The 70092-nt window shown below is 51.7% G+C and overlaps 2 protein-coding genes across 3 annotated transcripts; one reads left to right on the top strand and one right to left on the bottom strand.

The window, feature by feature from the left end:
- Positions 1-7229: 7229 nt before the first annotated feature.
- On the top strand, positions 7230-38321 carry PLEKHD1 (pleckstrin homology and coiled-coil domain containing D1). Of its 2 annotated transcripts, none has more exons than XM_042943620.1 (13): positions 7230-7395; positions 18866-18959; positions 19295-19384; positions 19617-19693; positions 20711-20802; positions 21765-21817; positions 30025-30119; positions 31572-31665; positions 34257-34435; positions 34953-35085; positions 35453-35597; positions 35920-36069; positions 36294-38321. In XM_042943620.1, exons 1-13 carry the CDS (start codon positions 7247-7249, stop codon positions 36710-36712), a joined length of 1770 nt encoding a protein of 589 aa, XP_042799554.1. In that variant the 5' UTR covers positions 7230-7246; the 3' UTR covers positions 36713-38321. The 2 variants fall into 2 exon arrangements, with proteins under 2 accessions (XP_042799554.1, XP_042799555.1); XM_042943621.1 differs by having other exon boundaries at positions 36289-36528.
- A 27739-nt stretch (positions 38322-66060) lies between these two features.
- Positions 66061-68163, bottom strand: CCDC177 (coiled-coil domain containing 177). Its single transcript, XM_042940658.1, has one exon. The coding sequence runs from the start codon at positions 68161-68163 to the stop codon at positions 66061-66063; it is 2103 nt and encodes a 700-aa protein (XP_042796592.1).
- Between the last annotated feature and the right edge of the window lie 1929 nt (positions 68164-70092).

Genomic DNA, 70092 nt, shown 5'->3' on the forward strand with positions numbered 1-70092 from the left:
ACTCTTCACAGAAGGTGCCGCTGGCTGACAAACGGGAGGCAGCCGCAGGTGGTGCGCGGGACCTGTCGGTCCCCTAGTTGACATCTGTGCTTCCAGATTTAAAATCCTACAGATAACGGGGCCTGGCCAGGGTCTTTGTGATTGCAGCCTCCCCTCCAACCTTCCCAGGCGCAGTCCCGGCTGGCCTCTGACTTCCTATCACCAGGCGGAGGGTTCACGGGCGCGGTGGTCCAGAGGTTCCTCCGGCATCTCATGGTGGGGCTTGGCGACTTTTCCTCCCTCATCCCTGCTTGTCTCCCCCACTTCCTGGCTAGGGCTCAAAGACCCCACTCCCATTTCCACACATCTGTGTTAGTTACAGTTACATACAGAGGACCAGGTGAGTGCTCAGTCTTCCTTCTACCCTGTGGTTCTCCCTCCCCCAGAGCCCTGTCCCCTCTGCTCCCCGGTTGACTCAAGGGGACATATCACGGAACACGGAACCTCTGTCGTCACCCTCCACCTCTTCCAGCCCTCCAGCCCCTGGGTGAATCAGGTGTTCCCCTGTCCCGAGGAGGTAGGTAGGAGCAGGAGGGGCAGGCATGTGAGTAGACCCTCCCTTCTGTTCTCTTGCTTGGTATTTGGAGAAACCAGAAAAGAACATAAGCTCTTGGACCTGGAGAAAACATTCCGAGGGTAGCACGATGCTGAGAGTTGGCAGGACCCCTTTTTGATATATGAAGCCTCGAAGCCTCGGGGGTTTCTAAGTCACTTGCCCAAGGGCTTTCATCAAGTAAAATGGAGCTAATGCTGGGGCCCAAGCCTCTGACCCAATGAACTGCTAATTCTCTTCCAGATGAAAAGCCGGCACCCTGGCTCTTGCTCACACGTTCTGGGAGAGTGTGTGAGATTCTAACAATAAATGGCCTTGGGCCTATTGGCCAGACTGAACACATCCCCTCTCCCCCAATGAAATGAACTTCCTCTTGGAAGCCAACTTAATGTATACATTTTAATCCACACAGCACCCACGAGGGGGAGCACTGAATACCTTCAATGTTCCTGAGCAGCGCGCGATGCCTTTGGATGCCAGGGGACCTTGTTAGTGCTGTGAAGCAGCTGGCAGGCTGGCAGGGCAGCAAGGCCGTTGCGCCACCCCCAGAAACACTTCTACGTTGGCAACCCTGGGTGTGAGCAGTTGTTAGGCAGAGAGAGGGCCAAAGCCTAACAACCGCTGATGAGAACAGAACTATCTGGTCAATGTAAGAAACTCCCAGCTGAGGCATCTCAAGTGCGGGGTGCCTGGACACAGGGCGGTTGGTCTGCGCCCGCACAGACTCTCCTTTGGCTCCCCACCCCCTTAGACCTTTGGCCTACTGGCTTCAAACATGCGTGTGGCGCCCTGTACCCCACCTCCCCCTTCCTGGGTTCCCTTGGGGGCAGGGGGAGGGGTAGCCAAGCCCCAGGCAGGTAAAGGAGCCTAGGACTCATGCCTGGCCTTAGAAAATGCAGTCCAAGTGGAACACGATTCATGCGGCATCCCTAAAGATGAGTCATCTGAGCTGAATCTTAAAGCAGGAGTTGGGGGAAGAGGAGAAGAAAAGCATTCTGGACTGAGGGAACGGCAAGTGAAAAGGAGCTGTGAAAATTTGGTGGCTTCTCAGAATATCAGAATGGGCGTGAGGGCACTGGGGCCGAATGTGGGGGGAAGAGAAGCGGGAGCCCGGACAGCAGGTTGGGATGAAGGGATAGACATCCAGTGGGACTGAGAGAACACTGAGGCCCAGAGATGCCCCGTGATTGCCCTCAGTTCACACAACGGATGGCAGGGCCTGGATTTAAACCCGTCTTCACACTAAAAGCAGGCAACAAGCCTGCCATCTAAAGATTGCTTTCTCAGACGTTGTCAACCACACCACAGATTCTGTTTTGTTCTCACGAGGGAAAACTGAGGCCCTGAGGGGTTGGGGCTCCATTTGGTTTGCAAACAAACAAGAAATCACAGCACCTGAATGGGGCCAAGGGAAGACAAATCGCTTCAGTAAGCATTTGTTGAGCACCTTCTACATGCACTGGACTCTGTCCTCAAGGAGCTCACAGCCCGGAAGGGACACACACACACACACAGAGGACAACTCCAAACAAGGCAGGCAGACAGCGCTAGAACAGGAGGAGAGGCAAAGGTCCACAGGAGTCAGGCCAAGATGACCCGAGGGATGGTGGTGTCGTTTAGGCTGAATTAGTGCCATAACCTGTGGAATCCAGGACAGGAGCCCGAGGGATGGAATTAGGGTTGGAGGAGGGAGAGATTCCATGAGAGAGACTTGATGCTACAGCAGGGCCTGGCCTGGAGCCCAGATCTTTCTGCCTCTTCTGCCTCTTGGCCCCTTAGGGATACTTGTGCTGGGTCCAGCCATCAGGCTGACACCGGTGTCAGGGCAGCTCAGGGAACCTAAAATAGGAACATTCCTGGGTCCTTCCCCTGGCACCTGCCTGGCCTGCCTGCCTGAGAGTGGGGTCGGGGACAAAGAGGGCTGGGAACTGAGGGGGTGGCACCATGGGAAGATTCGCTCTTGTCCGGGTTGCTGGGAGCTTTGGGGGCCCAATCAGGATGTGATTCCAGGGAGGCCCCTGTCGCCGTTTCCCATGTGAGAATGCCTGCCCATTCCTGACTAGAGTGGGTTAAGGAAGACTGTGGCTGGCTCACTCTGGCTGAAGTGTAAGATCAGAGAGCTGGATCCCAGTCAATATTCACACATTTCCTTACCATGGGCTAGCCATGTGTGATGGGTACACCTGTCTCGTGGAACAATGGTGACTATCCTATGAGCCTGCAGACTCTGGATAAAAGCAACGCATTATGATAATGTACGTTCTTTCATACAGCAAAGGAAATAAAATGAAAAGGCAACCTAAGGAAAGGGGGAAAATGTTTGCAAACCATATATCTGATAAGTTAATATCCAAAATATATAAGGAACTCACATAACTCAATATAACTTGATCAGAAAATGGGCCAGGGACTGAAATAGACATAACGGTACTGAGGTAGGGCTGTTAGTCCAGGTGCCAGCTGAGGTGCTTACGTACAATATAAACACACCCTCTGGTGATTTTTAAGGGGCAAAATATATGGTATCATCCCTCAGGGAAGATACCTAAGCCAGGAGTGGTATTGTCTCGCGAGGACCAAACCACCACTGTGTCGTTACGAAATGAAGATTCACCGAAAGACACCAAAACCAAAGGCGACGAAAGCAAAAATAAACACGTGGGACTACCTCGAACCAAAACCCTGGCAAGCGAACCATCAACAAAACGAAAAGGCAACGTGTGGAATGGGAAAGGACTATCTGTAAATCGTTGGTCTGATGAGGGATTAAAATCCAAAGAACACATAAAACTTGATAGCAAAAAAGTATAATCCAATCCGCACTTCTGGATATACATCCAAAGGAAATAAGTATCTTGAAGACGTGGCATTATTCACAACAGCCAAGATACGGAAACAACACAAGTGACCGTGGAAGGAGGATGAATGGATGAAGACAATGCAGTGCATGTAGACACGATATTATTCAACCGTAAAAAGAAGGAAATCCTGCCATTTGCAACAACATGGGTGAACTCGGAGGACCCTATGATAAGTGAAATAAACCAGACACAGGAAGACAAATACTCTACCATCTCACTTATGTGTAGAGTCTTAAAAAGTCAAATTCATAGGGTGGCTCAGTCGGTTGGGTGTCCGACTCTTGGTTTCAGCTCAGGTCACGATCTCGCAGTTTTGTGGGTTCAAGCCCTGCATCGGGCTCTACGCTGACAGTGCGGACCTGCTTGTGATTCTCCCTCTCTCTCTGCCCCTCCCCCACTCTCCCTCTCTCAAAATAAATAAACTTAAAAAAAAAAAAAGTCAAATTCATAGAACCGAAGAGTAGAATGATGATTATCAGGGACTGGGGGTGGGGGAAATAGGGAGGTAGTGGTCAAATGGTACAAACTTTAACTTATAAAATTAGTAAGTTCTGGAGATCTGACGTACAGCATAATGACTATAGTTAATAACACTGCATGGGGAACATAATCTCACAGCCACAGCTGATACCCCCCCCCAATGGTAACCATTTTCCAATATATACATGTATTAAATCATGTTGTACACCTTTAAAAAACATGTTGGGGCACTTGGGTGGCTCAGTTGTTTAAGCGTCCGACTTCGGCTCAGATCATGATCTCACGGTTTGTGAGTTCGAGCCCTGCTGACGCGTCAGCTGGGCTCTGTGCTGACAGCTCAGAGTCTGGCTCCTGCTTCGGATTCTCTGCGTGTGTGTGTGTCTCTCTCTCAAAAATAAATATACATTAAAAATAATAATAAAAATCATGTTGGGGCGCCTGGGTGGCTCAGTGAGTTAAGCGTCCAATTTCAGCTCAGGTCATGATATCATGGTTCACGAGTTCAAGCCCGCGCCTCAACCACCATTAGCTAAGGTCTGTTCCAGTGTCCTGTGTGTAGAGGGCATGGGCAAAGACTGCCTTCTCTTCACCACTGAAGACACTTGTGCTCTCTTTCTTCCAGTAAAAACACCAAATCTTTCCCGGACACCATCTGGGCTCACGCTGCCCTTCTCCTGGGGAAGGGTTTCCTTTAAGGATGATTCCAGGTACCCTGCCTTTCTCCCTCCTATGGCTCATGAGCTCATCACTGGTCCTTCATGAGCAGCCAAAGCTGGTCCTGACCTGATTAAGCAGAAAAGGAATTAATATATTAAAAGGATATTGGCAGGGCTAGAGAACTAGGCCTGCCCGGAGGTAAAGCCACCAGGAATGCCGCCCAAAACCATGCTGAGGAAGCACGCTGATGAGAGAGCTAGCTGGGGCCACAGAGCCCTTGCCGCTGCTGTCTGTGTACCCCCTTCCTGCCACGGCCACTGCAGCCAGTGTGGATACTGCTAGCTGCACGGCAAATGCAGTCTCCCAGCCGCAGCTCGCCCCCAAAGTCACATGCCCTTGGTACCACCTTCCCTTGAGAAACCGATGCCTACGAAACCTTTTTTCTTCCTGCTTGTCACCTGCATTCTCGAAGTCCTGTCCTAGTACCCCTGACCCATGAATTCCACCCCACGGGCTCCTAACACAAGTTTTCTTGATTCCGTCTGGGAAAAAGCAGGACTCCCAAAGTCAGAAATTTTTCGTGCAATAGCACAAGTGTCCCAAAGAGCCCCAAAGCGTGCGAGATATCCACTCTGCACTCTCCACAGGCTCCCGTCATCTGCTTGGTCCTGTCCCACTCCACCTGGTGGACCCAGGCCCTGAGCCCTGTATTAAGCCTGGACCTGAGATGTTCTGCAGGGGCATGTGAGCCATGTGGGGCCCAAGGGAATCCGGATGGGCCCCTTCCGACAGCCAGCACCAGGGGGTGCTGCCTTGGCTTGGGAACTCCAGAGTTCATTAGGGGGAGGGTGTGGGCGCCCTTTGCGAGGCCCCTTCTTAAGTGGACTCATGGACTGCTAGACCTGGGAAGGCCTTGGGGAGCATCTACTGAGGATCAGAAAGTCAAATGGCTACAGGGAGGAGCCAGGCAGGTAACGAATGAGAAAAGCGAGTGAGCAAAGGACAATAGGGGGCGGTGGGTCTGTGGAGAAAAGCATTTTAGGTGGTAAAATTTAAAAAAAAAAAAATTTTTTTTAAGGTGTAGAAATGTTGGCAAGAGAAAGTAGTTGCCTGGGAGGGGGCGAGAGATGGCAGTTGCCTGGGCAAGGTGCAGGAGGGATCCTTCTGGAGTGAGGAAAATGTTCTGCATCTTACTTTGGGCGCTGGTTACTCTGCGTACACAGTTAACAAGGAAACTTCCTCAGATAAAGACGAAAGATAATTTTTTACTTGGGCAAATTAATAAAGTATATCCATAAACCAGCGTGGCTCTGAGGCCACCCATTCGCAAACTTCCGTTCCAAACCGACTTCTTTCTCTAACAAAGGAGGAATCGGAGCCCCCTGAGGGGGGAGAGTGGTCTTCTCCAGGGCGCGGAGGTGGCTCGTCGGCCTTGGGGAAGGGTGACCGCAGGGCTGTCCAGTGGGCCGACTGCGCAAACTCACTCCCCCGCCTCCCGAGCGCTGCCTTTCCGCCCGCGGTCCCCAGGGGCTGGGCTGCCGTCTGCCTCTGCGTGAAGGCGAGCCGGTGGCCCAGAGCGGAGACAGAGAGGAGCGGATGTGATTGGAGCGCCCGCGCCCGGGAACACCCGCCCGGCGCGCAGATTAATCACGGACACAAACTGCACTGACGCTCGGGACTGGCACTGAATTCCAAATGCCGACGCAGACGACCAAGTTCTGGGAAAAGGAATCTGATCCCGGCAAGGCGGAGGCGGCGGTGCCGAGCGGAACCCACCTGATGGGGCGGGGAAGGCAGGGAACCTGCTCTCCGGGCGGGCGCTTCGGGCACTTACTGAAGTCTTTCCTGGCCAGCGCCCTGCCCGAGGAGGCACTGGCATCCCTGCTTTACAGGTGCGGGAAGCAAGGCTCTCCGCAGCTTCTCGGGGCCGCAGGACTGAGTTGGGATTCGGAGCCCGCTTGTCTGACACCAAACCCTTGCTCTTTGCTCTCCTCTACCCAGACACCGAGTAGGTGTCTCCAAGAGAGACTCCAAGCCCATCACAAAGCACACGAGTTCCCAGTTTCTGTGTAGGCCCTGTCTGCACGCCAGAGACAACGGGGGTGGAGATGGGGGGGGGGGGGAGCCGGGCGCGAGGGGTGGGGGTGGGGAAAGGCTGCGGCCGCATCCCGGGCCGAACGACCCGCCGGGACCTTCCGGACGCGCGGAGCCCGGCCCTCCAGCCGGCGCCCGCCCTGATTGGCGCTCGCGGCCGGCCTCCAGCTAGCTCACCTGCCCCTCCCAGCCAATCGGGGCCACCAGAATTGGGGCTGTCGCGGGGAGCCGGGGGAGATGCTGCCTGCTGGAGGCTGAGCGGCCCTCCCCGCCGGGTTCCCGCCGGGCCCGCCCCAATCTCGAGGCCGAGCGGCAGGCTGCGCTCCCTGCGCCCCCTCCGCGCCGCGCTCCCCACCCCGCGCGCTTTCCGGCGGCGGGTCCCGGCCCCCGCAGCTCCGCGTCTCCGCTGGCCGGGACGCGCCCCGACGGAGCCCGGAGCCACCGGCCGACGCCGCCTCCCCGCAGCCTTCTGCCGCGCGCCCGCCCTCGCCCGGAGCCCCAGCGTCTGTGCCGGCCCGGGGGAGAGGGTGGGCCGGGCCCGGGGCAGTCCTGCCGAGGCAGGATGTTCACGTCCAAGTCCAACTCGGTGTCGCCCTCGCCGTCTCTGGAGCAGACTGACTCGGACGCGCTGGACATCAGCACCAAAGTGCAGCTCTACGGTGTGCTGTGGAAGCGGCCCTTCGGGAGGCCGTCGGCCAAGTGGTCCCGGCGGTGAGTGCGCCTTCCGCGCCGGGTGAGGACCGCCTGGGGAGGGAGCCCAGGGCCTAAGGACCCCGTACCGGCCTCTATATTACCATCCTGCTTCTGACTTCCTTTGTGACCTTGGCCTCGCCCCATTTCACTCAATCCTGGCTCTCCCTGGAAGATACTGATCTCGGTCGGGGTTGGGGTCATTCTGTCGGTTACTGGTCGAGCTGGCCTGGGGGCGGTGGGGAATTCTCCGTGGAATGGATATAAGCCCCAGTGGGCACGTAGGGTGTGGGCGGAAGAGATCATGGCCATGGTAGGAGACCATCTGTGTCAAGGTGGGCTAGATTCTCCTGGGGAGGGAGAAGCCCTGTCTCCAGCCAAAGATATCCTCTTGGGATCCCCACTGACAATTCCATCTCCACAACCTCCCCCCCCCCCCACCAGGCATCTAGGATCCGGCTTAGAGGTGGGGTTCCTGTGTCCTACCCCTCTCCCCTACTTCACCTGTGCACACTGCTAGCTCCACCTATGGTCCTGCGGAAAGGCTCAGGCCAGGGGAGAGAGGAAGGGCCAGGAAGGGTCTGTACGTACTGGTGGTGGCATAATTTTGGCAACCCCTCCGACTGTCCCTTGAGCTAATTTTTAAAAATCTGGGCCCAGGGAAAAGAGTGCCCAGTGCTTCAGACACAGGGGCCTGAAAGGAGGGACTGAGCTGCGGTAGAGAGGCACAGAGACTGAGGGGGGGAGGGGAGGGGATTGATCTGTTGGAAGGGGTGGTGGAGAGGGTCAGAGCAGCCCCAGCCCTGTCTTTCAGACCAGCTTCCCAGTCCCCAACTCAGAGGGGACTCACCAGATGTCAGTCAGTAGCCACTTTCCACTTATAAATGGGCCTAGAAGGTACTGGAGGAAGAAGGGGCTCCTTATTGGAGGAAGGTACTGAGGGAATGGCTCACAGCCCTAAACTTGCAGGAGGCTCCCAATGCTGGTTGCAGGAGCAATGGGCTACCTTCTGGACTGTCTCCACCCTCAAGCCAATCAATCTGAGTTCTGAGACTTGCTATTAGAATGGTTTGTAGAACTCGAATCCTGATCCAGCCTCTCCCTGAAGGCATGACCCCTCCAGGAAACTAGGAGTGTGTCTAGATTCTCTTTCCCATCCCACTACGAGTTTGTCCTGAAGCAGAGCCTTAGATGTTTCCAGAACTACTGATCACAGATCACAGAGATGTGGTTGGTTCTGATGTTCTATTTGGATTAATAATTTAATATTTCTACAAGACCATACATAGAACGAAAGGAGGTGTGTGTGTGTGGGGGGTGGTGTTCCACGTTTTCCATAGCTAGTTTCACATACCTTTGTTGGTTCTGCCAGGTTTCTTTCTGGGATTTAATGGGATATAGGTTACTTTCATTCCTCCAAAGTTAAACTTATGTCTCCTCTCCTAAAAGGAGGCCTGGGGGAGCTCGGAGGGCATCTTATGAGGGGCTTCCAGGGCTGTGCTGTCTAAGACGCACTTCCTGAGTGCCAGGAGCAGCCTTGTCTCTACCCGCACAGCCTAGTAGGGTGGGTGGGGTGGGAAGGCTGCTTGTAAATTCAAGTACCATTAGCATGAAGCTCCCCTCTCCAGCCTCCAGGCAGCCACTGCTCCTTCTCCATTGGGTCTGGTGGCTACACTGAGTCTGGGTCTTGTCCTCCAGGATTCTTCTTGCCAGCCAATTGCACCCGATCGCATCCCTAGTACATGCTAGGGGCCTGTGAACTCCAGGATATGTCTCCTAGCCCTCCTCACCCACAGTGGTGGGGACCTAGGCCCTGTACCCACAGTTGATTCCAGGGCTGGGAGGAGTCGGGGCAAAGGCTCCCAGCTCAAAGCAGGGTAGTGGAGCCAAAGGAGGCTTGGGAGGTTTTAGCCCCCCGCCCCCCACCTCCACTCCATACTCTCCATCAGCAGCCCCCAAAGCCACTCAAAAACCATCCAGTGTAAGTCAGAACAGTGCACATGCTCTGCAAAGCCAGCTTCAGGTCAAGTCCTCCAGCCCCCTTCTGAGGAGACTGTCACCTTTCCCCCTTCTGGAATTCTGGAGCTGCCACTGGACAGGCTCCCCCTCCCCTGGGGCTCAGGAAAAAACTAACAGTCATTTGGGGTGGGGGAGGCATGATGCTAAACTTAGTCTCCTCCCACTTTCCAGCAGGGCCCCCTGGGCCCTGCCTCCCCATTTGTGAAATGGAGTCTCTGGACTTCAGCTAATTAGCGGCCACAGGAAGGCTTGGGGAGGGGGCAGCCCAGCCCTACCACTGCAGAGCCTTGCCATTAGGGCGATCGATGCCCTAGCTGGGCAGCTAAGGGGAGGGGGCCTGGAAAGTCTCCCGAGCTGCATAAATAACGGATGGGCAAGATGGAACCGGCTGTGGCCAGCTGGGTTCTGTAAAACCTCTTCCGCTCAGGCTCAGGGCCCATCTCGGGACCTGTGCCTTCAAACCCTACTGCCTGAGCAGCCTTGCCCTTCCTGGGGTGGGAAGATGCCCTTGAGCTAAAGGATCAGCTTTCTCCCTCCCTCCCTACCCCAACACACCATGGGGATCAAAAGGGGAAAGGAATCAAAACACTAGTTAGAAGAGATAAGAAGCTGGGAGAGGTGTCTAGAGGGTAAGATTGATTGATGACTCTGTCCTCCCTAGTTTGTGAGTGGGGGAGATGCAGAGGCCTGGCCGCTCAGAGACAGGGAGGAAAGGCATGGAGGGCATCTCAGCCTCAGCCAGCATCAGCTCGAAGTGGGGCCAGTCCCTCAGGCAGGCCAGCCTTCCCAGGGTGCAATCTCTCCCTGGCCTCTGTCCCTCCCCCCAGTGCCCCCTGAACAAATGCCAGGGCCAGAGACCCTGATGAGGAAGGCCCAGCCAATTCCTGCAGCTTCTGCGCTCCTCCCTGTTCCTGCTTTCCCCCATGTAAGGTGGCCAGCGGGTCCCGAACCCGGCCCAGCAGCAGCTCACGTGCACGCTGTCCTACCAGACCAAATGCTCACGCTCCTGGAACATTGGTGGGTCTGCGTCTCAGGGAGCTAAGACTCACTTAGTGTCCACTAAGTGCTACATTTCCCACATCTCAGGTTATAACCAGCCCGGATGTAGAAAGATCATCTGTGCAGATGGTGGTCATCATGCCAAAAAGATCCAGGGAGACTTTCTTCCCACGGGGAATTGGGATCTGGGAGTTTCATCCGTGGTTCCAAGATACCGTTTTGTAGAGGTGACGTGGCAATACCGAGCTGTCCCCAAGGGCTGAGGGGAAAAGCCTTGTGTGTCACCTCCACGCACCAGCCTCAGCCTCTAGTGACGCTGGGATTTGCGCTCGCTTTCTGGCGCACATGGAATTCTGCACAGCCGTGGGAGGTGTCCCACGAACACAGCTGTAGCATTTCTGCTTGTTTTATCACAGCTGGAAGGTGCCCGCAGACTCCTCTTTTTATAATCAGTTTGTGTTCTCCACACTTCTTCCAGTGCAACAGCATGGTGGGAGGGGGCAAGCTGGCAGCTGCGGGATCTCCCCAGATCCTTCTGTCCACGACGCTTGCCCCTTTTGAGGGGGTGACATCGAGGTTCCACTGAGTCCTTAGGCTAAGGAGATGGGCACAATCTCACAGCTGTACAGTGAAACTATATTAATTCAGGCTTCACTGAATTAATGATTCGCTGGGACTAAGCCTCCCAAAGTTAAGCGAGTTCATACAAACAAGTCATACGTCCCCCACCCCCAACCCCAGGACCAGTCCCTAGTGGCTGTTGATGTCCTGTTTGAAAATGAGTCCCACCTGCATAGGGGTCAGGCCTCAAGCAGGACACTTCAGCTAACTTATGTCAAGAACTTGGAAATAACAAAGTAATTTCCTTTGAGAGCAGATGGGGCTGTGCCAGAAAGTAAACCGAGGCTTGGCGGCAGGAGCTCTGAGTTCCAGTCCTAGCTCTGCCAGTGACCAGCTTCGTGGGCCAGGCTGAGGGATGACAACATCTCCCCTCACTGGCCAGCAGTGTATCTTCTACAAAATGGGGGTGGATCACACTGAGGTTTCTCAACTGTGTTCCATGGATGACTCTAGAGATGCCTTGACTTTAGCACAAGGGGGTGGGGAGCACAGGGAGGGGCTCCAAGGCTCCGCCCATTTCACCCAGTGCCTCTGCACCACGACCTGTTTTATAGATTAACCCTGTCTTTACTGTATTGTCTGAAGAATTGCACTAGCATTTTTTAAAAGTCCCTTGGGCTTGATGCTCTGCATAAACCCTAACTTGTCATCACTCGTGCCCTTCACAGGTAGGATTCCTGTTGTCCTACCACCTCAGACCTAATGCCACACAAGTGGCCGAGGCCAGGATGAGCACTCCCTGAGCATACCAGGCCACCCAGAATGAACAAAAAGGGACACACATGGGGGGGGGGGGGAGGGCTGTGTCATTTCTACGATCCTTCTATCAATTCTGAAAAGGACTTCTGATAAGCTGTCCTTTCCCGGCTCCAGGATTCACCTGGCTCCAAACCCACACTCGTTCTCAATGCCTGAAAGGCTGAGGGATAAGGGAGACTGGGTGCTGGTCCTCTTCTGGAAGGTTGTATCTGGGGAAGAAGGGGCAGCCACGCTAGATAGCCACCTTCCTGAGAAATGTAACCCATGGGTGGCTCTCACGTTTACTGGACTCTCGCTGCCATCCGGAGAGTGAGTTAACTTTATCCCGAGGAACTCCAAACCAGCACCCGGGCTTCTGTGTTCCTCACGAGGCTCTAAACTCTTGTTTCCTTGTTTATGGAGGAACGTGCCGTCCACTGTAGGCAGTCCTTGTTGCACGAACTCAGCTCGTCCCTCTCTCTCCCCCACCCTACCCCGTGGCCACATGGCCACACCCGCCTCTCACACAAGGTATCTGTGAGTCTGGTAGACTATGCTGAAGAGAAGGTTTGGCAGTGAGAAAGGCGGAAGAGGCATGTAAATCACCGAAGTGTGAACGCTGTCTCATTGAGTGCTGGCACCCTGTTTTCTCAAGCTTTCCAGGCACCCCATCTTGCCATCGGCGGAGATGGGATTGTTCACCACTGTCTCTAGACACTGTAGGACCCAGACTCCCACATCTTCTCTGGGTCCTCTCTCCTCTGTGCTCTCCCATAAGCCCTCCTCCCCACAGCCCTCCAGGATTTCCCCTGACTCCAAATTGCTCTCTGTGCTCCAAGACCCTTTCCAGTCCCCACTCCCATGCTTGGCTTCTGCATCTCCAAAGAATAAGTTCAGCAAAGTAGATCCCTTTCTGTCTTAAACAGGACCTGCCCAACTCAGGAAGGACCCGTGGGCCTAAGCGGCATGTTCTCTCACTTTCAGCTGGATTGATCGCGAGGCCAGTGTTGACCATCCAGCTCTGGCTGAGCCTTTGTCACTTTCAGAGCACCGAGGAGGGGAGTAAAAGGTAGAGGCAAAGCTTCGGAAATCCCTCCAGGGTCCCCTTGTCTGTGTTGGGTGGCACCTGTCTCCACCTTGTCCACCTAAGCTGGCAGCTCCCCTCATCAGCAAGAAGCAGCCCCACCCTGCTCTGGTCCCCTTACTGCCCCTCCCCCCACACCACTGCCCACCCTGTTTGCACTTACCTGCCGGTAATCCCAGACATATTTTGATAACCTTGAACACACTGTTCTTTACATATGCTGTTCCTTCTGCCTGGAATGCCCCCCTCCCCCTTTGGCTTCCTCCCAGATTCCTAACACACTCCTATTCATTCTTCGAAACCCTACTCAAGCTGTCACCTCCTCTCCGAGAATGCCCTTGGCTGGACACCTAAACCATTTCATTCCTCCCTGGTCCGCACCCTTCCTGTACCCCATACAAACTTGTAAGTCACTGTGTCTCCCGGTGCTTTATGGTGTCCCAGGGTATCCTGGTGCTTTACAATGTCTCAGGGTATTCCAGTGCTTTCCAATGCTGTAGCTTCCTCTGGTGCTTACAGTGTCCCAGGGATCCTGGTGCTTTACAGTGTCACAGGGTACTCGGTGCTTTACAGTGGTGCAATGCATCCTGGTACTTTGTAATTATCCCAGCTCCCCCATTTACCAGCTGTGTGATCTGGGGCACATATTACTTAACGTCTCTAGGCTACAGTTACCTCACCTAGCTGATGCGAGGAGTGAATGAGTTAACACAGACAACGGTGCCTGGCACAAAGGAGGAGCTCCATTAGCTGTTCGTTTTAATTATTGATTTCTATCCTCTCTCGCCTGCATTTGACTTTAAGCAACTCGAGGGCAGGGAGTCATCCAGCCCCAGGGCCCCGCCTGGCCTTACCAGGTGATTCGTGAATGTTTGCCCCACTGAGCTGACCAGCGGCTTGCAGTCTCTCCACGGGGAAGGGCTCCAGGAGGACCAACAATTTCAGGTGATGAGTGACCGGGAGGGGCCATATGGAGTGGAGAGCAGGGCCGGGCGTCCAGAGCACCGCAGTTGAGAACACGAGCTGCGTCTGTGGACCGAACTGAGTTCCAAGTCTGCCTCTTACTAGCTGCTTAATCTCCCTGTGCCTCCATTTCCTCAGGCTACAGAAACACAAAAACCCCCATCTCTTAGAGTGGCTGTGAGAGATTTAAAAAGATAACGCAGGCTTGTATGGAAACCAATTTGACAGTAAATTTCATATATTAAAAAAAAAAAATACTTATCCACTATTAAAACTTCCTCCTGGAAAAAAAAAAAAAAAAAGATAACGCAGGAGCGCCTGGGTGGCTCGGTTGGTTGGACTTTCGGCTCAGGTTCGGTCCCCGAGTTCAAGCCCCGCTTCGGGCTCCTCGCTGATGGTGGGGAGGGAGCCTGCTTGGGATTCTCCCTCTCTCCTCTCTCTCTGCCCTTCCCCCACTCACGCTCTCTCTTAAATAAGTTAACTTAAAAAAAAATGACAATGAAACACTTAGCAAAGTGAGCGTCTTGGCACCTTGCAAACGCCCCTTAAGCTGGACGTGAAAATACTATTCTTTAGGGCCTGAGAGAGAAGGCAGCTGGTCCTGCAGACCCCTGCCCACGCTCACACTCTCTGGGCTGCACTTCAGCCTCGTGGGGCTGCCGAGGAGGGGCCTAGGGCTGGAGACAAAGCTGCGCCCAGGACTGAAGGTGGCCCTGGACGGAAGGCTTCAGACAGGAGGGAGCGGCAGATGCAGGAAAGTGCCCGGTGCCTGCAGGACAGGAGCAGGCCAGCCGGTAGGAGCCTTGTGAGTGCAAATGGGAAAGGAGGCCAGGGGAGGTGGCTGCAGACACCGAACGTAATAATAAATAATAGCAGTAATAAAAGTAAATGTTCATTGAATACTTACCACATGTCACACAATATTCTAAGTCTTTGTGAGACCAAACTGATTTAATGATCGCAACAACCCTAAGAGATATAGCTACTATTATTATCCTCAGTCACACCTGGACCTGAGGTGTCGCGATCAGGTGACCTGCCCCGATCACACAGCTGCTATGTGGCAGAGCACTGACTCTTGGCTAGCCCCGCCGTGGTACCACGGCCCCTGGCCCACCGGTTTGCTGCCCGGGTGCCGGCACGAACGAACGGGGAAGCGGCTCCACATGCAGAATAGGAGCAGGGACTGTGGTCTGTGGGTTCCAATCCCAGCCCCACCTCTGCCCTAGTTGGGTGACCTTGTACACATTACTTCACCTCAGTTTCCTCATCTGTAAAATGGGAACAAGAGTCCTGCCTTCCAGGATTGTTACATAGATCAAATACTCCGGTACATGTAGAACACTTCGCAGGGGAGCCAACATAGGAGAACAGCTGAATAAGTGGGGATTACCTGCAGCCCTTGCACAGCCGGCCAACTTGTAGGGCACAGAAGGAGATGGCTTCTGGCTTGCAGTCAGAATGAGATTATCTGGGAGCAAGGGGACTTTGATGAAAGGGACAGGAAGACGAGGTGCCCTTCTGTGCAGGGGCACTCGGGTCCTGGGCCCCCACCTGCTGAGAGGAAGCTGAGAATCCTGGAGCAGTGAGCTGTCACTGAGACAGGTTTATGAGGAAAGGTGGCTCTTTGGGACCTGGAAGGCTGCCTGCCAAATGTGCCCTTTGTTGGGCAATACTCATCCCTGCCAGCCGGGGAGTCACCCTCCTCCTCCAGGTTCATGCCAGCTCCTCTCCCTTGACCCTAACCCCCACCCAAACCAAGCTGAGAACAGCTGGAACAAGGCTGGGCTGGCATGCATGGTGTGTGGGCCCTTGGTGTTCCCGGTGACCTGATCCTGCCGCCTTCTGCCTGGCTCCTGCTGCAGCCACACCATAGCCTCGCAGTTCCTTCCAGGGCCCGACACATTTCCCACCCCAGGACCTTTGCACCTGTGGCTCTTCTGCCTGGAACATCTTTCTTCTCCTCAAATGTCACCTTCCTAATCAGGCATTCCCTGACCACCCTGTTTAATATTGAAACCTGAAACCTACCCCCCACCCCGCCACCCCTCACCCCATTACTTACTTAATCCTGCTTTATTTTCCTCTATAGCATTTATTAGCATCTGGTAAATGGCCTCTCTCTCTTATTTATTTACTGCCTGCTTCCCCACTACACATACTCAAGTATAAGCTCTATGGGGACAGGGATTTGTGTCTCTCTTGCCCACAATTCTATCCCTAGCACCAAGGACATTGCCTGCTACAGAGTAGGAACTCAGCGATAAATCTTCACAGCAGCCCCCAAGAGACATATACATGCATTCCTTATTTTATAGAGAAGCTTTGAAAGGGAGGCTCAGCAAGACTGGGAGCTTGCCTGAGACCATGGCTTGAAGGATGGGGATTGTTTGACTCCAGAGCCCCTGTTCTCTCCCTGCCTGTGAGTCATGTGATCACCTACCGATCACATCCTTCCCTTCCCCAACCAAGTCCCTGGCACAATGCTTCACCCTCAGTGGGGAGGGGTCTCCAGAAGCGTCAGGAAGGCAAGAAGGTATTTGTCTTTATTGGGTTCCCATAACAAAATACCATAGATGGGGATAAACAGTCTCTTAAACTGTTCAACTGTTCTGTTAAACTACAGAAATGTGTGTTCTCACTGTTCTGGAGGCTGGAGATCAAGGTGCCAGCACAGTCAGATTCTGGTAAGGACTCTTCCTGGCTTGCAGATGGCTGCCTTCCCCCTACGTCCGCATGTGGCAGAGCGAATGCAAGCCCCCTCTTCTTACAAGGCCGCAGTCCTATTGCATTATGGCCCTACTCTTTGGGCCTCACTTAACCTTAATTACCTCCTGGAGATCTCCTCTCCAGATACAGTCACATCGTGGGTTAGGGTTTCAACATATGAGTTTTAAGGAACACAGTTCAGTCCATCACAGTATTTCAGAAGCCATTGAAAGGAGGGGAGGAGGGCCCTAGGAGGCAACCCTGTGCTGGTCTGTCTCACGCTTCCCTAGGGCGATGCATATTCAGAGCATGGGAAGGCATCACTCAGCCCTGTCCTGGGCCCTCTGGGAATTGGCAGAATGATGAGCAGAACCTCATTTCGTCCTCAAAATAACAGACGAGATAGGTGTTCTCATCCCCATTCCATAGGTAAATAAACTGAGGCTCGGAGAGGTGAGCTTACCCGCCTAATGCCCCTCAGCCAAGAAATGGCAGGTCTGTCTGATGCCGAAGCCTATGCTCTTAACTACTTTGTGAAGTTCTTTGAAACAGGCAGGGGGCATCTCCCTTGGCCCATGGGTCACAGGGGGCGTGGCCCTGTCCCCCGGGAACCCAGCATCTCCTCAGGACAAGAAGAACACCTGGATATGTTGGTGCTGGGTGCCAAGTGCACCGCCCGGTCAGCAAGTTCAGGAAGAGCTCAGACGGCACTGTAGGCTGGACTGGTCACCAAGGAAGGGCTCAGCCAGATGAAAAGCGACAGGGAGGGCTTTCCAGGGACAACTGCAATGCAAAAAGTAGTGAGATGGGGGTGGTGAGTTTGGTATTGTCTCGGGACAGAGAAGCTGAAGGGCAGAAGTGGTGGGAAAGCTGAGAGGATGGGCGGGGGTCAGGTGCTGGCCGGCCCAGACTGTCCCCGCAGCTCTGCAGAGGGTGGTATCTATGTGTCCTTTCTCCCTGGGGGACAGAGAGACCTGGGGGAAGAGCTGGCATGAGCAGAAGTCCGCAGCTCCCTCCGGTATCCGGCTGGGCCGAGAGGGTCGGTGCAAATAAAGAACAAGGGTTGGCTTGAGGCTCGCGCCAAAGGACAAAGCTGAGCTTCTCTTTCCTGGGGGAGGTGAGGTGGCAGCTGTCCCGGGGACCCTCCCCCAGCAGCTGTGGCCTCAGGAAAGATCCCGGGGCTGATGGACTTCCGGAGATAAACCGGCTTTCTGTTACCTCCAGCAATTTTTCTGGCCCCTGACAAGAGGGGGCCTCCAACCAGTAGTGTGCCGGTAAATGGCTGACAACTGGCTCTCTCGGGGGTGGGGGGAGCCCTGTTTGTATCATTTGATGATTTTCCTGGTGTAACTGCTCCCATTGTGACTGATATTAAGCTACCGACGCGATGTTACTGAATGCGGAGCAGGGGAGAGAGTCACCCTGCCGGCTCCTGTCAGCCCTTCTGAGTGGCTCTGGTGGCCACCCCTTCCCCTGATCCTGCCTCGATAACAGCAGTGTTCCCGGGGGCCCTGGGAGCAAGGGGCCAGTCGCCGTGGTTGTCCCTGAGCCTCAGAGTTTTGAGACCCGGTTGGATCTTTTCCTGGAATTGTACTTGGTGTTTCATTCCGGTCAGCTCCGATCATCAGTCCTAGGAGAGCCTCCAGGCTGGGTCCAAGTGCTCTGCACGTTGGCATCAGGCGGTCGCCTCCACAACAGTCAGAAAGCACCCGGTCCCAGAAGTCCTAAGTTAGACGTGAGTCCCAGAAGGAGGCCATGAAGCACGCGGACAAAAGGGAGTGCTGGCGTCACATGGAGGCTGCAGGCCTGCCCTCGCCAGCCTGGTCCACACGTTGGGTTCAAGTGTCAGTTTCACGATTCCTTGTCAGAAGACCCATCCTGGAATTATGCACAATCTCTTAGTGAGGTGGGGGTGGGGGCGGCTTCTAGGCTCTGTTCTCCTAGGGCAGAGAGGCTGAAGGGCAGATGCGGTGGGAGAGCTTTCTTCTCTCCCTTCTCCCCCTTCTCCTGGGGTGGACCCTAAGGGACTGGAGGTGATGGCTCAGGGGATGAAGGTACCCGAGGGGAAGGACTACAGATGCCCTCCTGTGCCAAGGGTGGCGGTGCGGCAGGACGGAGGCAGTGTGGGCTTCCCAGTCCAGCTGCCCACCGGTGTGAGGGTCAGGCTGCCGATGGCGGCGGGTGGCTGGCCGGCAAGGGCCTCTGCGCAGATGTGGAACACGAGCTGGTGAGGATGAGCCTGATCTGGTGAGCCCACGGGCTCTCTACGTGAGTGCTGGGCCCCCCGAGGCCTTTCTGTCCCAAGACACCTCACCCTTTTCCTCCTTATTGCCCCTTCTTCCCCACCACCCACTGTAGGTTTTTCATCATCAAAGAGAGCTTTCTTCTTTACTACTCTGAAAGCGAGAAAAAGAACTTCGAAACCAATAAATACTTCAATATACACCCTAAGGTGAGGCAGCCTCTCCCCAGGGCCACAGTGGGTAGGACCCCATGGGGACAATGAGGGAGGGTGTCCTGCAAGGGTGGAAGACAGTCTCTTTTCTTGCTGTGGTCTAGCAGAGAGTCTGGAGAATGAATCCTTCTTGGGGCACAGGACTCTTGCCCCCTACGACTCTTCCTGGGCCCCGAGCCTGCCCCAGTCCTTCCTCTTCCTTCTAGGAGTCAGTTCTGGTCTGGCTCCCAGCCTGGGGCCCTTGGCAGGACCTGGCTTTGGCTGAGGGCTCCCAGAGGCCTTAAGTGATGTGGGGAGGGGGGGGAGGGCTGCCTGTTCTCGTTCTTTCTCAGGGAGTCATCCCCCTGGGAGGCTGCCTGGTGGAGGCCAAGGAAGAGCCCAGCATGCCCTATGCCATGAAAATCTCCCACCAGGACTTCCATGTGAGTAAAGCTCTCCTCTCAGCCTGGACTGAGCAGGGCAGACCTGCTTCCCTGGGAACCTCCAGGCTCCCTGGGGGCAACGGCTCCGGTGGCCTGGCCTGGGAGGGTGTCAGGGTCATAGAGATGTGGGACGGTGGATGGAGGAGGAGATGGAGGAGCAGACTGCAGGCAGCCTCTGGCATCCCAAGAGTGGGCTCCTCTCAGGTACACCCGTGGTTCCTCTTCTTGGCAGGGGAACATCTTGCTGGCTGCTGAGTCCGAGTTTGAGCAGACCCAGTGGCTGGAGATGCTACAGGAGTCCGGGAAGGTGTAAGTACTCATAGGCGGGGGGGGGCACGTCCAGGAAGTGAATGGTTATGGGCTGGGCCCACCCTGATCACCTAGTGGGAACTGAGGACCCCAGAAAAGGGCAGGGTGAGGGAGAAAACTGTCTGGGCCGTCTTGGAAACAGTCCATCCCTCCAGCCAACCTAAATACTCCTGCTTCTCCTTGGCCAACTGCAGCCCCTGGGCCTCCAGGCTTTTGATCATGGCTTCTCCCAGCTGGGCATTCTTCCAAGTCCTGGGGAGGGAGGGCAGATGGGACAGAGGAGAGAAGAAACACAAAAGGCCAAAGAAAAGCAGGAGTATTTAGGTTGGCTGGAGGGATGGGCTGTGGGAGTTGGTTAGAGTGGGCAAGAAAGAACAGGCCAGGTTGAGAGGTCTGCCAGGTGGGCTTGGAGCCCAGTGACCTTTGCTTGTCTGGAGTCACAGGTGGCAGACGTAGACCACTTGTCTCCGACTCTTGGGAGCAAATCCAGCACCGCTAGGAGGGTTTGGCTGCCTCCTGACACCCATCTCACCTCCCCAGGTCCACAGCGAATCCTAGCATAGATTGGAGCGGGTGCTTTGTAAATCAGAGTCCAGATCATAGAAACCTCCAGCCCAACACGGTCCATTTACATGTGAACCCCTGTCCCGGCACCTGCTGGGTCATGCTTTTAGCTCAACAAATAACACTGCGCATGCCCCATACGAGGCCTGGTGCCAGGTAGTGGCCTGTGGTGGTAGAGAAAGCAGCCTGGGAAGCAATCTCTTCCCTGCTCCGAAGCTGCTGGCCCAGTCCTCGGTGGCCCACTTTGCAGCCTGGGCTGGCCTCCGGGGACTGTAACTGATCGATGCTGGTGGCACGGCCAGAGCCACGGGAGCCAGAGTGAACGGGGCTGCGATTCTGGAGGAGACAGGATGGGCGAGTACACGCCATGCACGGTCTCCCTCTCCTCTCCCCTTCTGTTGTAACGATTTTGTGTTTCTTCTCTCCTCTGTCCCATCTGCCCTCCCTCCCCAGGACTTGGAAGAATGCCCAGCTGGGAGAAGCCATGATCAAAAGCCTGGAGGCCCAGGGGCTGCAGTTGGCCAAGGAGAAGCAGGAGTATTTAGGTTGGCTGGAGGGATGGACTGGAAGCTGAGGCTCCCTAGGTAGCACTTCAGGGCCGGGGTTATAGCCGGGGCTCAGTGGAGGATGGAGGAGGGGAGCTGGGGCAGGGCTTAGCAGGCTACCAGGAGCCGTAGGTAGAGGCTTGTATGGTGTAACCTGTGTCCTCTTGGCCAGCGTGGCAGGAGGACCTCTGGGCCAGCTTTGTCACTTGTCTATCAGCTGCGTGTCTCCAGACAGGGTAGCCTCTGTAGGCCTTAATTTCCTCATCCTGAAAAGGGTCACGAGAATAGTCCCTAGGTTTGGGAGGTGGGACCTGGGGATCAGGGGAAATGAGAACGTGCCGGTAAGCATTTGTTTCAGGCACACAGTAAGGGCCCCATGAATGGAGTTGATGTTATCCTGCCCTGGGTTCCCGGGTCCTGGATTTGCCCCAAACTTCCACCCCCTTGGCCCACTTTCAACCTGACCCTGTGCCCCTGACTGGCTGACAAGTATGCTCTGTTTGGGAAAGAAGAAGGTGAGACTGGGGCTTTGATCCTTTGCCTGGGATCTTTTCCCCTGCTACCTCCTTAGACACCCAGGGCCTCGGCTCTGGGTCCCCTCTGCCTGCTTCAGAACCCCCCTATAGCCCCAGAACCTGCACCCCCCGCCTGCCAGACACTAGTGCAGGGGAGCAGCACAATTAACAGCACTTCTAGGGGTGCAGACACCCCCCCCCCCCCCGAGCTTCTGAAGATGAAGCCGTCCCTGTGCGGGGACAGGGACCAGAGAGGAAGGTAGTGGCTGCGGCCGGCATGTCAGCTTCTATCCTCAGGAGCTGGCTCTGCCTGCTGGCTGGCCTGGACATGACAAACCGTTTCCCTGGGAGATCCTGGAAGTGAAGGAGGTTACTGGAAGGCCCTGGCCCCCTCCAGGCCGGAGCCGGACTGAGCTTTCCGTGAGAGCGTGCGCACTTGCTTTGCAGACAAACTGATGGAGGAGACCGAAGAGCTCTGCCTTCAGAGGGAGCAGAGAGAGGTAGGCACACGGAGGCCAAGGCCGCTCAGAACTGCTGCCCCTCCCCCGCGGCCCCTGCTCCGGGGGCCCCTTAACAGCCAAGGTGTACTGGCTTGTGTTCCTGGCATTAGGGACGCATGTAGGGGAGCAAGGCACCCAGAGAACTCTCCAGGAAGTCAGACGGGCAGAGCAGGGGCACCGTGAGGTGACCGTGCTTGGGACTTGCTGTGGCTTCTTGTCAGAGAGCATTTGTTCTTGCCAGTAGCCAGAGACAAAAGTAAAAAGGGTAGGTGACCACGTTCTCGAGAAAGCCATCCCAAAATTGTATAAGCTGTATCGGTAAGTAGTGAGCTGCCGATCACCGGTGATCTTCACAGGAAGCTGGGATGGCCTCCGTAGAGGGACTTCTGCACCACGAGGGTGATTGGGTTGGATGAACTCAGGGGTTCCTTCTTCCTCTAAATGACACAACGTAAGTTCCAAAAAAGCCAAGCATTAGCCAGAGGCAGCCTGCACTGGGGAGCCGCTGAAGTCTACTTCATCTGGAATCTCCGAGCGGCCTTGGGCCTTGCCTGTTTCTGAAGTGTCATCAGCACCCCTGAAAGGGCACAGTAAGGTAGGGGATAGCACGGCAGACTTGGAACCAGGCCGCCTATGTTTGTATTTGACCTTCAACGCTTCTAGCTGTGTGACCTTGGACAAGTTACCTAACCTCTCCGGACATCAATAGTCTTTCTTTTTTTTTAAGTTTATTTATTTATTTATTTTGAGAGAGACAGAACAAGAGCAGGGGCGGGGCAGAGAAAGAGGGAGAAAGAGAATCCCAAGCAGGCTCCACGCTGTCGGCACAGAACCCAACGCAGGGCTCGAACTCATGAACTGTGAGATCGTGACCTGAGCCAAAACCAAGAGTTGGCTGCTTAATCGACTGAGCCACCCAAGCACCCCTGAACATCAATATTCTTACATGAAAAGTGGAGACAATGGAACCCGTCTTATTAAGATGTGAAGATTAAGTGAGATGTTATATATAAAGCACTTGGCACATAGTATGTGCTCAGTGAGTATCTGTGTTTGTTAGCGTCACAATCATGTTATTACTCATTATGGGCCCATTCTACGTGTCAACTGCCTGAGGCCTGAAGCTGCAAAGTGCCTTTCCCATAGGAGAGCCTGATTCAGCCCACTTCTCTTCACCCAGTCGGTTTTTTCTTGTGCCCGTAGGGCTGGGCCCATCTGCCTGGGCTCAGTGCCTCCCTCTGTGACTTTTCTCTTGCGAACCACCTTTCCCAACCACCCTTCACTGGGCTCTGAGACAGGCCCTACTGTCAAGAAGCATCCTGTCCCTGCAGCACCCCGAATATCCCCAGGACCCAGGACCGTACCTGGCCCAGGATGAGTGCTTGACAAATGTTTGTGGAATGATTCACGGAGCGAACATTTTTGATTCTTGTCATTTCACATCACATCTTGATTTGAATCTAGTAGGACGATCCGGCCTCATTTTCCTTCTTCAGACTTTTACCAGATCTTCTTGCCCGTGTATTCTCCTAGCTGGACTTCAGACTCATTTCGTCATTTGACGACAACAGGAAAAACCAAACCCAAACAAACAAGAAACACACCCCCAAAGCCATGGAGGCTTTGCGTTAGGATTCCATGGATTTGAGGCTTGGCGTGGTGACAGCACTGAGCCTTCTCGCAGCCGTGCCGTCTGGGCATCCGTGCCTCCACGCTCTCATCTGGGTCCCGCATTAAAGTCTTGGCATTTTCTTCACACGGTTCTGCCATTTTGACAAGGGAGCCTTCTGGTGGCTTGTCAGCAACCTAAAGACAGGTAATTGAGGAAGCCAGGGGGTGGGATGGAGTGACAGACACAGCCACCGGCAGGGAGAGAGACAGACTTATCCATCAGAGAGGCTAAATCTGGGGCAGCAGTCAGCCGGAGGAAAATTTAGACACTCTATCTAGGTCTTTAGCCAGGAAATGAGGCCAGCGGAGACCCACCGCACGCAGGCCTCACTTAAAGCCGTAGCACGTTGAAGGAGCGAGGCCTGTCAGCTGTGAGCTCCCTGGTCTGGTGCTACAAGATCTGAGCGAGACTCACTCGGGCCCAGCCGATCCCCCGTGAAGGCTGCTGTGAGCGGGTGGAAAGGGAGAGGGCCGTGCCCAGGTCCGTATTCCCGCATCAGCTGCGCGCTGCAGATCGGGAACAGAAATCACTGCTTCCCTGACTTGCTCATCCATATGATGGGTCTTCCTGTCCCCTGCATCTTTCCCATCTCCACTGCGAGGCTCAGAGGTTGTCTGGGTGCGCGTTGGGCCGCTTAGAAAGGCCTCGGGTACAACAGCCCAGTGATAAGATGAAGATTCTCTGATCTTTAAGAGGCAGTCTGGCCTAAAGAAAGACTCAGGGTCTGGATCCCGGAGACTCATATTGGAGTCTCAGCTCCATCACTGACTGTGTGGCCTTGGGTAAGTTAACCTCTCTGAGCCTCAGTTGCTCTATCTGTGATGCTCTGATAAGAGTTGATGGCTGTGGCTGCCTAGTTCCTGGGTCGTTGTGAGTCTCGATGAAATCAAAGGCAGCAGAGTGCTTTGTGGACGGGCAGGGCTCATGCAGATGTGCACTGTGCGGTGATGCGGCCCCGACCTCCTCCATGTGGAAGGGAGGGCGTGGGACTCTGGAGGCATGAGCAGAGAGCACGGGGTGAGCCAGCCTGGGCTCATCTTCCCCGGGGCCAGAAGGCCATGCCCTTCCTTGAGCCCTTCCTCAAGTGTCCCTGGCTCCTTGTGACCTCATCTCTCATCCCTGGAGGAGGGCAGCCTGACTACCTTTCCTTCTCTCGCCGAACTCAGAGAGCTCAGCTTTGTATGTGGGTAGGCACCTAGGAAATCGAAATGCCCAGGGCCCATTAGGCAGGCATCTTGCCCCCCAGGCTGCTCCCGGTCAGAACATAGACCCTTGGTGTTGGGAAGAACCTGTCACTTCAAGGGGAGGCTCTTTGCTCACCTCCCTGATGGATGTTATCTTGCTTCTGTGATGGACAACTCACGACCTCTGGCGGGATTCTTCACCTTGTTGCTCTGTGGCTCGAAGACTCTTCCTTTCCTTGAGCAGGAATCTGCCTTCTAGTGACTTCTTCCCAACCCCGTACTCCTGCAACTTAAGTCAGGCCCAGGAGTCAGAAGAACAAGCACTAGATGGTGGAAGAGGCTTTAGCTGCAGCGGGTCCTGGCTGACCTCAACCTATGACGGGGTTGCCGCAAGCTCTCGTACCGTCTTGGCCGCAGGAACAGAAGGTTCTGGCCGCTTCAGGTTTTCAGGTCCAGCTATCATCAGTCTTCTAAGGCTCCACCTGGACATCAGTGTTAGCTAAGAGTCACACAGGGAAATCGAAAGGTAGAAAAGAAGTGAGCGACTGGAAAGAAGGTTCTCTTTCTTTGTCCTCATCCATGTGTAGCTTTTTTTATTATTGTTAATGGTAGAAATCATGCTCTTTGCAGAACACCTGGAAAACAAACTTTATTCTTAATCCCACAATTGACACAACTGCTGCCAACATTTTGGTGTTTTTCTTCAGTCTTTAGAGAAATATATATATATTTCTCTATATATATATGCTTATATATATATATATATATTTTTTTTTTTTTTTTATTTTTGTGTTTGCTTATTTTTGAGAGAGAGAGAGAGACAGAGACAGAGCACAAGCAGGGGAGGGGCAGAGGGAGAGAGAGACAGACAGACAGACAGAATCCGAAGCAGGCTCCAGGCTCTGAGCTGTCAGCACAGAGCCCGATGCGGGGCTTGAACTCACAAACTGCAAGATCATGACCTGAGCCGAAGTCGGCCGCTTAACCATTACTAAGCCACCCAGGCGCCCCTATATTTTAAACAAAATAGGATCACAGCAGATATTCCATTTTATGGCCTGCTTTTTCATTATACCTTCATTAACATTTGTACCTTCAGCAATTTTTCATGTCATTCAACATTCTTTGAAAACATCAGTTTTGATGACCATGTACTGATACATCCTACGTGATGTTTCATTTAACTCACCTTCTGTTTTTGGACATCTAGGCTGTTTTCTTTTCTTCTTATTATTATTATTTTATTTGTATAAGTTTATTTCTTTATTTTGAGAGAGAGAAAGCACAAGTGGGGGAGGTGCAGAGAGAGAGGGAGAGAGAGAATCCCAAGCAGACTCTGCATTGTCAGCATAGAGCCCGATGTGGGGCTCAAACCCACAAACCGTGATATCATGACCTCAGCTGAAGTCAGATACTTTACTGACTGAGCCAGCCAGGCAACCCTAGGCTGTCTTCACTATTATAAATTATGCCACAGTGAGCACCTCTGCACACATGAATCGTGGCCTACTATCTAATTGTTTAGGAGAGGTTCCTTCCTATGGGCAAAATCATGGAGTCTGGGCAAGAACTTTTAAGACTCCTGATGCATATTGACAAATTTCTTTCCAGAAATTTTGTACCAGTTTCCACTCTCAGCCGCTGTGCGTGGACATTTCCATCTCGCTCTACCCCACTGCCCGTGTTCGAGTCCCTCCATCACCGACTAGCTACAGCGTGGGGAAGAGGGATGAAGACATGTGTAACTTTGAGCAAGTTCCTTGACCCTTGTGTACCTCTGCTTGTCTCATCTATAAAATGAGGACAAAAATATTATTCACTTTCAGAGCTGTTGTAAGGATTACACGAATTAATACATGTAAAGTACTTAGAACAGGAAACTCACAGCGAGTGCTGTCATTGTCATTATCATCATATACCAAATCTGTTTCAGAATTCTCTTTTCCATTCCTTTGAATTGCTGTCTATTCTTGAATGGATACTACACAGCTTCAATTTATAATACTATCCATCGTTTATTAAGCACTTACTATGCGGCAGACAGTTTGCGTGGATTAGCCCAGATTATCCTCCCATGAACCCTACAAGGTGGTATTGCCCATCCCAGAGAGTACCCCCCCATACCCCTCCTTCTTCCTGCATTGGATCCAAAGGCCATCTAGACCACACCCCCAGTTTCATTTACTATGTATGTGCAAATGTCTCCCCCTTGACAGGTGCAGTCCCTTCTCTCTGCTGAGCTCCAGCCCCTTCTATCCAACCGTTGGCTTCACATCTCCAGCCAATGTCTCAAAGGTACTGCAAACTTAACACGTCCAAGGCCACTTATGATCTTCCCCAGCAGAGCTGATGGTCTAGCGCTCCCTATCTCAGGGAATTCACCTCCTCCCATTGTTTGTGCAGATTGGAAACCTGAGAGTTGTGCCTCATCCTGTCCTCCCCATCTCACCCTTTCCCACTCCACCCCCAAGTTCTGCTAGCTACCCCCAAATCTCTAGAAGCTGTCTGGCCACTTCTCTCCATCTCACCGCCTCGCTCAAGTTCACACTACTATTAGGTCTTGCTGAACTAATGCAGTGGCTTCCCCCCACCCCCTGCCGGATTCCCTGTATCCCTCCTGGCCCCTTTTCATCCTTTTTCTCCTCACTGCAGCTGGAGTCATGGTTTAAAATGGAAATCGGATTGCGTTGCCCGTCTTCATCCCCTACTTTCTGCTCAAAACCTTCATTGTTTGTTCTGGCTCAGGAAAACCACAAAATCCGCAGCATAGCCCAAGGCGCTGTGTGGTCAAGCTTCCCTCCTGCTGTTCACCCTCACTGTGGGCCCAGCGGTGTGGAAATATCTTGGTTCTTTCAGGTTCTGCAGGTTTCTGAAGGGCCTTTGCACATACTGATCCTTGTTCCTGGAATGCTGTTTCCTCTTCCCGCTATTTATGCACCTTCACATGTTGGCTCAAAAATCTGCTCCCCACCCCACCCCCCAATCGTTCCCTACTTCTTGTCCAAGACAGCTTTACAAAGAACCGTGTTCCCATCCTGCACTTCACATACTTTGGTTTGTAATGATACTCTTGTGTGTGATTATTTTATTAGTTTTTGATTCTTGCACTGAGCTGTAAGCTCCATGAGAACTGAGACGTGTCTGGGTTTGCTCATTCTCACATCCTCAATGCAGAGCCTGGCAGGTCCTTGGTGCCTATTAAACACTCAATAACTATGTGTGGCATGTGTGAATGAATGAGACTATTTTTTAAAAATCCCATTGGGGTTTTTATTGGGATCACATGAGCCTGTAAATTAATTGGGAAGAACCTCCACTGTATTTAGTCTTCCAATCATTCAGGAGCCTACATTCTTTTCAAAAGCATAATTGCTTTTATTGGGAACTTAGAAATAATGCAGTGAAGCATGGCAAACAGGGATTATTTGGCTCGGAGGAGAGGAGACTTGGGGACAGAAAACTGTCCCCAACACATGAAGGGAAAAAGGATCAGTCTCGTTCTGTGGCTCCAAGGGCAGAAGGTCAGCCCACTGACGGAAGTTATAAGGAGGCAGATTTGGGCTCAGATGGAACAGGTGGATGAAACGGGCCACCCCCTCCCCTAGGTGGACCTGGGACACTCAGGCTTCGCCTGTCCTTGGCTTTGCCAGTCGTCTGTTTTGCTAAGAGCTGTTCACTGGCTCTTACTTTGCTGGCTAGGGGTATTCAGTCTTCGTGGCTGAGGAGAAGAGCTTAAGGGGACACTATGACCAAGGACAGCAAGTTCCAGGCAGCAAGGCAGCTGCCAAAGGGAGAGTCTGTGCAAAGGACGGAGGTGGCTACGGGGGTTTTGAACGGAAGTTTTGCTCCATAAATGAGATTCAGCCCTCTCATCTGAGCCCCACGAAACTTTCGGCAAAATCTGCGGTCCTTCATCCATGTTTTTGTCTTTGTTGCTTTCAGGGAGGGCTCATCTGAGGTCGGACCCGGAAGGAAGAGTTTTGATCAGGTTGTTCTGGAATGAAATGGGCTGTCTTAAGAGGGGGTGAATTCCCCGTCATGACAGCCATTCAGGCAGAGCCCAGGCCATCTCTTGGCAGGAAAACTGATCCCAGGATTCAAGTGTCTGATGAAGACTGAAGTGCTTTCAGGCCCCTTTGACCATGGACGGCTCTGATTCATGGATGTCTGTTCTCTTACTGCCACACAGCATATGTGTTGCCCAGACACATGCAGTTATTGACTTAGGTGGGAAAAGCATTTCATCACACATACCTGGGCCCGACATGGGGAGGAAGGAGAGGAAAAGCCAATTGATTGTTTTGTCGTGTTATTTTTAAGAGCGTCAGTTTCGCTGTCTGGTTCTTGGAGGCATAGCAAGGGCCTGCCGGCACCTGAGGTGCTGGGAATAATATCCTCCCACAGTGTGTAATGTGGAGGAGCAAAGCGGGTGTCACAAAAATGCTGCCAGCTAAGCTTCGCCTGAAGGGTGCCCTGCAACCCCAGCTGCCATTGCAGCCCAGGAAAACCGGACCCTCGGAGGGCACATACCTGTGCTTACCAGCCCTCCTGACAAGACTAGTCTGGCCCTGGGGCTCCGCACTGGGCTTTCTGGCTCTCCTGTTCCCTTAGGGCTGAGTATAAGGGAAGCTGCAGGCACCTAGGCTGGCTGCTTCCTAGAGCCTTGAGAATAAAATTTTCTGATTGTTTGGGTCGGGACTGGCTTTTCTTTGCCACCTTTGACAGATGTCACTCTAGGGATCTTTTTGTTTTTTAATTTTTATTTAACGTTTATTTTTGAGACAGAGAGAGACAGAGCATGAACGGGGGAGGGTCAGAGAGAGAGGAAGACACAGAATCTGAAACAGGCTCTAGGCTCCGAGCTGTCAGCACAAAGCCTGATGCGGGGCTCGAACTCACGGACCGTGAGATCATGACCCGGGCCGAAGTCAGATGCTTGCTTAACCGACTGAGCCACCCAGGCGCCCCATAGGACTCTTTAATGGAAATACACACCCACCACGTTTTCCTCCAGGGCTTGAGAGCCAGCCAGCCTACCTGAGGGGGTTAGTGACTGGAGTTGCCCAGCAGAGTAGACACCTAGAATTATCATCACCTCCAGGCACAGGCCATGGTGTTGAGCATGCTCAGTGTGTTTGAGAAGGCCACACCCATCGCAGACTGGGGATTTGTTGAGACTGTGTATGGACTAGTGGGACCAGGGCTCCTTAGGACTTAACTCCAAGTCTGTGACAGCATATGGCCCAGACTGTACCACATCACATAGGGGCCCCTGGACTAGAGGGACGCTTCCTGACCTCAGGAGCCCTTTGCTGCCCATGACTCTTCTCTTCCCCTCTGGTTCTCTTCAGGAGCTTGAGCGCCTGAACCAGGTGCTGGAGGCCGAGAAGCAGCAGTTCGAGGAGGTGGTGCAGGAGCTGAAAATGGAGCAGGAGCAGATCAAAAGGTGGTGGGGGCGGGAGGAAGGTGCGCCTGGGGCAGGGCATTAGGACCCGCATTTCCCATCGGGCCTGGAGACGTCTCGCCCAGGAGAGTCTCGTTACTTGATGACTTGGTTTGGGTCTATCTTCCCAGTGCTCCAGGCCTCGGGGCAGCCCAGAAGGAGCTGTAGACCCCACACGAACTGGAGAACTGGAGGTGAGGCACCAGCAGGTGCCGACAGGCGTCCCCCGCAAGCAACAAGCCCCTCTTGCCCTGTCAAGCCTTCCTTACCCAGAGGCAGAGGGGAACAAGCCGGCCTGGAGGTGCTGTTAGCCAAGACCCCCCAGCGTCGCCTGCACAGTCCCATCACGTTCTGGCTAACGATGTCCCTCGGGATCTTTAGTCCTGTGTATGCTTTGCAAACCAGTTGCACATTATAACCATACACCAGGATTAGAATCTCTGGAAAGTAGGGCCCAGAGATCTATATTTTACAAAAGCTCTTTGGGTCATTCTGATTCAGCCGATCCAGGAATTTGGAAACCAGTGCTCTGGGTGCTGTTGATGGCGGTGGTTGTCCTCGTCGTCGGCATCCTCCTCCTCATCACTACTGATAATCAGTGTTAGCCCACAAAGGTTTTTCTTGCAGCAGCCTTATAAAAGGAAGTCAATTAGACAAGCACTTTGGGGAGGGAGAAATACTGAGGATCTTACCAAGTAAATAGCCGAGCACCTGCTTATCTCCAGAATTGTGCCAGATACTGGAAGAGAGGATGTCCCCTTATCTTACCATGCAGGATCTTACACTCTTGTTGGGAAAATCAGACTAACACCCAGGAAACATCCACACGATAATATATAGTCAGGTACTAGGGACCACAGTGCAGACTCCCTGTGTCCTAGGAATTAAGGTATACATGTGATCCTTGTGGGCATGAAGAGGGGTTCAATTGAGCGGGGCCTTGAAGGATGGGTAGGATTAGGAAATTGGGCAGGAGAAAAGGGAAAGGCATTTCAAGCAGGAGGAAGGGAAACCAGGGGTAAAGGCCTGAGGTGGCCCAGGCTGGTTAAGAAAGCAGCAAAGGGGTTGTCACCCCAGAGAAGGGCCTCAGCCATGACCCATGTGAGAGTGAGTAGGGATACTGGCAGGGTCTGTCCAGGGAAGAAAGGAGGTGGGGCCAGGCCCCCTCCCTTTGTTTCTCCACTGCTTCCCTCTGCCTGTGGGGTGGTCCTGGGTTTATCCCACCTGACAGATGCATGTGTCCCTGGAGCAAGTGACGTCAACCCCACTTGGCCGGGATCTCCTCCTTTCAGCCCCAGGTTCCTACAGCTGCTGTCAGGACCCCGCCATGCAGAGAGGGGCTGGCCTTCCAAGGCCCCCTGTGAGCCATGTCGGGAGGTGAAGCAAAAGCATTTCTGTGTGCAGAGGGGATTGGGAGGGGTGGGCCCTGCCATACCCAGCCTTCTGTCCCTGCAGGGAGCTAGAACTGACCGCAAGATGCCTCAAGGGTGTGGAGCAAGAGAAGAAGGAGCTGAGGCACCTTACAGAGTCCTTGCAGCAGACGCTGGAGGTGAGGGGCCACTGGTGGGCTGGTGGGCCTGGAGGCAGGCTGCTTGGTTGGACCACGTGATACTGTTTTTCCCCCAGAGGGTTCTCCACAAGGGGAACGGGGCCCGATGGAGTGATGATCTAAAAGGTCTCTTCTCTGTGGACCAGAGAGCACGGGAGGCCTAAAGCAGGACCCATGGAAGCAAACTCAAGTTTTGCCTTGCTGTGACTGTGCCCTTGGGAAATCCATCTTCTTCAGAGTTTATATCTTTATACCACATGGAGGGTTGATTAGGGTGGGCGGCGGGACCACCCACCTCTTCCTTCTTGTGGCTCATTCACTTAGCTGCTACTGGGTGAAATTGAGCATGAAGGGAAATTAACTGTATGTCACCTGCCTCTGATACCACAGAAACTGTGAGGGGGAGAGAGGCAGTGGCATGTGTCAAGGACAAAGTACAGACTGTTCCCAGCCCCTCTTCCCCGGCTCCTCCTGAGTTGCCCCTCTGCACCTTACACAAAGACACCCTGACCCCTACTCCAAACCACTGAGCTCATCTGTCCCGATGAGGCCAACCCCTTTCAGACTCAACATTTTTGCCCATGCTATTCCTTCTTTTTTTTTAAATTTTTTTTTTAACATTTATTTATTTTTGAGAGACAGAGCATGAGCAGGGGAAGGGCAGAGAGAGAGGGAGACACAGAATCCGAAGCAGGCTCCAAGCTGTCAGCACAGAGCCCGATGCAGGGCTCGAACCCACGAACCATGACCAGAGCCGAAGTTGGACACTTAACCGACTGAGCCACCCAGGCGCCCCGCCATGCTATTCCTTCTACACAGAATGTTCTTTCACCTCTTCTCTGCCTGGAGAACTCATCCATCCTACTAAGACTCAACTCCAACAGAACTGTAGCCAAGCTTCCCTGACTCTTCTAGGCAAGGTTTTGCTGTGAGCTCCAGGCTCCGGCAGCACTTTGCATGTCTTGTTATGGGACACTAGGTTGTGTCTTCTAAGCGGTGAACTTCGCTAGACTGTGTCTTAAGGTGTCTCCCAGCCCAGCACCTAGCGGCAGCCTGGCACAGCGCTAATGTTTACTCTGAATTCATGAATTGCCTTGAGGGCTGCAAGGGTTTCTATTCTCTCTCCACTGACTAGAGGCTTAGTCTGTGGTGCCTTTATTTGTTTTTCTTTTCAGTTCACATCATGAGAGATGGTTCTCATGGAGAGTTTCAACTCTAGAATTTCTGGGTAGTGCAAGACCCCAGCCTGATAAATGACGAGGACATCTAAATCTGTTCTAGGGCTGGCTCCTTTTGAGTGTTTTTCATATGAGCCCAACACATGCCCTCACTCAGCCCTCGGGGAATAAAGACCCCAGAAGGTCACGGTGCCCTTGGATGCCGGTTTTAGTAGGTGCCACTTCCACTGGAAGCTGCATTGAGCTCCTCCCTGAGTCCCTCTGTGGAGGAGTAACCTTGCCTCTTTGTGAGGAAGGAGATCTTGGTTTTGGCCTTTTACCTCCATGGAAGAAGGAAGATATTTGGGGTGTCTTTTTTTTTTTTTTTGGTGGATATTTTTATTTTTTTTATTTTAACTTGTTTTATTTTTTTTTAATTTACATCCAAATTAGTTAGCATATGGTGCAACAATGATTTCAGGAGTAGATTCCTTACTGTCTCTTACCCATTTAGCCCATCTTCCCCCACAACCCCTCCCGTAACCCTCAGTTTGTTCTCCATGTTTATGAGTCTCTTCTGTGTTGTCCCCCTCCCTGTTTTTATATTATTTTTGTTTCCCTTCCCTTATGTTCATCTGTTTTGTCTCTTAAATTCCTCATATGAGTGAAGTTATATCATTTTTATCTTTCTCTGACAAATTCCACTTAGCATAATAATACCCTGCAGTTCCATTCACGTAGTTGCAAATGGTAAGATTTCATTCTTTTTGATTACTGAATAATACTCCACTGTGTGTGTGTGTGTGTGTGTGTGTGTGTGTGTGTGTACATACCACATCTTCTTTATCCATTCATCCATCCATGGACATTTGAGCTCTTTCCATACTTTGGCTATTGTTGATAGTGCTGCTATAAACATGGGGGTGCATGTGTCTCTTCGAAACAGCACCTCTGTATCCCTTGGATAAATGCCTAGTAGTGCAATTGCTGGGTCATAGGGTAGTTCTATTTTTAGTTTTTTGAGGACCCTCCATACTGTTTTCCAGAGTTGTTGCACCTGCTTGCATTCCATGGGTGTCTCTCTTTTTTTTTTTTAATGTTTATTTCTGAGACAGAGAAAGACAGAGCATGAGTGGGGGAGGGGCAGAGAGAGGGAGACACAGAATCCAAAGCAGGCTCCAGGCTCTGAGCTGTCAGCACAGAGCCCGATGCAGGGCTCGAACTCACAGACCTCGAGATCATGACCTGAGCTGAAGCTGGATGCTCAACTGACTAAGCCACCCAGGTGCCCCCCCCCAACCCCCAACAGTGTCTCTTATAGAAGATTGAGTGATAAGGACATCCCTCCCTGAAACTGAAAGGCAGGTGAGGGCAGCCATGTTGGAAAACCTAAACTAGGTTATTTCCCTTCTTCCCTCCCCGCATCCATGCCAGGAACTCTCCATAGAGAAGAAGAAAACCCTGGCTATGCTGGAGGAGAATGAGAACCAGCTGCAGACACTGGCCAATCAGAGTGAGCAGCCCCCTCCCAATGGGGGTCTCCATAGCAACCTGAGGCAGATAGAAGAAAAGATGCAGCAGCTTTTGGAGGAGAAGCTCCTGGCTGAGAAGCGGTAAGGGGGCCTTCAACCCCTGAGTCCCGTTTTGATAACATCCCTTGAACTGCACATCCAGACTCTTGGGTTCTAGCTGGCTTTGACCAGATAGGTCACTTACTTCCTTTTGCCTAGGACTCAGTTTCCCCACCAGGCAAATGGGAAGAAAACTTTCACTACCTAGAGCCGACCTGATCATGGTCTCTTGGACTGGTATGAACCATACAGACATTAGGTCGGTCTAACAATGCTTTGTGGCAGGCGGGGCAGGTCCTCCAAGCCCCTTTGCACAAATGAGGAAACTGAGCCTCCGAGGATTTGTAGGACTTTCTTGAGGTCACAGAACTAGCAAGACCTGGACCCAAGACTCCAGTCTTCAGGCGGGGGCTCTCCTCGCTTAACCACACCACCCCTCGCATCCCCAGAAAGTTCTGGGTCTCGGGGTTTCTCCAGCCGGGTCTCTAGGAGGGGCTGCCCTCCCACTGGAAAGGCCCGTTGGCGAGTGAGCACTGAGCACCACTTCTGCCCCGGGCAGGATGAAGGAGAACGAAGAGCGCTCTCGGGCCTTGGAGGAGGAGCGCGAGTTCTATTCGAGCCAGTCCCAGGCGCTGCAGAACTCGCTGCAGGAGCTGACGGCAGAGAAGCAGCAGGCAGAGCGGGAGCTCAAGGTTGGCCTGGGCCTGCTGGGAGCAGCCTGTGCGGGTGGACCTTCCCTCACATCCCTTACCGGGCAGCTACCTGAATGATCTGTGCCAGCCTGACCCGCCAGGGGCAGGCGATGGAGCCACCATTTGGGGAAGCAGTGAGCCTGCTGCTTGGGTGGGGGGCATCATTGGTACACACCTGCCGGGTGCAGGGACTGAGTCCAGGCCACCTGGTCATGGGCGCAAGACACGGGGCAGGATGTGCTTAACTTCCATCCGAGTCCGCAGGCCAGAAAGCCCGCTTGAGCCAGGGGTGATCAGGGAAGGCTTCCAGGGAGACGGCAGCTGCCCCCCAGTACCCCACTTCTCTCTCTCTTCTCTCCCCCCTCAGGCTGAGGTGAAGGTCCGCATGGACCTGGAGAGGCGTCTGCGGGAGGCAGAGGGGGCCTTGCGGAGTCTGGAACAAGGGCTTAACTCCAAGGTGCGGAACAAGGAGAAGGAGGAGAGGATGCGGGCTGACGTGAGCCATCTGAAAAGTAAGCCCCGGCCCCGGGTGCCAGCCCCCAGCCCTAGGGCTCGTCCCCTGCGGGAGTGCAGGCCCCGGGGAGCCCGGAACGGGGTCTGGTGTGCATTAGGTGACCCATAGATAGGGTTGGAGTTACTTGCCCAGACCCCCGCCGCCGGCACGTCCCCGGCGCGGCTCCCTCTGGGCTGTAGCCTCCGGTGGGGGCGTGGCTCGAGGTCCCGCCCCTTTGGCAGGGGCTGTGCCGGGTGGGCGTATTTCCCACGGGGGCGGGGTCGGGGTCGGGGCGGGGCCGCGCGGCGGGCGGGAAGGACGCAGCCCGACTGCGCGCACAGGGTTCTTCGAGGAGTGCATCCGGAACGCGGAGCTGGAGGCCAAGATGCCGGTCATCATGAAGAACTCCGTCTACATCCACAAGGCGGCCACTCGCCGCATCAAGAGCTGCCGCTTCCACCGGCGCCGGTCCAGCACGTCCTGGAATGACAGTGAGTGTGGCCGTCCGCGTGCCCTCCCGGGGTGGGGGTGGTCAGAGGCCGAGGGTGACAAGGCAGGAAGGTGGGCACTGGGAAGGGCTGGTCCAGCTCAGAGGCCGGCAGTGCGGCCTGGAACTGGCTGCAGCAGCCCGCCGGACGGGGGCCTGGGGCGCGAGGGAGGCGGGCTGGGGTTGGGGCCTGGGCCCAGCCTCACGGCCACCGTCTCCCCAGTGAAGCCGTCCCAGTCTTTCATGACCTCCCAGCTGGATGCCAACAACATGGAGGAACTAAAGGAGGTGGCCAAGAGGCTCAGCCGGGACCAGCGCTTCCGAGAATCCATCTATCACATCATGGCAAACCAGTCAGGAGCGCCCTCGGTGGTTCCCCGGGGTGGAAAGTGATGGGCGCTCCACCCCTGCCTCCCAGGTCTTTTCTCAGTGGATTGGGGCGGGAGGAGGTGGCAGGGGGAGGTCGGACTCTACCTGGCACCTCTCTGCTCCCCTCTGCGCCCCCACCTGGGGGCCGGCCTCACCTTCATAGGACAGGGATGGCACCTCCCTCACCCCCACCCGGAAACCTACTCTTGGGTTTACTTCAGGCCCAATCAGGCCCAAATTGGGTGCTGCCTGCTTGTCACCTGGTGCTTATCTGGTGAGGCGAGGCGGGGCCTGGCCTGGCTGCACGTGGAGACATTTTGGTTGGGGACTGGGGTGGGCAGGGCCCATAGCTGTCACTTGTGCCCACTCCAACTCCCTGTGATGCTGCCTCCCTGTCTTTGTGTGTAAAGGACTCCCCTCCCCACCTTGATACCTGCTTCCCCCTGAGGTTCCTAACCCTTTCTTTGCTTCTGAGACCCATAGACATCCCTCAGCCAAGGCCCCTTACTTTTACCACATTGTGGGGCAGGGAAGAGAGGGACCTAACACAGTGGCATTTGGGTTTGTGGCATACTACACTTGCCACGGTGTCTCCTCTCCTGAGGTTGGGCCCTGGCTGACGGGCTACCCACTCACTCCCATATCTCTCCTGCATGTGTGCCTAGGGCCCTGGCTGGGATCTTGCAGCCAGCAGCCATTTTGAGGGCTCTCTCGGAGGACAAGGAGTAAGCTCAGGGCTTGGGACAGGGTGGCCCTGGCTCCTGCATTGTCCGCTCCTGGTTGGGTAGGAAGACAGCTGCCTCGGGCTGTGGTGGCCCTTGGTCCGTGGGATCACACGTGTCTCCCTCTGAGCCGCCCCCGCTTTAGCCACCTTGCTGCCTCCTCTCCCTGCAGAGGCTTCATCCAGTGAAGCAATGTGACCCTGGAAGATGGGGGCCTGGCCCTGCAATAATGCTAGTAGCCATTGGTTGGCCCTGTGTCATCTAGGGTGAAGCTGAAACACACTGTAGGTCGTCTGTGGGGTGTGTCCCTCACCCATAGTCTGCTCTGCTCTTCTCCTCCTAGCCACATCCTCCAAAGCTGCCTAAATCCATTCGTCCCTCCAGAAAAGGAGGTCTGCCTGGGATCAGGGTGCTCATAGATGCTGGTGGTATTAAAGGCATTGATTCTCTGCTGCTTGGCAAACAGAGCGAGGTGCCCAGTCTGCAGCGGTGCACAGATGGCTGCAGGGCAAACCCCGGCAGAGGTGCTGGCCTCCCCCTCAAAATACATGCGTGTCTACTGGCCATCTAGCCCAGGCCAGCCCGGGGTGCCCTGCTTGGTGCTCAAGGCTGCCTGGTGAAGCTAAGGGAGACCCAACTCAAGTCCTGGGTGGACTGTGATGGCTTCAGCCAGTCTGTGGAATCTGGGTGGAGACAGGGACAGAGGCACTTAGAAACCATGCATCTGAAAAAGATGAGTTTAAAAATAAAAAAAAAACAACACTTTAAACATGTAGGAACCTGCATAAACTTGGAACTCATTTATCTGACATGTATATAGGGTGGACTTTGAAATGAGGAAGATGTATAAAATCCAGATTACCATTTTATTTTTTGTTTGTAAAGGAATTAGTTTAATAATGGTTGGCTCTTGGAGAAAGACCTTTTGGAAATTTTCAAATGCATTTTTGCTCCCAGGCAGGCTATTAACCAGGAAGGCAAGTGCTGTTCCATGCACATTTACCAATCCCTAGTTTCTTTCCTACCATCTCACCCTGTACTTTCCATGCCTCGGGCAAGTCTGGGTTATTGTCAACAAACTGATCAGTCCATGAGTATTTATTTGTACCTAACACTGTAAATAGAAAAAGAGAAACATCTCTATATGAAAATATATCACAGTGGGAATTACTTATTGGAAATGTATTGATCTGATTTTTTTTTTTTTTTTTTTTTTTTTTTAAATAAAACTCTTATTCCTTGGCCAATTAAATGTGTTTCCTGCAGGAGGGCTTGTAGTCTGGTCATTGCTAGAGAGATGTTGCCCCCTGCAGGCCAAACGTGGAATTGTGCAATTCCCTGCGTGTAGTCTTAATAAGCAAGCACGTTTCCCCTACATAGAGGGAAATACTCCCCACTGTTGCACCTCCTGGAAGTGGCTTCTTAATAATTAACTGAAAAATCTGTCTTCCCACCCCGAGGTCCTGGCTGTTCCCATGTAACAAGGACTATCAGCTGGATTTGGTTCTGATTTGAGCACTGACCAAAGGGAGTAGACCACATGGATGGGAATGACCTCAGGGAGACAAAGCACACCTAGTTTTATGACTTGCTGGTATCAGTACCCCCACTGGAAATTGACAGCATGCCTCCTCTGAAGAGGAGAGGTTAATGTTTTTGTTTTGTAATCATGTAAGAGAGAGCAAGAAATGGTAATGATAAGATTCTCCTCCTATTTAGTATATTTCCTCACTGGGGATGGTTATTTGTCATCATGCCCAGGAGTGTCCTGGTTTGTATTGTTTCCCAGCATAATTATTAATGACTCCCCTTTCTGTTGTCCCTGATGTCCCAGTTTGTGTGATAGTTCTGTGGTCATCCTGGTTGTAATGCTGTTCCCCAACAGTATGTTAATGGGCGGGGTAAGAGATCTGTGAAATACTCAGGTCCTGACCCACTGCCCAGCTCCCAGCTCCCAGCTCCCAGCTCCTGAGAAGGATCTACTGCCTGTATTTGTCTCTGGAGAGATGTAACTGTTGCCTCCTCCCCCCACCCCATCCTATTCCACCCACCTCACCATGACCTGGGCAGCTTGTGGGTGATCCAGGTACCATCTGATTAAAATTTGGAGCACACAGTAAATGATGATGGTGGAACTGACTTGCTCAAGTCTCAGGGAGCCAGCCTGTGTCAGATTTGGTCTAACTGGAAGATAGTCATTAAACCCACCAGACAAAGGGGGCTGCTCTGGAGCCCTCAGATAAAGGCCAGCAGCCCTGAGGGATCTTCTGCTTCTGTGGTGAGCCAGGATGGGGCTGCTCAGACCCCCAGGCTGCTGCAAAGGGCTCCCCAAATTCAGAAACCTTATGGCTTTGACTCTTGGGGGGGAAGCTACTGACTTCTTTTACTTCCCTCACCCCTGGAGAGCAAGGGGCAGGGGGTGTTCTGGCTTTGCTTCTGGGTGAGACTCTGTGATCAGGCGGAGAAGGTGAGTCAAGACAGGTTGCTCAAAGGCAAGAGGCCCGAGGCGCCTGGGTGGCTCAATCAGTTAAGTATCTGACTTCGCCTAGGGTCATGATCGCAGGGTATGTGAGGAGGGCGTTGGGCTCTGTGCTGACAGCTCAGAGCCTGCTTCGGATTCTGGGTCTCCCTCTCTCTCTGCCCCTCCCCTGCTCGCACTCTGTCTTAATGTTAAATAAACATCAAAAACTTATTTTATGTTAAATAAACATTAAAAAAAAAAAATTAAAAGGCAGGAGGCTCCACCTCAGGTTCCAGGAGAATGCAGAGCCACACAGAGCCAGCTGATAGCGCATTTGGGGGCTCATTCTCTGCGCTCTGTCTTACTTCCCCGAAAGGAGGATCTAATCCTTGCCTCTAGGCTGAGGGTCCTGCTATGAACAGACTCAACCTGTCCTGTTATCCTGGCAAGAACTGTGGCTGATGGGCCTTGGAATGTCACTGACCACAGGAGAAACTTTCCTCTAGGGACTTGTCCCACAGGCTGCTTGCTGTGGGGGGTTGGGGATGGGGGTCTCCAATGGTGAAAGGTCAGGTCTCAGCTCTGTAGCTTTGAATAAGTCACTATTTAAAACGTTTTTAATATGTATATATTTTTATTAGGTAGGAGAGAAATCTCACGAGGCTGCTCAGAGCCCTCGCAGTTCTCAAGCTCTACGAACTGGGAACTTGCAGCCTCAGAATCAACAGAAATATGGCTGCTGCCGCCACCAGCACTGATCACAAAAACACAGTTCGCAGGAAGGAAGGATGTTCTGGCTCATGTTGCACTTGATGCAGTGCCATTGTCAGAAGCTTTTAGTGTTGAGATGAGAACAGGAAAGACAGCTAATTTATCATCCCAAAGAAAAGGCAATTGTGACTAATTAGTCGCTGGGAAGGCCACCCTGGGAAAGGAAAGATGTCTATTCTCATGCTTATCCTGGTGTCTGAGACCATCTGTCAGCATCACTTCTTTCCATCTTCATTCAACAAATATTTGTTGTGGTTCCGTTGTGTGAAGTCAAGCACTTACCTTGTGCGCTTATTATCTCTGTTACTTACTGTTATTTTTTTCATTGTGGTAAAATGTACATAATATAAAAGTTACTATTTTCACCATTTTTTAAAAAAAAGTTTATTTATTTTGAGAGAGAGAGAGAAAGAGAGCATGCTGAAGGGGCAGAGAAAGAGGGAGAGAGAGAGAATCCCAGGCAGGCTCTGCACTGTCAGCAGGCTCTGTACTGACAGCAAGGAGCCTGATGCGGGGCTTGAACTCACGAACCAGGAGATCATGACCTGAGCTGAAATCAAGAGTCGGTCACTCAACCAACTGAGCCACCCAGGCGCCCCCCCCCCATTTTGACCATCTTTAAGTGTAGAGTTCATAAGTGTTAAGTGTATTCGCATAGCTGTGCACCCAATCTGCAGAACTTTTCATCTTGCAAAGCTGAAACTCTGTGCCTTAAACAACTCCCTGTTTGCTCCTCCCCCCAGCCCCTGCGACCACCATTCTACTTTGTCTCTATGAATTTGACTACTTTAGATACCTCATAAAAGTGGAATCATACAGTATTTATCGATTTGTGACCATCTTATCTCACTTAGCATAACTGTCCTCCAGATTCATTCACAGTGTAACATATATCAGATGTCATTCCTTTTTAAGGCTGCATTATATCCTATCACTCACTTTTAAAAAGAAAAAAAAATGGATTGAAATCTTACTTTTCTGAGAAACTGTTGGCCAACGATGAGGGCCCTGACTGTCATAAAGGATAAGAGAGTCGCAGCTGAGGGGAGGTTGAGTCCCTGTGCTTCCCTTTTTTTTTTTCCAGGTTGTTCCTCAGAATGGCCTGGTAGGACAAGACGCTTTGGAATTCACTTCCCCCGTCTTCCCAGCAGGTGGCAGCATGCTCTGTGCTGGGCCTGCAAAATCTGGTGGGAAAGTGAGCTAAGCCTCCCTGAGAAGGGGGAGGGCATTACTGGTGATGAATCTCCTGGTTGTTCTCCCCTTTAAGATAGGAAACAAAAGTCTCCGCTTGAACCGTCATTTATTAAACCTGTAATACATCACGTGCTTTCACACTGATTTCTCCTTTTTGTCCTCACAACATCCCTCTCCTTGCAACCCACAGAGGTTAAGGGAGTTTTGCCCAAGGTCACACAGCTTCTAAGTGGAAGTTTAGGCATTTGAGTTCATGGCTGGTATTCTTTCTAGCATATATGGAGATGTAAAATATTAAAGGTAAATATGTAAATAATCACATGTAACTTATTTTTAGTGGGTTTCTTTCTTTCTTCCTTCTTTTCCCCCTCCCTCCTTCCTTCCATTTCTTTCTCTCTTCTTTTTTTTTAATTTTTTTTTTTTAGTCTATTTATTTATTTTGAGAGAGAGAGTGAGCGGGGCAGGGGAAGATAGAGGGAGAGAGAGAGACCCAAGCAGGCTCTCCACTGTCAGTGAGGACCCCGATGTGGGGCTTGAACCCATGAATCATGAGATCATGACCTGAACCAAAACCAAGAGTCGAATGTTTAACTGACTGAGCCACCCAGGCGCCCCTCTTCCTTCTTTTCTTCAGCAAATATATTGAGCTCCTCTGTGTTCTAGACCCCAGAGTCTGCACTCAGATCTTTTCTTTTATAGGTTCTTAAGGGATTGACTCAGCTGCTTGGTAATGGACAGTTTCCCGAGAATTTTTCCATTCTGAAGGGCTGGCTAGTCAAAGATAGCAGGGCCTGAGGGTTGGAGCTTCTCATCCTAAGAACTTTGAAAAGTAACCAGGCCTTTGCTTGCCGCCTCCAACCGCTTCTAGGCCGGCAGTCTCTTGCCCTTCATTCTCCTTTGCCCTCCCCCACGCTCCCCAGTACAGTGTCTTCTGGAACAGAAGCATCCTCCCTGGAATGCAGAGGCAGCCAATGGGAAGCCCCTGGGCTGGGATTCTAGAGGCCAGGATGATGCTATAGAAACAGTGATTCATCCTAATAGAGGGGCAAGCTTTGTACAATGAGGCGTGGAATTAGATGCTCTCAAAACCCTTCTGTAATTCTGGGGATCACACTTCTCTGTGGGGGATTGCATTAGGCGTGGACATGTGACCCAGGGTGGCTGATGAGATGAGAAATTTGCTGGAGGACTTCTGATACAGGCTTTTCTACCTTTAGAGTCATAGAGAAGATGTAATCCTTTTTTGTCCACTGGACACTTGATGTCTAGATATGAAATTGAGAAATAAGGCAGCCAATTTGTGACCATGATGGCAGCTGTGCCTCTAGAAACATGGCAGGGAGACTTGGTCCTTACTGAGTCGTCACTGAGTTAACCAATGCTAGATCTGTCCTATTTCAGGACTTCTTATTGTGTGTTCTAATTTATTTTATGTTACATTATTATTTAGGACTTTTTTTTTTTAATTTGAGAGAGAGAGATCACGAGTAGGGGAGGGGGACACAAGGAGAGAGGGAGAGAATCTTAAGAAGGCTCCACACTTAGCATGGAACCTGAGGTGGGGCTTGATCCCACGACCCCAGGATCATGACCTGAGCCAAAATCAAGAGTCAGATGCTCAACTGACTGAGCCACTCAGGTGCTCCTGAAATTGGGATATATTTTATTTTATTTTTTAATTTTTTTTGACGTTTATTCATTTTTGAGAGACAGAGACAGAGTGTGAGCTGGGGAGGGGCAAAGAGAGAGAGAGAGAGAGAGAGAGAGACTCCAAGGCAGGCTCCAGGCTCTGAGCTGTGAGCACAGAGCCTGATATGGGGCTCGAACCCACCAACCATGAGATCATGGCCTGAGCCAAAGTCAGACACTTACCTGACTTTGCCACCCAGGCGCCCTGGGATATATTTTAAATTGATAGCATCTCGTGATTGCTGCTGACCACAAGACAATCTCAGTGAGGTTGTCATTGCCTTTGCAGACATCAGACATCCCATCATCAAAATGTGTAGACTGTATGCCAATAGTTTGGTGAAAAAAAAATCCCAAAATACTCATGGAGCATGGCTTTTTAAAAGAAAAATGTTTATTTTATCTATTTTGAGAGAGAGAGATCTCACAAACTGTGAGATCGTGACCAGAGCATAAATCAACACTTGGCAGCTTAACTGACTGAGCCACCCAGGTGCCCCAGAGCATGCTTTTTTTAAAAAACATTTTTTTGTTAGCGTTTATTCATTTTTGAGAGACAGAGAGAGACAGACCGTGAGCTGGGGAGGGGCAGAGAGAGAGGGAGACACAGAATCTGAAGCGGGCTCCGGGCTCTGAGCTGCAGTGAGCACAGAGCCCGATGCGGGGCTCGAACTCACGAACCGTGAGATCGCGACCTGAGCTGAAAGAAGTCAGATGCTCAACCGACTGAGCCACCCAGGCGCCCCGCAGAGTGTGCTTTTAGTAAGTAAGAGTCACATGGTTGTCGGGAAAGTGGTGAATCTGACATGTTTGGGGGCACTTGTGATACAGCTGGATCCACAGAATTTATAAAGCTGGCCGCAGGGCCCAGTACACATGACACTTAGTTCTTTTATGGATTCTTTTGAGAAATGCTGCATCATCAAGACTCTTGAAGCCTCAGAGGATAGCAGCATGTGAGAAAAGATGGTCATTGTGATTTTCAGTCAATGAGGTGTCAGATTTGGAATGAGAAGGAACTCTAGAAATACCTTAGCCCATTTTTTCACTGCTGTTTCTCATTTTTTATGCACAAGAGTGATTTACGATGAAAATCTATGACTCATCCAATCTAAAAGGACTTTTTCAAGAAGTGTAAAATAAAAAGTCTGAGTGAAAGCATAGCGTCATCGTTTGATTGGCAGCACTTTTCATTTCTTAGTGGTGTATAAAATAATGGTATGCCTTATACTCCATGATGTCGTAAATTGGATAATATGTACTATATGCCCAGCTCTGTCCTGTGCCAGGGAGATGACAGGGAATAAGAGTCCAGAGCCTGGTTGTTCAGCTTCGTTGTGGAGAGTCCTTTAGATGTCATTCAGGGATCTCTGTGACAGTCACCTTTCGCTACCAACTGGAGGCTTCCAAGGTTGCCCTGGGGTTACAGTCTCCAGCAATCCATACGAATTTCCATTGTGCCTGGAAGTAGCCCAGAGCACCTCTGTTCTCATTTAGTTGGTGGAAACTCAGTCACATGGCCTCATCCCCTGCAGGGGAGGGACATGTCGTCTGGCTGAGCGCCCAGGGTGAGAGGTGAATATGAACACTAAGGAGCAACCAGTAGTCTTGCTATACATGATGAGCAACCCTGTAGAAATGGGGGAGAGTCCCAGCAGCCCACAGCCTCCCCAAAGAAAACAAAAACACCAACCTGCCTGTCCTGCCATCATGTCTCTGGGGATGCTGACCTGAACATCAGGCCCATCACAGGATAGGAAGATGCTTCATGACTCAGAATATTAGCCCCCCTGGGAATCAGTGTTTGGTAGACCAAGTGACCCATGGGCGCTAATAAGGTTAAAGGAGTTGTGGTGCTTATCCTAAACCGTGAATTTCAACTTGAGATCTTTTTGGGAAGAAGAGATTTTTCAGGAGTGCCTATAAAGCCCGATCACTCAGCACTGCTGATTCTGCCTCTCTGCCTGCTGGGGCGGGGGTGGGGTGGGGGATGGGGACGGGCTTGTTGGCTCAGTAGACTATGCTAGTGACCAGGAATGCACAGCTCCAGCCTCCAGGGTACAGAACAGAGCAATGGTGCGGGGGCAGTTGAAGTCCTGTGCAGGAGTTTGGGTTTTACCAAATTACAGGCTGTGTGACTTGGGCAGATTACTTAACATTTCTGGGCATTGGATCTCTCCGTTGTAAATGTACACGCCTCAAATGTAAACGTAGCCGTCATGCTTGTCCTTGCGACCTCACAGGTTGTGGGGAGGACCCAGAGAGCAGAAGTAAGGAAGAGTTCTGTGAACTCTAAAGCTTCGTACAAACACTATATCGTGTTGATGAAGAGGGCACAGGGTCTGCGCTGCGTGAATGCTCCCTGAGTGAGTGACAGTGGTCGTGCTCACGCTCACTGCGCTCACTGTGTCTGATGGGACATTTCTAAGCCACTTGTTTGAAAGCCTCTCCCTCTCCTTCCAAACACGTGCACATGCGCGCGCGTGCGCACACACACACACACACACACACACAGCTTGTTCTATTTGGTATTCAGGGTAAAGCCTGTAAGTCAGGGCTAAGGAACCGAGGCCTAATATTGGGGGGAAATCCTTAGGAAAGGGAGGGACTCTAGGTCCATGCCTGCCTCTCACCTGAGGGGAAACTGAATGCATTTTTTGTTGGCAGCAGCCCCGGGGGTGGCTGTGAGTGCCGGGAGGAGCCCAGATGCCCAATTTGGCACAGCACCCCACTTTGTCTCCCCTCTCTGGCCACCCTTGTGGGCCGGCTCCTTTCTGTCTCGCTACCTCTCTTCCATGTGAACCATGTCTGTCGGAGTTCTGTGAGGTATTCCTGACTTCCTGGTATGCCTTGAACCCCCACTGTCTCCTCTTGCTTCTCTAACGTTTCCTAGATGAACAGAATTTGGGAGCAAGGTACATTCTCTCCATTTTAGAGCTCTGCAGATTCAGATAGAGAGGGAAAGGCGTTTCTTCAGATGGGGCTGGAAAAGAGGACGGGAGGCAGCTGAGAAGAATTCAGCGGCAAAGAGGGAGGGTCCATCAGGACCCTTCTTGTTGCCATGACAGAACGTGTCGGCTCTCATGAGGCTGGAAAAGACTCTGAATCAGAGTTATTAGCCACAGGGACCGGGTCTCGGGGCTTAGAACTGGAGACCCTGCCACCGGGATGTTGGTCCTCTCTCTGCTTGTCTTTGCTTGTGTGTGTGTGTGTGTGTGTGTGTGTGTGTGTGTGTGTGTGAAGTGCTACCTGCCAGGACTGTGGCATCATGGGGTGAGCAATGTCGAGGAGCAGCAGGGGCAGGAGGACTACATCCTTCCTCGGCTCCCGTGGCTTCCTGAAGGCGGGTCAGCAACGTTGTCATGGCAACGGGCTGCCGGGAGGCTCTTAAGGAAAACACTGAGGCTGGAATGTTTTGAATATTCGCCTATAAATGAGCCCTCTCTTGCCAAGAGCCACAGAAAGACAAAGACCAGCTTTTTGGGTCATTTCAGCCCCAGCGGAGTGGTTGGCAAAAGTACAGGTGGGGTCAAGTTTGAGTTTCCGGGCTCGAGATGAAGGAGGAGGCCAGGAGGAGGAGGAGGCTATGGGACTCTTCTGAAACACACATACAACCACCTCCCTGCAACCACCTACCGGAACCTGTACCAGATTGTCTATCATGGAGTGTTGCTCCTCAAGGGGTCCCAAGAGGGTGTTTCGTTCCCAACAAGCATTTAGGCAGCTTGCAGACAGGGACTGATTTCAAACACAGTGTGCCCCTCCAGGGAGCCCGCTGCTCCCTGGATCGGCTCACTGTCCATCTCCAGTCCAGCAAGGGCTTGCCAAAGTGGAAACTGGCTGCCTCAAAGAAGATAACCCCTATTAATGTGACTCCTTGCCATTGATGTCTACCTCCATTGGCTCAGCTTACCCTCCCGTCACCCCATGAGGAATAGGGCTGGTGCCTTTACAATTTTCATTTCATTTCATTTCATTTCATTTCATTTCATTTCATTTATTATTTTTGAGAGAGAAAGGGTGCAAGTGAGTGAGGGGCAGAGAGAGAGGGTGAGAGAGAGAGAGAAAGAGAGAGAAGCGGGGCTCACCCGAAGCAGGACTCAGATTCACCAACCATGAGATCATGACCTGAGCCAAAGTCAGATGCTTAACCAACTGAGCCACCCAGGCACCCTACAATTTTCATTTTAAAGATGAAGAAACAGTGGTCAGAGAATGCTGGTTTCAAGAGAAACTTGAAACCCCACTCTGCCTAGCCCTGTCTACTCTCCTCTCCCTTCCCTAAGGAATAGGGTGATGGTAGGCCTGGTTGGGTATCCAGGGAAGGAGGTAATGCTCTAGGCCTACATGACAGGGAGGGGTGCCTCCTTGGACTCCTCTTCATGCCCAGAGACTTTCCTCCTTGGGTAAACATGAAGGATGGAGAAGGAACCTCCTTTGCATGAATCTTGGACAGAAATTCTAGCTCACTTTTCCTTGGCATGCTTTTTGTGGAACTCACCTTTCTTTACTATGGGAATGCTAAGTCATTCTGGGATTTAGGAGAAAAGAAAAACGGCTCCTTAAGTGAGCCCTCAGCCTACACTAAGGGCCCCCTTACACGGGGCAGCCTGGTCCACCAGAGCAGGTACACTTCAGTAATAGTTTGAATTTTGTCTGTCTTCTGATGGTTTGGGGTTGGAGGATATGAGATCTCTAGCCAGATCCCATTATCCTTTCATATCACACACCAGTGAATCACCCAAGGTCCTACTGCCATGAAAGGTAGAACTGGGACTGGAGCTCAGCCTTTGGACCCAAGTCCCCATCTCTTTCCTTCCATCCCTTCTAGTCTTGGGACAATGCCAAGCCAAAAGGGGGGATGGTCCTGTAGCCTTGGGCATTCCAGGAGGAGTTTTGCACATTGGTTCTGGGTTCCTGCTTGGGGTCACCACTCCATGATGGATAAGCTCCATACTCAGGCATTATACTTCTGCAGCTGCCCTGGGAGGCAGGGTGCCTGTCACCCAAGAGCTCCCACAACCTGACTACAGCTTTTCCCCCAGAGCCTGATACCTGGCATGAGCTAAAGTCCTTGGTTTAAGATTACTCAAAGGAGGAAATCTGTTCTATATCTAACTTTCTTTCCCCCTCCTCTCCTTCCCTCCCTGTCCACCTTCCTTTTATCCTTCCTTCCTTCCTTCCCTCCTTCCTCCCATCTACTCACTCAAATTTAAGCAGATGCTTCCCCAAGGCGTGCTATCTACTGTCTCCTGTAGGTTAAAAAGCATCAGAAACCGAATACTTCCTGAGTTGAGAGCCTTGCTGAATTATTCATAGACCAAATCTATTGCAAATTTCAGAGTGATTTTTATTCAAGGTTGAGGTTGTGAGGCTACGGGTGAAAGGATTAATGAACATGCCTAACTTTCCTGGGGGTTAGAAACACTACCAGACATCAGTTCACAGTCTCTATCTCATGAGGCCCTAGGACAAGGACAGTGAACAGAAATGCTCTGTGTAGGAATTCACACAACCTTCGCCTTGGGTGGCTGGAACCCTGTTCTCCCTGAGTTCTTCTGTGGATTGATGGATTAAACATACCAACAGCTAGATGGGCCTCACCCAACCTCTGCACCTATGTGGAATCCATCTTCCTATTGGCTGGACCGTTCAGAAGGGGACCAGGTTTTCCTGACAGATGCGCTGACTGGAGGTTGTGAGCTCCCTACCAAACTCAAAATATTTGAGTTGGTAATGATGCACAGCCATTAAGCATGCCGTAGGAGGGATTCTGCTTTGGGGGAATTGGACTAGATGTCTGTGGATTATCATCCAATGTTGGGATAGATATCATCCTCTTATCTGAGCTTCTTGATTCTAGGGTTCAACTACTCAGGATAATTTGATCTCAAAGCAGAATCTGAACACTGATTCCCTTAGACTCAAAAAAGGTTGGCTTCATCAGATGTTGCTTCTTGGATTCACCTGCCAACTGTTGTCAATCCCCTCCCTGCCCCCTGGTCTTCATTCACTCCCTACAGGGCCCCACCGTTGGCAATATTCTGCCAGTGACTCCTGGAGTCTTCCATAGCCTCTGCTACCTACTAGGTAGCTTTACAGAGAGGAAATATAGCCTCAGGGAGAAACCAGAAGGTCTGGAGCTAGGTGGGCTTAGATTAATATCTTGGCTTCACCCTTACAGCTGCATGACTCTAGGAAAATCCCCTACCCACTCCGACCTTCGTTTTCCTCTTCTGTAAAATAAAAATGGCAACACTCTTTTCAATAAGACTGTGAAGTTTGGTTTTTTTTTAATTTTTTTTTAACATTTTTAATTTATTTTTGAGACAGAGAGAGACAGAGCATGAACAGGGGAGGGTCAGCGAGAGGGAGACACAGAATCTGAAACAGGCTCCAGGCTCTGAGCTGTCAGCACAGAGCCCGACGCGGGGCTTGAACTCACGGACCGCGAGATCATGACCTGAGCCGAAGTCGGCCGCCTAACTGACTGAGTCACCCAGGCGCCCCGAGACTGTGAAGTTTAAATGAAATAATGTTGATAAGGTACTTACTATAGTGCATGGCACATCCCTCCCCAAGTCCATTGTGCCCTCTTTTGCCTCTTGCCCTTGACTGTGGTATATGCATAGACCATTCTCTCTACGCTGTGACAGAAGCTTCTAATTATCCACTAGTGTCCATTCTCTTCTTTTTCCTCTTAATTTTAGCTTGACAGATGGCAATTTAGAGACTATATTCTCCAGGCTCCCTTACAGTTAGGAGTGGTCATATGACTGAGTGCTAGTGCTAGGTGCTAGTAAGGTGGAAGCAAAAGTGATGTATGCAACGTCTACAAGAGGGATTTGATTGCCTTCTGTGTCTTCTTTTCTTTTTTTTAATTTGGAAGTGAATAACCTTCATTTTTTTAATTTTTAATTTTTTAAAATTTACATCCAAATTAATTAGCATATAATGCAACAATGATTTCAGGAGTAGATTCCTTTAGCCCATCCCCCCTCCCACAACCCCTCCAGCAACCCTCAGTTTGTTCTCCATACTTATGAGTCTCCTGTTTTGTCCCCCTCCTTGTTTTTATATTATTTTTGCTTCCCTTCCCTTAGGTTCATCTGTTTTGTCTCTTAAAGTCCTCATATGAGTGAAGTCGTAGGATTTTTGTCTTTCTCTGACTAATTTCACTTAACATAATCCCCTCCAGTTCCATCCACGTGGTTGCAGATGGCAAGGTTTCATTCTTTTTGATTGCTGAGTAGTACTCCATGGTATAGATATACCATATCTTCTTTATCCAGTCATCCATTGATGGACATTTGGGCTCTTTCTGTACTTTGTCTATTGCCGATAGTGCTGCTATAAACATGGGGGTGCATGTGTCCCTTCGAAACAGCACCCCTGTATCCCGTGGATAAATGCCTAGTAGTGCACTTGCTGGGTCGTCGGGTAGTTCTATTTTTAGTTTTTTGAGGAACCTCCACACTGTTTTCCAGCGTGGCTGCACCAGCTTGCATTCCCAGCCTTCTGTGTCTTCTTATTCCCTGGGATGTGGAGGTAGTGCTGGTGAGTTAACTTTGATCATGCAAGTGATGAAAACATCCTAGAAGATGGCAAGGTAAGATAGAAGGCAGCGAGGCCCTGGAAAACCTATGCCACGGGACCATCTACCCAGCCTGGACCACCTGGCTGCTTATGCATTATGACATAAGAGAAAGAAAATAAGCCTCTTCTCAGCCTTGTGCTCCTCTCTAAGACCTTGGCTTAGATGTCACTTCCCTAGGAAGCTGTCTGTGATTCTCCCTGGACCAGCACTTCCTGTGAGCTTTCACCCATGCTCTCACTGGAGCCCACATCCAAGAATCCTATGAAAACTTGTTGACTTGCCTGCAACACACACACCCCACCCGGTCCAGCCTAGGAGCGCTTTGAAGCAGGGACCACAATCTTACCTGCTCCTTTTTTGCAGGATCTAAAATACAGTAGGCGCTTGGTAAATGTTGACTAGATCAACGGTGGTGTCATACACTTTCATTCTGCCCTGGTTCTCACCTACGGGGATTTTAAGCTCGTCTTCATGCTTCATCCCAACCAAAACTGAAGAACAATCCCCATTCTCTCCATCTTCAAACACAAGTAGTACTTTCTTCCTTGTCCAGTAAGCCAAGCCATGCCCCAGGAAGAAGTACTTCCCAAAGTGCAGCCCAGTGCTAGATCCCAGTCCGTGGCCCCTGTCGTCAGGTGACCTTCACCCAAACATGAGATGTGGTGGTGTTTTGGGTAGGTCTGTGAGGTATAGCAGGAGTTACTCTTCCTAGATTACCTTTACTTTGAAAACCTGGGCAAAAGGGGTAGGGGGTTGTAGAAATCTACACATCGAATTTAATTGGAAAAGTGTGCAAATTCTTTTATAATTTATTTTCAATTTCCATACAGTTATGGTGGTCTGTTTACAAGTCTGGTGGGGGCGGGGCAGCCCTGGTGGATTTCTCTGGTCACTGTGTAGACGGAAGCATGCACTGTCCAACAGATGAAGCCTTCGGCAGCTGCTCTGAAAGCTGGGGTTGTGGCCTCCAGCCAGCCTTTCCTTGAAGACACTTCCCAAGAGCATTGGCCTTGGCAGCACTTAGAAGCTGCTGCTTTTATTAGTGCTTTCTTTTCTTCCTTCCTTCCTTCCTCCCTCCCTCCCTTCCTTTCTCTCTCTTTCTTTCTCTTTCTTTTTCTTTCTTTCTTTCTTTCTTTCTCTCTCTCTCTCTCTTCCTTCCTCTCTCTTTCTTTCTCCCTCTCTCTCTCCCCCTCCCTTTCTTTCTTTCTTTCTTTCTTTCTTCCTTCCTTCTGCCTTCCTTCCTTCCTCTCTCCCTGCCTCCCTCCCTCTATCCCTCTCTCTTTCTTCCTTCCTCCCTCCCTCCCTTCCTTTCTCTCTCTTCCTTCCTTCCTTTCTTTCTTCCTCCCTCCCTCTCTCCCTCTTTCTTCTTTCCTCCCTCTCTCCCTTCCTCTCTCTCTTCCTTCCTCTCTCTTTCTTTCTCCCTCTCTCTCTCCCCCTCCCTTTCTTTCTTTCTTTCTTTCTTTCTTTCTTTCTTTCTTTCTTTCTTCCTTCTGCCTTCCTTCCTTCCTCTCTCCCTGCCTCCCTCCCTCTATCCCTCTCTCTTTCTTCCTTCCTCCCTCCCTCCCTTCCTTTCTCTCTCTTCCTTCCTTCCTTTCTTTCTTCCTCCCTCCCTCTCTCCCTCTTTCTTCCTTCCTCCCTCTCTCCCTTCCTCTCTCTCTTCCTTCCTCTCTCTTTCTTTCTCCCTCTCTCTCCCCCTCCTCTTTCTTTCTTTCTTTCTTTCTTTCTTTCTTTCTTTCTTTCTTTCTCCCTCCCTCTATCCCTCTCTCTCTTTCTTCCTTCCTCCCTCCCTCCCTCCCTTCCTCTTTCTTTCTTTTTTTCTTTCTCCCTTTCTCTCCCCCCTTCCCCCTCTTTCTTTTCTTTCTTTCTTCTTTCTTTCTTTCTTTCTTTCTCCCTCTCTTTTTGTCTCATTCAGACAAAATAAGATGTCTGAATGTCTGTCCCCCTCCCCTTCTTTCCTTCCTTCCTTCCTTCCTTCCTTCCTTCCTTCCTTCCTTCCTTCCTTCCCAGAGCAGAGGAATGTATCCTTGAGCCAAAGAGGAGTAAGAATGGTACTTTTGAGAAGAAAGAGAGAAGCTCAGAGTGGGGCAACAGACCCCACATTTGTCTCAGGCATGTCCCCTACTGTGACAAGGAGATTATAGTGGTTTACTGTCCCTAGTGTTTGAGCCAGAATCCCACACATTTGCAGAGGGCTATAAAGGGCTGAGCTCCCTGAGGGTCTATGCTTTCCTTTCCTCCCTAGTGGAGCTTGGAGTGAGGTGGGAGGGGAGGCCACCTTCAAATAAGCCATCAATCAGGGGAGTCCTCTGGCATCATTAATCCCCTGGGCACACCCTCAAGGTTTCACAGTACCTGGCGTAAGGTCACCATTCCAAAGTTCATGTTCACCTTACTGAAAGGTGTTCAGGCGTCTTATCACCTTATCAGGCTGAGTCTTATCACCCATATCTGATGGTCCTAGAAAAACACTCCCACTTCTTCTACTCCTGTTTTGGGAAGGATCTGAATGGGAATTAAAGAAAGACAACAAAATAGGATGTCTGAATTTCTTTCTTTGGTCTAATACAAGTCTGGTTTTGCAGCTCTGAAAGTCCTAATCATCCTCTATGTTAAAAACTTCAGAAATTTTGAGGCACCTGGGTGGCTCAGTCAGTTAAGTGTCTGACTCTTGATTTTGGCTCAGGTCATGATCTCATGGTTCTTGAGTTTGAGTCCACATCAGGCTCTGCACTGACAGCATGGAGCCTGCTTGGGATTCTCTCTCTTCCTCTCTCTGTCCCTCCCCCACTCACGCTCTTTCTCTTTCTCAAAATAAGTAAATAAAAATTTTTTAAAAACTTCAGAAACTTTATCTCCCAGTGTTTGGCTACAGCGTCTTCTATAAGGTATAAGAATTCAGCAGAGCTGGCTTCATGGGGGAACAACTCATGGGGTCACACAGGGCCCTGAGCTTAGAAAGGCCCATGTATGGTTCAATGTTCTGCTTTGGCCGTCTTGAAATTGTTAATAATTTTTAATTTTTTTTAATGTTTATTTTTTGCTTCTGAGAGACAGAGCACAAGCAGGAGAGGGGCAGAGAGAGAGGAAACACAAAATCTGAAACAGGCTCCAGGCTCTGAGCTGTCAGCACAGAGCCCAACGTGGGGCTTGAACCCGCAAACTGTGAGATCATGACCTGAACTGAAGTCTGACACTCAACCGACTGAGCCACCCGGGCGCCCCTAAATTGTTAATAATTTGTAAATGAGAGGCCATGCATTTTCACTTTTCACTGGGCACGGCAAGTTACTAGCTAGTCCCGTAATTTAGGAGGTGCAAGTAATGCATTTTGACATGGAGCAACTTCAGCCAGAGCTGACATGCCTTGGGCACTCCCTTGTCAACTCCCTCTTTGTGTGGAGAGTAAGTGACCACCGGAAGCCACACAAAGGAAAGGTCCACTCCCCTGCCCTGCAGCAAGAACTGATGTTAGCAGCAGAGCAGGTGCGCCTTCACAGGAGTAGAAGGGAATTGAGAAGGGGGGGAACCCTGATCCTATCTGAAAATCCCAGGAGAATGGGGAGAGAGGGCTCGGGGTTCCCCGAGTTTGGGTTTGACCGATGCCCTCATTGATGGCAAATGGTCCGATTTCAATACCTCTGACACGAGTATGTTCTGATCTCAAGTAGCAGTTGGAAGCCTTTGGTACCCCGTGTTTTGAAGCTAAACCTTTGTAAAGGCTCTGCTTAAACAGGTGGGGGAGGCTGGGGCGGGGCACAGTACACACCGGCAGGGGAAGCACCTGGCTCCTCGCCAAAGGCTGCCAAGAGGTCTGGAGGTCCTGCTCCTGGTTTAGCCATAGAGAGGCCAAAATTGACGGGCAGAGTTGCAAAGGAGAACTGATGCCATCTGGTTTTGTTTCTGTCTTCACCCCCAGTTCCAACTCACAGATACACCCCTGCCTTGCTCGTTTGGCTTTCTCACTTGTTTATAATTTTTCCTGATGCCCTGACCCCCCCCCCCCCCCCCACAACTGCCAACAGTAAGATGTCTTCTAGAAAGCTGCTCTGTGGATGCTGGGCCTCAAGGAGCCATCATCCCTGCCTTGCCCAGCATCCTGCCCCCAGGTCAATGTTGTCATTAAATATTCGAGAGGGGAAGCTGAGATCCTGGTCCTTAGGCTCTGGCCACCATGCCATCAGCTGGAAATGGGGATGAAATGGGCCAGCTGGGGAGGCGACCTCTGTGAGACACATCATTTGGAGAACATTGGAGATTTATAAAGAATTTGTCCAAAAAAAAAAAAAAAAGTTACAGAGAAGGAGGGAGGGAGGGAGGCAACCCATAAGAGATTCTTGAGGACTGAGAACAAACTAAGGGTAGATGGGGGGAGGGGGGTGGGGGAGAGGGGAAGGTGGGTGATGGGCAGGGAGGAGGGCACTTGTTGGGATGAGCACTGAGTGTCGTATGGAAACCAATTTAACAATAAATTATATTAAAAAAAAAAAGAATTTGTCCAATCACAAAGCAGTGGCAGCCCATTTAAAAAACCAGGTCCTTCTCTGCTGGATTCTCACGATTTATCTCCTCTTGTTCACCTGTAACAGGAAGAGAGGAAGTCCACGCTGCCCTGGACTAAAGTCAAGGTTTGTGAATGGTCACTGCTAGGCATCTGGAGACATTTGCTCACGGCTTCCCCAGACCCCTTTCCCAGAGTTTGGGACATTAAGCCCCAGACTGCTCAGGCTGACTTTGGGCATCCCCGGCTGCCCTGTGCTGTCTCTGTGCCGTCTCCCCCACAGCGATCTCCCCCCACGGCCCTTCTCTGGCTAACTCTGAGCCGGCAGCCTGCTTATGGCCCTGCGTTGTCATGGAGAAGGTTTTAGAAACATATTGTTGGATTGCGGGGTGCATTTCTGCCACCTGGAAACAAGTGGGTTTGTAGAAAAGCCACGGTGGAGGGAGGGAAAGGGCTCTTGGAGGGCAGAGCCGGTGCCAGCGTAGCGGGCTGTGGCGGAGGGACGGGAGCCCGCATTGCTGTTTGGTATTCTGGACAGGCAGCGGCATGCTGATCAGCTTGCTTCGACAGGACTCCTGGGAGCGCGCATCAGACAGAAGGCCACCGACTCTGCAGAAAACTTTGCAGATTCTAAGGGAATGAACTGCCTGTGCTGCCCAGTCTGTGGTGAGGGGGGCCACCTGAGCTCCCATTTAGATACGCCGATGTAAATTTATGCTTCCTGCAGGCACAGTGCCCTTTGCCTGTGCACACCAGCAGGCTGCCCTTGACCGTCTGGGACAGCTCCTTAAGGGACATCTATTCTTGCATGAGACCCGGACACCCCAACCATCTGGGCATCTTCCTCCCGCCCCACGCCCAGTCCCTGAGGGGCTTCGGACAGCCCATTTAGGCCACCAGTCACCTTGCTGTTTGCGGCTTTATAGGTCAAAAAACAGTTGAATTATCAACAATTTTGTATCGTTCAGCCAAACTGAAAGCTGCAGGGCAATCTGGCACCTGTCATCAGGATTAGACAATAAGAACAGTAAGGAAAGTCAGTAGCAGCTTTCTCTTGCCCAACAAATATAATTGGTTACTTTCTAAATCATTCTAAACTCTAGCACTTCGGGTACATCTCAGGACTTCACCTACCAAACGATGTACCTGCTACCCGACACGTGCACAAAGTTCCCAAGTATACTTTCCCTTCAAGGCTTGCTCTTGAGCTTGGTATACTTTTTCTTCTGCTACTTGAGGTAGGAACTAGATCAGTTGTGGTGCCCACACAGAGAAGACACATCTCAAAAGTACTTTCTAACAGATTCCCAAGATTTGTTAACTGGTGTACTCACTGGCAGAAGAAACTATACAATGTTTTCATTCCTTGTACATTCTTTTTTTGCTAGAAGTTTTGGCAACGTGTGGAAAATCCCGTAGAGTCAGCTTGCCTACCCTCATCTATGTAGACCTGACGTCTGTGGACTATGAACACATTTTGAGTCGGGACCCCAATAGTAAACGATCAGTTTCTAAAGCACCTGCTCTCTCCTTTCTCCTCCTGGGTCTCATTTCGGCTGTTTTAAGAGGGTCCCAGTGAGGGGCCTCTATTCCCTTCGCTGAAACATTGACTTATTTAGCCATGCCCAGACTCACAAGATATATATCCTGCCTGAATTGTTCTGCCTACAGCTTCATTTTAGAGTTCTCTGGCCTCTGCTCCCTTCTTTTTATTCTTGTCTTTTATATCTAGGCTCTCACTGCCTTTTCTCCTTTCTTGAACGTAGCGATGCTTTTACTTAATAATCCTTCGTAAATCAGCCTTTTCTCTTCCCAAAGCAGCTCACTTCTCTCCCTCCCTGTCATTTGTTTCCATTTCTTCTAGTGGCTGCCGGGAACGGGGACCCACACAGAATTCTCGACTCACCTATGGCAACAGAGGCAGGCTATGGAAACTAAGGCCAGAGCTTTTGGCTGGGGCCGTACCAAATAATTAAACTGCTTTACTCCTAATATACTTTTGTTGTGAATCTCAAGACGCAGGAAGGGCTGGTCTGGCGGATGATATGGGTGTATCAGGTGAGGTTAAGCCCACCCTACTGGATTCCCCTTTGCAGGAAAGAAGCAGGTGAACCACCAGACTTTCTGACTCAATCCCCTGGCTTCACAAGATAGTGAAAACAAGCACTTGTCTATGCATGAAGGAGTAGCCAGTTATAATTGGGAATTCTAAGCATAGGCAATACCTGGAAAATAAAACTTGCAGCTGGCAGGCCAGAGATGGAAAGAGCAAAGGAGAGATTTTTGTTAAACTGCTCTAGCGGGTAGCTTCCCCCCCCCCACCCCCGCTTTCATAAAACCACATACTTAGGGTTAGTTGGGAAGCCAAGTCCTTGACACCTGCAACCGTCCCAATAAGATCAGAATGAGTGGAGTGTGGGAACCCCCAGGATAATGTCTGGCCAGGGGAGGGCACTTCTTCATATCATTCAAATGGAGAGAGGGATGGGAGGTGTCTAATTTCCCTTTGAGTTGTGAAATATGATCTGGTGGCCTAGGAAGAGGCAGCCTAGCCCCAAATGATACACATTTGTCAGGAAGGAAAGAGTTGCCAAGAAACAAGAAGATAAGGTGGTAGGGAGAATTTACCAATGGGAGTTAACCACACATGTAAAATGAACATTTAGGCTTGCCTTGCAGAGCAGTGGTTTTCTAACTTTAAAGAACAGCACACATTACCTGGGTTTCTGGCAAAAAAGCAGACTCTGAATCAGAAGTTCTGGGATGGAGCCTGAGTTCTGCATTTCTAAGCAACTTCTAGGTGATGCCAATGCTGACGTCTGTGGACCACAGGAAGTAGCAAGGTTCTAGAGTATCACAACCCGATCGAACTTTCTGTGATGATGGCCATGTTCTAGATCTATGCTGTCCAATTGGGTAGCCACTGAACATTAGAAAGGTGGCTGGTGTGACGTAAGAGCTTGAATGTTTAGTTTCCTTTAAATTTGACTAATTTAAATTGAAACAGGCTTATGTGGTTAGTGATTCCTGAAAGCACAGGTCTTGAGCAGCGCCCTCAAGCTTAGGGGCACATTGGAATCACCTGCAGGGCTCGTTAAATCACAGATTGCCAGGTCCCACCCCTAGCATAGCTGATGCTGATCCTGCTGACCTGTGACCACCCTTGGAGAACTTCTGTTCTAGAACAGGCACCAACCCAGCTGTGGTAGCTTTAGGATCTGTATAAGAACCTCATCTTTTCTCCAGGCAGTGAGCCTCAGGCTCACCCTCAGTCCCAGCACGACCCACCAAGTCCGGATGACGTCTGAGTTTTCTCCCTGTAGGCCTTACATCTGGGCAAAGTGGGTGGTGATTCAAATGCCTGGCATTGGAAGGCTCCAGGAGGGCAATGCCTTTTTAAATGTTTATTTATTTTATTTTTGAGAGGCAGGAGGAAGGGCTATGGAGAGAGAGAGGAAGAGAGAGAATCCCAAGCAGCCTCCTCCCCCAGGAGGGTCCCCTTTTAAAAAATATCTTTTCTGGGGGCATCTGGGTGGCTCAGTTAGTTAAGCATCTGACTCTTCATTTCAGTTCAGGTGTTTGTGAGTTCAAGCCCCACGTCGGACTCTGTGCTGACAGCTCAGAGTCTGGAACCTGTTTCAGATGCTGTGTCTCCCTCTCGCATTGCTCCTCCCCTGCTCATGCTCGCTCTCTCTCTCTCTCTCTCTCTCTCTCAAAAATAAATAAGCATTTAAAAAAATTTTTTTAAATATATCTTTTCCTGGGCACCTGGGTGGCTCAGTCAGTTAAGCATCCAACTCTTGATTTTGGCTTAGGTCATGATCTCACGATTTGTGAGTTTGAGTACCATGTCAAGCTCTGTGCTGGGAAAATAAGTAAATTTTAAAAATTAAAAACAAAAATCTTTCCCAGGCACCTGGGTGGCTCAGTCGGTTTAAGTGTCCAACTTCGGCTCAGGTTATGATCTCTTGGTTCATGAGTTCAAGCCCCATATTGGGCTGTCTGCTGTCAGCACAGAACCTGTTTTGGATCCTCTGTCTCCCTATCTCTCTGTCCCTCCCCCACTGGTTCTCTCTCAAAATAAATAAACTTTATTAAAAAAATAAATGAAATAAAAATATTTTTAAAAAATCTTTCCCACTGATTCCCAAGAAGTGACAGAACATACTGGTTAGGAGCATTTGCTATAAAGTCAGACTCAGTCCAGGTCCGATTATGCCCGATACTAGCTGTGTGACCTTGGGCAAGTCACTGAAACTCGGTACCTCAGTTTTCTCATCTGTAAAATGGGGAAAATAATAGTACCTACCTCATAGAGACCTGGCGAGGACTAGGTGCTTAAAACAGTTGCACAGTGTAAGTGCTCGGTATGCTTTAGTTATCACTACCTGTAATCCTGGCATTTGCAAATTGTTCACGTCGGCTATGCATTTTGCTCACCCTGCAAGTACTTGTCAAACAAGCAGATGTTCCTGGGAGGCACGCTGTGCCTGCTCTACTATTTTTCTGAGGGCTCGGGAGGACTCTAAGGCCCACAGGGGTCTCCCTCTAGGGTGTCCAAGGGCAGAAGAAATGTGACAAAGCAGGAGGGCACCCCAGTTCCTGATGCACAAGTGAGAGCCAGCAAGGGCCACTCAGTCAGTGCCCTGATATATGTCCAGGACAGGGACTCAACTTGTACAAGCCCAGTCCTGCAGCTGTCCTCCAGGTGGCTGTCTGCAGGGCCAGTGGGGCAGGGAAGGATAGCGTTTTCTGGGCCTTCTTAGGAAAAGTCATTTGTTGAGGATGATGCAATGCTAACGCACCCAGCTCTTTCCTTCTGCTCCCACATCTGTTCCTACAATGAGCCCATCAGCACTTCCCCAGGCTGGGCTTGTCCCAGACCCTGTCTCTCATTCCCATGTGACCGCAGCAGAGACAGTGGCGTATCCCAGAATTTCTGCCAGTACCAGTGTGCCTCCCACAACCTCTTCCATGTGGTTCTGCTAAAGATACGACTGTAGAATTTGGCACCACGACAGGAACATCCTTTTCCCCCATTTTAAAACATTCTGTCATCTTAGCCATCATTTAGGAAGCCTTAAAATAAAATTTTGAGAATTACCATCAGATGTCAATTTTATTGCCAAACGTTTGGTAAACAAGGTAATCCCTCCCACCCCGACCCCAGGCTACAGCACATTACGGGGGAACAATTATCCCAGAGCCCCTTCCTTTGGATCGTTTGGGGGATTGCCGAACAGCAAGGGATACAGACAACTGCAAAGGGCTACCATCAAAGCCTGGCATCCACCAGAACGACCTGGCTGATGTGCAGTCTACCTCATTCCTTCCTTCTCTACCCTCCCAAGTTCAGAATAACAATATCCACGAATTGAGTGCTATTTCCCAGGGACTGTGCTGCTTTCCAAGCATCAACTCATTTAACAACTGCCTACCATGTGGGATCTATTGTCCTCCTTTTATAGATGGCAAGAGGGGCCCATGGAGTAGTAGGTAACAGCTGGAAAAAGTCAAGATACTTGTTTCTTTGCCAAACTCTTTGCCTTGAAGGTATGGTAGCCACATCTGTAGGAGTGTGTGTGTGTGTGTGTGTGTGTGTGTGTGTGCATACACACACTCAAACCCAGGAGCAGATATGGACCTACTGTCTTTCTGACAGTCCTGTGAAGTGTGCACATGTCTGACACAAAAACATGCCATCAATACTGTGCTAGTGGAGAGGAAGAAAGGCATGAACACTTCAAAATGGCAGGTAATTTAAAAATCACTTCACACTATGTTTGTGCTCATGTGGGACGTGACAGTATTTGATGAGTCAGGAAGTAACAACGATCACTACTGTTCCTCAAAAGGAAACCACCCTCCCCTTCTCTACCCTAACATGTGATACTGACTCCACTCCACCCTCTGTCCCAGCCCTGACTTAGGGGAAGCCAAAGCACCAGGGCCCAGTATGAAGGGGCATGTGAAGGGATGTACGGGGCTGGGAGGAGGTGCGTATACATAGAGCACCAGAGCTCCATGGAACAGAGTACATAGGTGAGCAGGCCAGGTGCCCTTCTACAGAGTCATGTAATTAAAGCACGTGATGGGTCGTAATCCTGCAGGTGCCGCACCAGACACCCGAAGCCAAGTATACCACATATGAGACCTCAACAACATTTCTAGAACTGAGAGTTATCCGCTGGGTCCCTGAGAGTTATCCGCTGGGTCCCTGAAAGCCGCGTTCCAGGTTCTGTCAAGAAATGCCAGGTTTCTTTATGCTCACCTGCCAAATGTTTCCCTGGGACGTGCAGAGTGGAGCTGCCGTTCAGGTCCACGTAGCAACCTGTGGGGAACCTCAATCACCCGGAAGTCTTAAGAAATAGGATATTTGCTTCACTAAGCTTTCTCATCAATTTAGTATTGATCAGAAATCTTGTTGGAACATTGAAACTGGAAGCGCTTCTGGAAGGTTGAGTTTCTTGTCTTGAACGATGAAGCTGGTACCCTGTTTTAGTGATCTGGGACTCTGCATAGCCTGAGGCTCATTCTCTAGGTTGACGATAATGACCATTTTTTCAACGGTCACTATTTATTCTGCCTCTGTTAACATCGCGACAAACAACACCCTTGAAGGTATAGTCTCTCTTTTTACTGGAATTTAAAGCTGATTAAGTACATGACCTTATGCATTTGACCTGATTAATCAAGGCTCCTGATTAATCAAGGGAAAGAGAACAACAGTGACTGAATGATGATTGGTTGGCAGATGGTGTCTCCCTAGGAAACTGGAAGGCTTGAAGTTAGTGCTTCAAGGCAAGACCTGCCTGTGGATGGATATCAGGGTGGGAAGGAAGGTAAGCCCAATGGGTAAATATAGATGTCTGCTCAGGACAATGAAGCAAAAATGGTCCCCAAGGTCAATGACCAGACTTTGTCTTCCCAGTATCAAAAGAAGTGCCTGGCACACAGCAGATGTTCGATACAAATTCATCAAAAGTATGGAGGCCTGCCCACCCGATCTATTCTTCATAGATTTCCTTAGAAATGTGAAGTGTTGATTGATCTACCACCCACCCACTGTCTATCCCTCTCTCCATCTAGTATTTATGTGCTTACTATACGTGAAGTGCTAAACCGTAAGCTATAGGGGATTTGACAGTAAACAATATACAGCCCCTGATACAAAGTCAGGCACCCCTTTGTTTCAATGGACTTTTTAAAGGAGAGGGAACGATAACTGGTGGACTTCATAGAGTGGCCTGAACATAAACCGCATTCTCATATGCCAGCCCTACTCCATACACTCTTCACCTTTGGCGAATCCTGGTTACTGCTCCCTTGAAGGTTCAGTCTGTGAGCTTCTGAAGGGAAACTTCCATCTTCCTGTCCAGATGTGAAGGCATTGGTCACTGCCTGAGCAGAACACTGGGCTAGCTTCACCGATGATTCCATCCAAAACAGTTTTGTCTTGCTTGCTTCCTTGGTAATGGACCAAACCAAAGTTTCTTCCAACCCTTCTCATCCCTCCTTACTCCACTTCACGTTCTCTCTTTTCAGAGCTGGAGGATGCTCCGAGAGGGCAAATGTGAAGGTCTGAGGCCACTTCAGGGCTGCAATCTTCCAGATGGTAGGAAAACGTCCAGCATGGCACTCTGAGGCGAATTCCGGGCACTTGTTAGGATGTTTACATCAAGAGAAGTAAGCCTTTCTTCACCTACCAGCCCCACTGCCCCACACTCCTCCAATTTTCCCTTGCTGTATTTCAGAAAAAAAGACACTTCTCTCTGGTGTCACTTCAAAGAGAAGAATATAAATAAAGGGCCCAACAAAGGATTCTGGAAATCACTCCTCCTCAAAGGGCAACAGGACCACTTATTCTAGAATACAGAGATGGATCTATATTCTACAGACAGAGTGGTCTGAAATTTGGAAGAACCATTCTTTACCATTACTAGGTTTGGCTTCTGTTTTTTGATTTAATTTTATTTAGCTTTATGGATTTTTTTTTTTTAATCCAAAGGGTTTTTTTCTCCTTTACACAGTGTTTTTCTCTAAGTGCAAACCTCTAATTTGGTGACATTCAGACCTGGGCCTTTGCATCACATGCGACACTATGAGCTGCAATGTGCTTTTTTTTTTTTTTTTTCTTGAAGGACTCTTTATTTTCTTAAAGTTTTTATTTAAATTCCAGTTAGCTGTAATGGGGCTTTTGAGACCATTCTTTTCTGCCCCAGATTGCAACAGTACATTGTACTCTCTGGGCACGGTACAGTCAGAGGATCCTTTCTGTTTATGGCAATTGCACCTGCACTTCTAAAGTCATAGAACTGAGAGACCACTTTGACTCTGATTCATCTTCACAGTGCTGAGGAGGGCCAAAGACACGACCCCCTCTCCACAGGTGGGGAAACCAAGGCACAGAGAGATGATCTACCCAAAGTCACTCAGTAAGTTGGAAAACAAACTGAACAAAGGGCGAGGTAAGATCGCCTGTGTACCTTTCAGTGTCTCATCCACAAAACCAGACTGTGTCCTTCTCGAGTGAATGTACATACTTGAGAAGAAAGGAGTTTTAGGTGGAACTTTCTATTAAGGTTTCAAAGGCTCTCTAGGAAATCAGGGGCCACAAGGTAAGAACCAGTAAGTATCCAGTTAACCCTTTAGTTAAATGCCCCTGACTCACAGACAATGCCAATTGTTATAGCTAGCTACTGATAACCTGGTTACCGACAAGAAAATTTGAGGGAAAAGTCCACCCCTTCCAGAAATAAACCTTGGCACAGCTCTCTTCCCGGTGTTACACCTGAAGTGTAACACGCAAATACTGCTCCCTTCTACACAATGCTTTCGTATCTGCTGGCATGCAGTTGGGGGTGGGGCGGGGTACAGACGGAGTGTGTGTATATGTGTGTGTGTAATATCAGACATTTTAGGGACAATTCTGCGCAGCAGAATATACATGAAATATGTCCAATATAGTAGTTCTCTACCCTGATTCTTGCTTTTGTTTGTTTTTGGTTTTTTGGTAACTTTTATTTCCTGGTCCCGATTTAATGAAAAAAGTAATGTTTTCTGTGATGAAGGCAAGAGTCAATGGGTAGATATGGGCAGCAGCTGATTTCGGCTTCATGGAAAGGAAGCACTCAAAGGGTTAAAGTAGCCTGAAGACAACTGAATGGGAATTTGTTAGACTTGCAAGTATTTTCCCCCAGAAGCTAAATGATCATCTGTCCTGACACGCCCGGCCCCCTCCAACGCCAGGAATCCATATTCCCAGAAACCAGCTAGGCCAACAGCAGCCCTCCTGCCTCCCTACTCCAGGTCAAGAAAGGCACAAAGAAGACCAACAAATAATACTGAGGCGGTGCTTTGGATCCGGAAGACCTTGAGGTACCTGGAAAAGAGTACTGATGGCCCCATCTGGCCAATGGGAAAGGTGAGGCACGGAGAGACTGATTAAACACTTTAAGTCACAAGTGAGAGAGAACCAGGAACTTAAGGGGGGGGGGGTGAGGGGGACATTCTCTTTTTCTTCTGTGGGGGAGGATGAGGGGGAAACATACCACCAACAATAGCAAACACAACTCTCAACAGCAAAGCGGCAGGATCCCAGCCACCCCAGGAGATCACCCTCTGAGCAGCTGTGAGGATTCCTCCGCAGAGGAAATCCTAGCTCCAGACTCGCTGCGCCCACCCTCGGGGCTGCATCCAGGGCTGGAGATTGAGGCAGGATTGGCCTGGGCAGGCACATAAGGTAGCTCTGCTTCTTAAGGCATGGCTGCTGTCTTTCGAGGAATGGGCTCACATCCACGTTGGGAGGTGGGCGTCAGACCGCTGCCTCCCCTGAAACTACCCTGCAAGAAAGAATCATTTGGTGGAACACTGCTGCCTAGGGAACTCATCTCCCCCGGGGCTGGGGGCTTCCACTAAAGCCAAAACAGCGTCACCAAGCCAACCAACAACACATTTCTTGTGTCCCTTGGAAGAATAAGAAGAGAGAGAGAGACAGAGAGACAGAGAGAGAGAGAAAAGAAGACACAAATGAATCATAAATTTGCAGATGATTGTCTAACTAGAAAGCCGAGGGGAATCAACCAAAAAACTATCAGAACTAAGATCAGAGTTTGCTCAAGTGGCAGATTAAAAGTCAAGCATACAAAGAACCCATTGCTTTTGGGGTCACTTGGTGTGGCCTAACACGCTGGAAGAGCTGTGCTTTTCTGCGTGGCCTCCACGCTTTGTGCAACTTGCCAGATTTAAAAAGATGGAGGCGAGCCAAGGGGATGCCTCCTCCGCTGTCACCTCAGACACCAATGTGGGACAGGTGCCTGGGCTCACTGCTGCAGAAGGGGCGGTCACTCCCAGGGGGGCCCTCCCTGCAGGCCCGACCCAGCCTCTTTCTCCCCAACTCTTTTTCTATTCCAATCCCAAAGACACATGGGGAAGCTTGGCAAGGGTAGCTGCGGGAGCCACCAAGGGTGGATGTGGTCAAAGATTGTGCTCTGTCATTTCCAAACAAAGTCCGTTTTTAAAAAGGCGGTGGGGCTGTCAGGTCTCCTATCTGTCCTCTCAATGCCTCTCTGATCGGAAGCCTGGCGAGGCCACTGTGCTGAGCCCCGACGGGGGACTTCCACGGTCTGGTCATAAAGGCCAAGGGAGGCCGCCCAGGGCTGAGCAGTGGCAGGCTGGCCAGCCAGGGGTGGCGGTCATTTGCGGTCCAGGTTGGCGTGCAGCTGGGCTTCCCGCACCATGCGGTCAAAGGAGCGCGTGTTGGTTTCCTCACGCACCTTCTCCCGCACGTGGAAGGAGGCCCGGGCTGTGGAGCGGGCGCTCTCCAGCGCGCTCCTCCGCTCCCGAGACAGCTGCTCGCTGCGCTCCAGCTTGCGCCCGATGGCCTGCAGTAGCTCCCTCCGGCGGCAGTCTTCGTCCCTCTCCACCTTCTCCTTATTGGCGCGCTGGGCCCGCTCCTTTTCCAACCGACTCTGGCCCACACGCCGCGCCTTCTGCTGCACCGCTTCCTCGGCCGCCTGCGCCGCGTGTTGCAGCCGCCGCTCTCCGGCCCGGGCCAGCGCCTCCAGGTGCGCCTGGTGCTCGCGCTCTTTGCGCTCGGCCGTCTCCTTGGCCCGCCGGCCCTGCAGCTCCTCCCGCCGGGCCCGCTCCCGCAGCTCGCGGGCGCGCTGCTCCACCAGCTGCTCGTAGTTCTCCTGCGCGCGGCCCAAGCTGGCCTCCAGCGAGCTCCGCAGGCCCTCTCGCTCCGCGCGCTCCTGCCGGACCCGGCCTTGCAGCAGCGCCTCGTGGCGCGCCCGCTCGGCCCGGCTCAGCTCCCGCTTCTCCCGCTGCAGCTGGCCCTCCTGCCGCTGCTTGGTGCGGGCCGCGCGCTGGGCGCGCTCCCGGCGGGCCTGTTCGGCCCGCTCGCGCCCTTCCTGCAGGCCCTCCTCCCGCTGCTTCAGGTTCTGTTCCTGCTGCAGCTTGCGCAGCCTATCCTCCCGGGCCGCGCGCTCCGCCCGCTCCCGCCGCAGCAGGCCCTGGCGCTCCGCCAGCTCCCGCCGCCGCTCCTCGCTGCGCTCGCACTGCCGCTGCCGTCGTCGCGCCGCCTCGAGCTCCTCGCGCCCCCGGCGGCCGCGCCGCTCCTCCACCTGCGCCGCCCAGGCCCGGCGGCCCTGCTCCAGCGCGCGCTGCTTCTCCCGCTCCTCGCGTTCCCGCCGCTGCTCGGCGCGCACGCGCTGCTGCTCCCATTGGCCGTGGGCCGCGGCGCGCTGCTCCAGCAGCAGGCGCTCCTCCTGGTGGCGCGCCAGCATCAGCGCCGCGATCTTGCGGTCGCGCTCCGGCACTCCCCGCAGGCCCCGCTCGGCGCGCACTTGGCGCACTATGCGCTCCACGTGCTGAGCCGTCTGCGGCGAGTGGCTCAGGTCGCCCAGGCTGAAGCTGCGGCCGGTGAGCGGCACCAGGGCCAGGGCAGATGGGCGGCCCAGAGGGTTGGGGGCGGAGGACGCGGAGCCCGCTGGGCAGCTGTTCCTGGCCGAGGCCCGCGGAGGCCAGCGCAGCTCCCGCAGGCTCTCCCCGCTGTAGGACGACGACGACGCGCCGGACTCGGAGCTGAGGGCGCCCTCGCGCCGGCGGGACAGCGAGTCTAGCGAGTGGCTCTTCCTACCTGCCCGCGAACCCGCGGGCGGAGGTTGCGTCCGAGCAGGGGACGGGCTGGAGGAGGCCTTGCGGGCGGCACGCGGCGCGGGCGAGGCCGGGAGGCTGGCGCTGCTGCAGCTGCTGCTGCTGCCGCCCGCGCTGGCGCCCGAGGCGGCGGCGGCCGCCTGGCCCAGTGGCGTGAAGAGGCGCCGTTTCTCCTCGCGCACGATGCGCTCGCGCTCGGCCCGGCACTGCTGCAGCTTGGCGCGTCGCTCCGCTTCGTAGGCCTCGTACAGGCCGGTGGCCACTCTCATGGAGCGGCCCGGGGCCTCGCGCACCAGGTCGGCCAGGGCCCTTGGCAGCAGCTCCACTGGCTTGACGGCGCAGCGAGCGCAGGCCTCCAGCGAGCGAGGGCTGGTCAGCACGTAGCGGCTGCCCTCGGCCTCCGGACAGTCGAAGTTGAAGAGGTCGAGATGCAGCAGTGGAGACTGCTCCCGCCGCCCGCCTTCTTCCGCTACGCTCGGGACTTCAGCCTTGCGGGGCGCCGCCGCGGAGGCCGAGGCCGAGGAGGCGGCGGGCTGCTGGGCGCCCTGGGCGTCAGGGGGCACGGACGCGGCAGCGCCGTCCCCTCCTGAACCTTCAGGCTCGGCTCCCTCCTTCTCCTCTTCCGGCACAGGGTCCACCATGGCTGAGCCCTGTCCTTTTGTGGAGTCTCTGCGGATGACAAGGTAGGGACACCGAGGAATACATGAGAGCGGTTCCGTCTGCCCCATTCATATACACCCCCTCCCAACTTAATCCGCTTTGGGATTAGGCTCAGAGGCCCCGGGGAACGTAAATCATAATACCGCTGTCCTGAAAACCCAGGCGGGGGGTGGGAGGGGGCGGGTACTGGTGCAAGGAGAAAAGCCTCAACCTCCGTCAGCCCCGGTGTGCAGGGCAGGGTCCTGGGGCCCGGCTCCCCAGGACATCTGGCCCGCTGGATGCATCTCCTTCCTGCTGCAAGTTAAAATGAAAAGATCGCGGTGCAGGCAGTGGCCGGCCAGGGAGGCAGTGGAGGATTCCCGGGAGGATTAGTGTATTTGTTTGTAGCTTAGGCGGGGACCGGGGACGCAGCTTTGCAGGAACAAAAAAAAAAAAAAGAAGAGGCCTGTTCATCCTCAGAGCTCATTGCTGCGAGGACCCCATTTGCCTAGGGAAGAAGTTTATTTGGGATTAGGCCCAGAAGCCCTGTGATTTGTATGATAAATTTACATGAGATATACCATACGATTTCCCCCTGCCAAAAGAGACCCGGGTCCGGAGCTGATGGAAGGGCAAAGCGAAATGCCTCAATTACAAAAGGCCTCCCCGGGAGGGGTGTTCGATCCTGGCTCTGCCTTTTGGGCAGGGCTTGCTAGGAGCTGTGCCCGCCCCCACCCCCACCCCTCGCGGGTGTTTGCTGGGGATGGGGAAGGCGCCTGGGTCCTCTCAAATGCACCCGATGCTCTCCAAGTCTGAATGTGCTAAAGGCACCAATCCACCCCAGTCTAGGCTCGGACACCTGCCCCTGGATATCCTTCCGAGTCCCCCTACCGTATCTCAGTGAGGTGGGCTCCGGGGACTCTGCCTGCCCAGCCACGCCAGTGCCCGCTGCTCCCGGGTCTCCCGGCCGGTTCACTCACCACAAGTTCCGGGCTCCGGCCCCGCGCGGAGGGCTTTTGTTCGCAGCTCGCCGCTCTCCCCTGCGCGTCTTCAATCCCCGCGCCGGCGGGGTCGGGTTACTAACGGCTGCAGCCGCGGTAGGAGCCCCAGCTGCCACCGCAGCCACCGCCAGCGTCTCTCCATGGGGCCCGCACACATCCCAGACGCTACCTACACGCGGGAGGGGGAGTGCGACAAGGCCTCCCTAAAATAACGCAGCGCTGCTCCCTTCCCTCACGCTGATTCTTTTAAAAAAGGAAGCCGGGTTCCATCGCTGCTGCATCCCTCGCTGCCTCTCCAACCGGGAAGGTACCGCAGGTCTGGCGACGCCCTCAGCGCCTCCTGGTGGACATTCAATGTTGGTTTGTTTGCTTAGAGGGCGAAGAGAAATTATATATACATATGAAATATGTTTTTATATATGAAATATAAATATATACATATGTAAAATATATGAAATATATTTTCTATATGAAATATAAATATATATGTATATTTGGTAGAGATGGATGTATATACATATATATACATATATATACATATACATATATACATACACATATATACATACATATATATGTGTATATATATATATATTTGGGGGAATATATATTCCCCCAAATACATATTCCCCCAAATAAATATATTCCCAAATATATATTCATATCCCAAATATATATTCATCATCCCAAATATATACATATATATATATATACACACATATACACACATATATATACATACACACACACACACATATATATATATATATAGGTGAATACACACACACTTACTTGGAGCATATGTCCACTGAGAAACTAATCTTTAAGCACCTTCACTGGGTAGAATGAAGGAATAGCTTGGCTTGCTTCTCAAGGGAACCCTGAGAAACATATAAACTTGATAGTAACTAATTGAGTAGAAATATGGTT

The sequence above is a fragment of the Panthera leo genome, chromosome B3, assembly GCF_018350215.1.
Source record: "Panthera leo isolate Ple1 chromosome B3, P.leo_Ple1_pat1.1, whole genome shotgun sequence".
NCBI classification, from domain to species: domain Eukaryota; kingdom Metazoa; phylum Chordata; class Mammalia; order Carnivora; family Felidae; genus Panthera; species Panthera leo.

Excerpts from the sequence above, each read along its gene's own strand:
- PLEKHD1 (XM_042943620.1), top strand. The coding sequence starts at position 7,247 with ATGTTCACGTCCAAGTCCAACTCGGTGTCGCCCTCGCCGTCTCTGGAG. Across the intron at positions 7,396-18,865 it reads TCGGCCAAGTGGTCCCGGCG|GTTTTTCATCATCAAAGAGA; the intron begins GTGAGTGCGCCT and ends CACCCACTGTAG. Across the intron at positions 30,120-31,571 it reads GAGCAGGAGCAGATCAAAAG|GGAGCTAGAACTGACCGCAA; the intron begins GTGGTGGGGGCG and ends CTGTCCCTGCAG.
- CCDC177 (XM_042940658.1), bottom strand. The coding sequence starts at position 68,163 with ATGGTGGACCCTGTGCCGGAAGAGGAGAAGGAGGGAGCCGAGCCTGAA.